This window comes from Leptodactylus fuscus, chromosome 1, assembly GCF_031893055.1.
Source record: "Leptodactylus fuscus isolate aLepFus1 chromosome 1, aLepFus1.hap2, whole genome shotgun sequence".
Taxonomy (NCBI): domain Eukaryota; kingdom Metazoa; phylum Chordata; class Amphibia; order Anura; family Leptodactylidae; genus Leptodactylus; species Leptodactylus fuscus.
In genome coordinates this window covers 286,348,123-286,409,070 of record NC_134265.1, presented here as the reverse complement: position 1 = coordinate 286,409,070, position 60,948 = coordinate 286,348,123, and the positions used below count along the sequence as shown (strand labels likewise).

The 60,948-nt window shown below is 40.7% G+C and overlaps 2 protein-coding genes across 3 annotated transcripts; both read left to right on the top strand.

Moving 5' to 3' along the window:
• The first annotated feature begins 17,364 nt into the window (after positions 1-17,364).
• Positions 17,365-27,827, top strand: FGG (fibrinogen gamma chain). Of its 2 annotated transcripts, XM_075257608.1 has the most exons (10): positions 17,365-17,472; positions 17,600-17,647; positions 17,738-17,921; positions 18,025-18,118; positions 18,828-18,958; positions 19,074-19,207; positions 23,146-23,330; positions 23,689-23,966; positions 25,844-26,010; positions 27,723-27,827. In XM_075257608.1, exons 1-10 carry the CDS (start codon positions 17,404-17,406, stop codon positions 27,735-27,737), a joined length of 1,305 nt encoding a protein of 434 aa, XP_075113709.1. In that variant the 5' UTR covers positions 17,365-17,403; the 3' UTR covers positions 27,738-27,827. The 2 variants fall into 2 exon arrangements, with proteins under 2 accessions (XP_075113709.1, XP_075113704.1); XM_075257603.1 differs by lacking the exon at positions 27,723-27,827 and having other exon boundaries at positions 25,844-26,062.
• Positions 27,828-40,411: 12,584 nt separating this feature from the next.
• On the top strand, positions 40,412-49,058 carry FGA (fibrinogen alpha chain). Its single transcript, XM_075265664.1, has 6 exons — positions 40,412-40,510; positions 42,236-42,355; positions 44,760-44,943; positions 45,980-46,125; positions 46,798-47,812; positions 48,272-49,058. The coding sequence occupies exons 1-6, from the start codon at positions 40,412-40,414 to the stop codon at positions 48,976-48,978; spliced, it is 2,271 nt and encodes a 756-aa protein (XP_075121765.1). The 3' UTR covers positions 48,979-49,058.
• Positions 49,059-60,948: the final 11,890 nt, after the last annotated feature.

Genomic DNA, 60,948 nt, shown 5'->3' with positions numbered 1-60,948 from the left:
ACTCGAGTATAAGCCGATCCAAATATAAGCCGAGGCCCCTAATTTTACCACAAAAAACTGGGAAAACTTATTGACTCGAGTATAAGCCGAGGGGAGGAAATGCAGCAGCTGCTGGAAAATTTAAAAAATTAAAATGGTTGGAGTTTTTGGGTGCAGTAGTTGCTGGGTGCTGGGGGAGGGGAGGGGGTGTTTTGGTTGTCTGTCTGCCCCTTCCCTGAGCCTGAGGACTGGGTTTTTCCCCCACTTGGAATTCAGCCTGGCTGAATATAGGGTATCTGCAGTGCTCCTATTAACCTCTTCCCGACAGAACAGGAGCACAGCAGATACCCTATATTCAGTAGGCCGGGCACTTTCAGACACAGGGATACCTAATGTGTATGTGTTTCACAGTCATTTTCTACTGTTGTATGTATTCTAGGGAAAGGAGTGATTTAGAACTTAAATTTTTTTTAAAGCTTCTTTTTTTTTTCCCTACTATTTAATGGGAGATTCTATACATTAATATTGCGGCTGGTCATAAAACCCCCCCGACCCTTAAAAAAATATATATTTTTTTTTGCTGACTTGAGTATAAGCCGAGGGAGGCTTTTTCAGCACAAAAACTGTGCTGAAAAATTCGGTTTATACTCGAGTATATACGGTAGGTAAAAAAGAGCAAAAATATAGGCATGTAAAAGAGTAAAGGCCTCAGTAAAGCAGTAGAATCCACTTGGGAAAGTGTAGTAACAATTGGGGAAGACAAGAGAAGGATGGAGAAGACCAGAATATCCTGTAAGGGATGAATAAAGGAGACCAAGGATCAGCACAAACTGTAGCAGAAATGAATAAAGTACAATAAAATAAGGTGCACCGATGTGAACTTAGATGTGAACTTAGTCTGACTTTGCTTTTTTGCAGAGAAACATTTACACGGCTGCATCTACAGGGCTTCTATGTAAGTTAAGGTCTATAGGCAGCATGAAAATCATCTAAAAAAAAAATTACGATAGGTAATCAGTTATGTAGCATGGAAAACCCCTGTAATCCTTTAAGGACGCAGGGTGGTTTGTAAGTTATGCTCGGTGACTTTATTCATAACAAAGCTATGTGAGGGCTTATTCTTTGCATGATAAGTTGTATTTTCATTTGGCACAATTTTGGGCGACATGTAATGTTTTGATTAGCTTTTATTAATGTTTTTTGTCAGTCCATGTGAACTCCCCCCCCCCCACACACACATAATTCTTATCATAATTTTTCTTTTTACGGCATTCCCTCTGTATGAAAAAATAACATGGTAACTTTGTTCAGTGGGTCATTATGATTATGGTGATACCATACTTATATTGTTTTTATTACGTTATACCATTTTTGCAAATAAAATGTCACTTTGTGAAAATAAACCATTTTCCTGGGGTCACTGTACTCTGACATCTATAACTTTTTTTAACATAGATACACTCACCGGCCACTTTATTAGGTACACCATGCTAGTAACGGGTTGGACCCCCTTTTGCCTTCAGAACTGCCTCAATTCTTCGTGGCATAGATTCAACAAGGTGCTGGAAGCATTCCTCAGAGATTTTGGTCCATATTGACATGATGGCATCACACAGTTGCCGCAGATTTGTCGTCTGCTCATCCATGATGCGAATCTCCCGTTCCACCACATCCCAAAGATGCTCTATTGGATTGAGATCTGGTGACTGTGGAGGCCATTGGAGTACAGTGAACTCATTGTCATGTTCAAGAAACCAGTCTGAGATGATTCCAGCTTTATGACATGGCGCATTATCCTGCTGAAAGTAGCCATCAGATGTTGGGTACATTGTGGTCATAAAGGGATGGACATGGTCAGCAACAATACTCAGGTAGGCTTTGGCGTTGCAACGATGCTCAATTGGTACCAAGGGGCCCAAAGAGTGCCAAGAAAATATTCCCCACACCATGACACCACCACCACCAGCCTGAACCGTTGATACAAGGCAGGATGGATCCATGCTTTCATGTTGTTGACGCCAAATTCTGACCCTACCATCCGAATGTCGCAGCAGAAATCGAGACTCATCAGACCAGGCAACGTTTTTCCAATCTTCAATTGTCCAATTTCGATGAGCTTGTGCCAATTGTAGCCTCAGTTTCCTGTTCTTAGCTGAAAGGAGTGGCACCCGGTGTGGTCTTCTGCTGCTGTAGCCCATCTGCCTCAAAGTTCGACGTACTGTGCGTTCAGAGATGCTCTTCTGGCTACCTTGGTTGTAACGGGTGGCTATTTGAGTCACTGTTACCTTTCTATCAGCTCGAACCAGTCTGGCCATTCTCCTCTGACCTCTGGCATCAACAACGCATTTCCGCCCACAGAACTGCCGCTCACTGGATGTTTTTTCTTTTTCGGACCATTCTCTGTAAACCCTAGAGATGGTTGTGCGTGAAAATCCCAGTAGATCAGCAGTTTCTGAAATACTCAGACCAGCCCTTCTGGCACCAACAACCATGCCACGTTCAAAGGCACTCAAATCACCTTTCTTCCCCATACTGATGCTCGGTTTGAACTGCAGGAGATTGTCTTGACCATGTCTACATGCCTAAATGCACTGAGTTGCCGCCATGTGATTGGCTGATTAGAAATGAAGTGTTAACGAGCAGTTGGACAGGTGTACCTAATAAAGTGGCCGGTGAGTGTATGTCAGGGCTCTTTATTTGCGGGACAAGTTGTACTTTTCATTGCTACCAATGTTCAGTATGTATGACTTTTTCATCACTTTTTATTGCTATTTTTTGGAGAGAGCGAAGTTTCTAAAATACAGTATTTTTGCAAACTGTAGTATATATATATTTATATATATTTTTATGTTTATATATATATATATTTATATATATTTTTATTTTTTCTTACAAAGTTCATTGTGCGGGATAAATAATGCTTTTTGTATAGTGGGGCTTATACACACATGGGGATACCTAACATGTTTGTTTATGTTATGTGTTTTTTAATTGTAAAGGTGTTTTTTTTAAAAAAAATTTTTTATTTGTTTAATCTTTATTTTAAACTTTTATTTTTACCAGTCCTACAAGGGAACTTGAACTTAAGATCTCTGATCCCCAGTGCAATGTACTGCAATATATAGTACTGCAGAACATCGCACATAGGTTTCCTATGTGAAATGTACATAGGCAGTCAGGAGGCAATTGTAACCCATTGCTATTGATAATGGCGTCCAGGGGTCTAACCTGCTGAAGTTGGAATATCCATGTATTTTCACTTAGTTTTTTTCTGCACTGTTTTTTATTTGTATTTTAGTATATAGGGCCTTTGCCTAAGTAGGTAATCTAGGACTAAAAAGGAATGACATATTACATTAATAAACCTAGTCACCACACCGATCAGCTATTCTTCACACATTGTAAGAAGCTACACTGTGCAGTGCTTGAGTTGCAATATTACAGCTCAGCTTCTATTCAGATAAACAGGAACTGTAACAGTGCCGCAGGGTTACACACAGTGTTCTGCTCACAGACGATTGGTGCAGCTCCAGGTGTCAGACCCCCATGACCGAAAAATAATGGTCAATATCAGGGATCAATATCCTTCGGCATTCCAGCTGCGGTGGAACTACAACTAGCATGCTTTATTCACTTCTATGGCTCCAAGAAGAACAGAGCAAGTAAGCATGCTGGGGCTTGTAGTTCTACAACAGCTGGAGAGTTGAAGATTGCTTTCCCCTGATCTATGTATCTAAGGATTAGGCAATAATTATGATTTAATGAGTGCCTAAATATACACATGGAAACAACATAGCAAATGTTCCTTAGCTTTCAGTTCTTTTTAATTGAATATTACAAAGAAATTGGAGAACCCTTTTACAATCCAGTAGATTAAAGGATTAAAAACTGTACAATGTGAATAGTTAGAAGAGTATCTGGCTCTGTGTAGAAAGATATGTGTCAAACACTGTTACTGCTGAAAAATGATATGCCCTTGATAGTTGCTAATGTCTTAAAATATTATTCAAGGAGAATTTGCCGTTGCATAGATGTATGTAAAGAAAAGACGTCATTCATCTATATCAGTCTTTCTCAAAGTGGGCGATAACGCCCCCTTGTGGGTGCTGGAGGCCTATAGGGGGGCAGTAAAGGGCACAGAGAAGATTGGGGGGCGTTGAAGCGGTTTAGGGGGGCGATGGCTAATTTAAAGGGGTGATTCTATCTATACTGCTTGTTAATGTGGATTTAAGACTTTTCCTAAATACACTGCTTCAGCAAAACTGCTTTGTTTGTCCACTATCTTACTTTATTCACTTCATTATTGACACTAGCACCTGGCCCCCTGCTCATTGCTGAGGGAGCCACATGACGTAGCTCCCTGCTGTGTGGGGGGAGAGAGGGGGGGGGGCTGAGTGTACGGAGCCAGCCTGTGTCTGCACCACACATACACATCACCTAGCTCCCTGCTGTGAGATAGGGGGGGGGGGGGGGTGGAATAAGTGCTGCTTTTTTTATATAAAGCAGTCTAAATCCTACTGGGCTAAAGGACCTGGTCTCTCTGTTCACTAGGATAAAGCTTTATTATATAGAGAAGGCTGCTAGTGGGCAGAGGAGCCAGGTCCTTTAGGAAACTCCGTACAAGGTAAATCCAAGTCTACAGGACCTTTTGATGACATCACAGGCCCTTCAGTCATCCCATAGGATCACGCTATGTGGTGGGCGGAGCTACACGATAATTTGGGGGTGGGGCTAATTGACATGAGCAAACAGGAAGAAAGAAGATTTTTAGGCAGCTTAGAAGGCAGATCAAGCTTCATGAGGCTACCCCTTTAAAATAGTTTTTTTTGCTTTTAACACAAACTTTACCACTTCTTTACGCTTAACGCACGTTTCCTCGTGTAACGCCATCTAGGGGACTAGACAGTAACTATTTCCTGTCCAAAAGTTGTCAAACTGTACCATAGATGGCGGTAAGCTCCAATGCGAAGCGAGAAGTTTCTAGTCCATTCTCGAAAGTACTAGGCCCGCCCGCTGCCTCATATAAAAGCGCACGCGCCATCATGTCACAGCCAGTCATGTCATTCGACGATATTACGAAAACAAGTGAATTTAGCGACTAGGTAATAGAACTGATAACGAACAAGGAAATAAAAATAAAATTCAAAAATGGATACCAAGAATTTTGGCTACAAAAGCCAATCCCGCAATTGTACCCTGGATTATGGTCAACGATTTTTGATAGCATTCCCTTCATCGTATTTGTGTGAACGTGGAGTTAGTGCTGTGGCAACGTTGCTTACTAAAAAGAGAAATCGGTTGCAGATTACCGAACGCGGTGACTTATGGCTGTTTTTGAGTAAATTCGAGCCTGATATTAACAAACTTGTTAAAAATCATCAAATTCATCCTTCACATTAGATTAGTTTTAAAATTAAAACTGAAATGTTTGTTTTAATAACATGAATAAAAGTTTTCCTAATATTACAAAATGGTGTTTTACATTACCCTCATCAGAAAGTCTTATTTTCACATGACTCACATAATTTAATTATTAACATAATGACTGCGATTGTGATTCTTAAGATGTAGTAAAGTAAAAAAATTTGGGGGGCGCTACAAAATAATTAATTCTCGAAGTGGGCGGTAGACAAAATAAGTTTAAGAACCTCTGATCTATATTGAAAAGCAATAGCAATTTTATGTAGTGCAACACACATACATGTATATATATTTTATATACAGGTGTATCTTAAATTTGAGATCCCAACTTTTGTTATGTCCCTACAGTTTATTATGCAGTTACAGCTCCAATCTCAAAGCAATTACGGAAACTTGTAATTAATCCCAATTCTGTAGCTTCCAGGGAACATTATAACAATGGGGTAAATGTAGCAGAAACTGTTCAGACCGTGCTGGGAATAAATGGAGCGTCTTTAATAGATGGTGAATCTGTTTCCTCTGTGTCCATTATTGTGCCTAAAGTATCAGTCACGCAGTTTCATAATATGCAGTAAATATTTGAATGTCACTTATCTTATTTAGAAGATCAGCACATTATACTGTGTTTGACTAATGGAGTTCAGTAAACTCAGAATTCAGAAATTCAAGGTAATGGATTGTGCTCTAAACCTGCAGATTGTCTGGTTTTGTACCCAGTTAGTGTACTTATAAAAAATAGTGCTCTAGGCAAAGATTCTCAGTAATATATATATATGTATATATACACTGTATATATATATTTATATATACTGTGGCACAAAATGGGAATGGTTGCTATGTGGGGAGTACTGATGTATGGGAATAATGGGAAACTTGTGCACATAGTCATGTTGTTAACACGTCCTCATGACCAGGGCCGCACCTCTAATGAGGTGACGTGTGGCGACGGCCTCAGGCTGCATTATCGGGGGGGCGGCATGGAGGAGCGCTGGTCTGAGTGATTTCTGTCATGCTCCAGACCATTATTACATGCTGCCCCTCCTTATAGTAATGCCCCAGGCTGCGCTGTTAAATAGATTGGCATCCGGAGACGTCCCTGACTTATCGCTCACATTTCCCATCCCTTCCCTCTGGATTGCCATGACCACTTCTTCCAGCATGTGATTTGTCCCTGTAAAGTTTGCAACACATACATATTTCAATCCTCACTTCTCCAGGCTCCTGACCCATATTGTCCTCACATACACAAAGCCCCTTAAAGAGGACCTTTCATGAGTTGGGGCACATGCGGTTTTATAGCGGGAAGGAACGCCCCCTCCCCTCCTGATAATACTAGTCCATAGACGAGTACTAGGAGAGGTGTTCCTCCCCACTCTCACAGTATAGTGCTATAGGCGGTGCTGTGAAGAAGGACGTTCCTGACGGACTGTCAGGAACACCCTTCTGACGGTGAAGAGCTACAGTACCGGCACCAATAGCTCTTCACCCGGGGCACAGATCGTGAAACCCGACAGTGCACTGAATTCAGTGCACTGTCGGCTTTCCAGCGGTATATAGAACCGCATGTGCCCAACTCATGAAAGGTCGTCTTTAAGGGGCTTTTCTCTCCATATCTTTTGTGTGGAAACCGAGCAGAAACCACACAGATCCATTATAGTCTATGGGGTCCGTATGTTTTCCCAGGTAACCGCTTTTCTATCCGGATAAGTTTTCCTTAGGGGGGGTCCACAAGTGGACTCCCTAAATGGAAACCCGAGCGCAGTTGTGAACCGGGTCTAACGCACAGATGGGATGGGACTGATTGTGGGGAAAAGCTGCACAGGGGCCACAAGGTGAACTTTTGTGCCAGAGACTTTAGTTATGCCCTTGGGTTTACAACAGTTTATGTTGAGGGGCTAGGGGGAAGGTTGTGGAGTGGCATAAAAAATACACTATTAAAATTTACAAACCATGCCCCTTTAACACAAAGCCATGACCTCTTTTGGAGCCCCATCCTGCTTTAGTACAGTCTACTGCCTTCACGGTTTGTCTATGGAGATTACATTGCTGTGTGTTGGATTGTATGCTGCTGTTTCCATGGGGGTGGCTGGATCACCTGCACTCATTAATTAGGAGGCGTGTCTAACTGCTTTTTGTGGATATGGTGCATCTGCATGAAATTCGAGATAGTAAAGGGTTGAGTTTGATTTAGGAAGCTTGTTGTATTATACACTCAAGTTATGCTAGAATCAGCAAGGTTTTAATTTTTCCTTGTTTATGTCTTTGTGTACATCAAAATATAATCATATCTGTAAATATGTATGTGAATCGTTACAGAAAAAAATAATGAGCAAGCAGAATATCAGCATTCTGCTTATTAGGTCCACATGAATGGTCCTAACCAGTGGGGAGTCTCAAGACGTGGTCTCCGATTCAGCTGCAGAATCCGCGGCAAGATAGAGCAGAAAGGATATTTCCAGTGTCCTGCTCCAGTTGTTTTCAATGGGAGGCAGAATGAGGGAAGAATCTGCTGCTGATTTGGGGACAAAATCCACTGCAAAATCAGCGGCAGATGTCATCGTGTGAACAGGGCCTGATACTGTTAACAGTGCAATGAACGGTTTGTTAATGGAAGTGCTCAATGCAAAAATGGAGTGTGCTCGTATATATGTATATATATATAGGCGTAACTAGCAAAGACTAGGGCCCCCCTTACCACCACATGGCATAGCACCCCCTTTTCTGGCCCCCAGATAGTATAACACTTCATTTACACAGAGTGGCCCCTGAACACAGTATAATGTCCCATAGAGGCTCCTCCACACAGTATAATGTCCAGTAGTGACCCCTGCACACAGTATAATGTCCCATGGTACCCCCTTTACACAGTATAACATTCCATATTTTCGCCTGCACATAATATAATGTCCCATGGCAGTCCCTCCCCACAGTACAATGTCCTACAGAGGCCCCTACGGTGTTCCTTGCAAATTTTGCAAAAGTTTTAGGTTCTGCCCCCTGGAGTGCTGAAGTGGAAGTGAAGGTGCCCGTGAGATCATTAAGTAAAGTGGGCTTGTTACCTTCTGGGGTTACTCCAGCAGGCAGCGCCGCACCTCCCATGAGGCCACCGGAAGCGACCGCTTCAGGCGGTGCTATGCCAGGGCCCCGGGGAGGGCGGCATTTTTGCTTACCTAAGCCAGTCCAGGACAAGCTGTCCTGGACTGGCTTAGCGTCACCGAGCGGTGGATTGGGGAGGCCGCTGGAGCAGTCCTCTCTGTGCCTGCTCTCTGCCTGCTAACGCCGCTCCGCCCCGCCCCCTTCGCTCCGCCCTGTCCCCTCTGCTCCGGCCCCTCCTCCGGGGGGGGGGGGGGGGGGCTATCTGTCGTCCGCCTCAGGCGGCGAAAAAGGCAGGTTCACCCCTGCCAGCAGGTAAATGCAATTGGGAATTTAATGAAAGTTTTGCCTGACCCCAGCAACTGTGGAGCAATGCTGTATATTATGGCACAATATGGTTAAACAGCAATAATTTTTCTAATATGTAGACTATAAAAATTATTCCTCAACTTGTATGCTATTATTTGGCTTCTCTAAACTAATAGAAAAAAAGAAAGCTATAGAAGCTGCCTGTATCAATATCATTTGTTAACCATAATATACATAATAACTTTTGTTATGCAATACAGAAGCTTCCTAATTGTACACCGCCCACTTACTCTCGAAAGGTAAACACATGTAGCCTTCAAGATAAAGTGTGTTCGTAGGCGCTTCACCAAAACAAGCAATGCAATCTCTATAACTTTGCCCACCACTAAAGCAAACAGCATTTAAGAAATCGTTGCAATACACATAATGTTTTGTTCTCTGTTAGGCTGTCATTTACCGTAATACAAAAAAAAAACTAAAAAACACATCAGGTTCATAAGATCCAGTATAACTATGATAATTACAAGATACACTCTATCTAAATCCTATTGATTTTGGGAATAAAGTTGCACAGCCCTCTCTCTATGAAAGTACTTGGGTACAATTATTAATAAGGTAGCAATAGCAGTCCCATGCAGGTCCCCATTAATCTAATAGGCCAGTCCCCTCATGCAGGTTCCCCAGTAATCCGATATTCCAGTCCCCTCATGCAGGTCTCCCAGTAATCTGATATGCCAGTCCCCCATGCAGGTCTCCCAGTTATCTGATATGCCAGTCCCCCATGCAGGTCTCCCAGTAATCTGATATGCCAGTCCCCCATGCAGGTCCCCCAGTAATCTGATATGCCAGTCCCTCATGGAGGTCCTCCAGTAATCCGATATTCCATTCTCCTCATGCAGGTCCCCCAGTAATCTCACCTCAGCAATGGCAGGCCATTTTTGTGGAGGTCACTACTGAGATCTGTGATCAGGACAGAGGTCACCTACCTTCAAATGTCGTGCAAAAGAACAACAGAAATGTCAGAGCTTCAGCAGCGATTGCCAGGGGACCTGTCTAGGGACAGAGGGAATAAATTAGGCTCTTGGTATTTACTTAAACAAACTGCTGCATTCAGGCAGGAATCTTCTTAAAGGGGTATTCCCACGTCGCATACTCACCGGTCTTCGCTGCTGTGAATTCTTCTTTTTTCCGGCTTTGTTGCGTCATTGGTGGGCGGGGTTACATATGCAAAGCCAGCGGTGAGAAGACGTCGCTTCTATGCCGCTGGCCCTGCGTGTGCGCTCCCGATGCAGCTAGACATCAGACGTACAGCATTCACAATGCAATACAGACCCGGCATCCGCTGTAATAGAGAGGCAGATGCCGGGGAGTGTAGACGCCAGCACAGGTGCCTGTTACATCGCTACGCTCCTGCCCTGCATGAAGCCAGCAGCGGCAGGAGCGATGCTGCTATTCCGCTCCTCCACCCCCACCCCCCTCCGGAATAGCAACATCGCTCCTGCCGCTGCTGGCTTCATGCAGGGCAGGAGCGTAGCGATGTCACAGGCACCTGTGCTGGCGTCTACACTCCCCGGCATCCGCCTCTCTATTACAGCGGATTCCGGGTCTGTATTGGCGGCCCCCCCCCCCCCCAAAGTGTAAAATACCCCCCCCTCCAGTCTCGCCCCCGTGCACTTAGCCCCTCCCCCCTGAGAGCAGGCAGATACATCACTTGACTTTTGACCAGATAAGTCAAGGGATGTGTCAACAGAGACATGAATAAAGTAAGATAGTGGACAAACAAAGCAGTTTTGCTGAAGCAGTGTATTTAGGAAAAGTCTTACATTCACATTAACAAGCAGTATAGATAGGATCCTTGTGATGGGACAACCCCTTTAAGACTGAGGCCCCACGTTGCGGAAACACAGCTTTTTTTGTTGCTGAATTTGTTGCAGTTTTTTGAGCCATAGCCAGGAATGGATTGAGCAGAAGGGAGCTGTATAAGAACTTCCTATATATTTCCCATTCTATTTCTAGGAATTCTTGACTTTGGCTCAAAAAACCGCATCAAAATCTGCAACAAAAAAGCTGTGTTTCCGCAAAGGGGGGCCTTAGCCTAAGTTGGACAATCCCCATGTCTGGTGCCATGGCTGCTGTGAAAGGAGAGATAGCCATGTATGTGCAGTTCTCTTCAATCTGAAAGCAGCCAAGATTAAAACTGAGAATATTCCTTTAAGTTTTGGTAAGTCAACAAGCACAATACAGAGATTCATCATAAAAAGATTATTGAAGGGGAAGTTTGAGCATGGTGGTAACCTGGGTCTGAAACCCAGCACCAGCGCCATTGTAGCATTTATCACCTGGCTGGGATAGGTGAGCAGAGAAGGATCAGTAAGTGCACAGTGCTGCCCTGATGTCCTAGTCAGGTGATGAATGGTAATGTGACACTGGTGCTGGGGATTCAGAACCAGGTTATTATCTTGCCACTGAACCCCATCTCCTTAAGCTAGTTTCACTTCTAAAACACCTGGGGCCCAGCGAACCTCATTGACTATAATGGAGTCCATCGGATGACTGTCGTTTTTAAACTAAAACAAGAAGAGGAAAAAGTCTTTAGTGCAGGACCTTTTCCTCTGCCAATTTCGAGCAGACCCTGAGTCAAACTGGCCAACACAGACTCCGACGCAAGTGTGAATGTAGCCTTACTGTAACAAACTTCCTGACGCGTCTGTAACCCCATTGTGTCCTGCAAGCAGCACTTTTCTCTCCACATGTTTTGTGCGGAAAGCGAACATAAACCACACGGAACCCCATTACAGTCTATGGGGTCCGCGTGTTTTCCTAGGTAACCACTTTTCTATGTTTATAGGTTTCCATTTAGGATGTCTCCAAGCGGACTTCACAAACGGAATCCCGAACACATATGTGAACTGGGCCTAAGAGTGGCAATGGAGGAACAGGGGGACAGTAAAGGAACAGTCAGTTTTAACTGCGTAACCACTCCCTTGTATATGATTCTCAGCTATGAATTTCATATTTAGAATGAATCAAGATACACAAGAAAATAGCCCATAGTATATTGACATTTCAGTTGGCTTTTCAGAATAAGCTGTCATGGGTGCATTTATCAGCAGTCTTACCCCTCAACAGGCTCTATGGCTAATTTTCAGTTTTTCCTGTTTGTTAATATTCGTTATATAAGTCCCGGCACACTGGGGGTTAAGTCTGTGTGCCGGCTACGTCCATTCATTTCTATGGGAGCATGCTATATGAAACGGCTGTTTCGAATAGTGTTCGGTCATCTCTACTTATGATCACATATTTGTGACCAGCATAACAATAACATATTGAAATAGATCAATGAATAGCTTGAATGGCATTTGTTGAGTTCTGTGATAAAGTATAATGTTACAGCAAGTTGACAGTGTCAAGTTAAACTTTGCTACATCTGTACATACATCAAGACTGCAGCTATTGTCTCTGATTTCATTACAAAGACAGTCAAGCAATTCAGTGTTTACTCTTATCCAAGTACCAGAATCCAATTGCATAATGTACTAAACACACTGCCATAAAGTAGTTCTTCACACTTACTAGATCATACACTGACTGGCCCTTTCCCAGTAAACAATACTTCACACCAGTGGCGTAACTAGGAATGGCGGGGCCCCGTGGCGAACTTTTGACATGCCCCCCCCCCCCCTTCCTGACCGACACCGAAGACCTCGACCGACCGAATATATATATATATATATATATATATATATATATATATATATATGTATAATAATCGGAGACCGAGGGGAGATACAGACATAAAAAAAAGTTACCGTATTTTTCGGACTATAAGACGCACAGGTTTTAGAGGAGAAAAATAGGGAAAAAAAATTTTCAGGCAAAAAATGGTAAAATATTTAATATGGGAGTTGTAGTTTTGGAACAGCTGCAAGGCCACATTGACAGGTGACCCTGCAGCTGTACAGGGATGTATAGGGCGTTTTTTTTGTGGGGCCAGGTGTAGACCGGGCATTTTCAGACGCAGGGATACCTAATGTGTATGTTTCACAGTAATGTTATACTTTTATATGTATTCTAGGGAAAGGAGGTGAACTTTTATTTATTTTATTTTTTATTATATTTTTTTTAAGTGTTTTTTTTTTTTTTTTTTTACTATTTTAATATCCCCCGCCTAGGGGGCTTGAACCTGCAATCATTTGATTGCAAGTCCCATAGACGGCAATACAAGAGTATTGCCGTCTATGGGAGATTCTATACATTACTATCGCGGAGGGTCATAGACCAGCCGCGATAGTAATATATATCTATGACAGGCCTGGGAGCCTTCATTAGGCTCCCGGCTGTCATCGGAACAGGTCGGCTCCTGCGGCCTTGCCGTGCAGGAGCCGGCCTGCATCACTAAAGGTATGGGGCCGGTGGGGGGGGCTAACTGTCTGCCGGGACCTGTGGAGGAGGAGTGGGTTTGCAGCATGCCACCGCTGGTTTTCTTCAGCGGCAGTAGCGCGGCAATCCGCAGGCCCCGGCAGCTAAGACAGTCCCCAGCATCTGCTGTAATAGACCGGCGGATGCCGGGGAGTGTCTTAGCTGCCGGGGCCTGCAGTATTGTCACACTTCTGCCGCTGAAGAAAACCAGCGGTGGCAGTAGCGTGACAATCTGCAGGCCCCGGCAGCTAAGACACTCCCCGGCATCCGCCGGTCTATTACAGCGGATGCCGGGGAGTGTCTTAGCTGCCGGGGCCTGCGGATTGCCGCGCTACTGCCGCTGAAGAAAACCAGCGGTGGCAGTAGCGCGGCCATGCTGCAAACCCACTCCTCCACCCACATTCAGACTATAAGACGCACCCTCATTTTCCTCCAAAATTTGGGAGAAAAAAAGTGCGTCTTATAGTCCGAAAAATACGGTACTTACCTGTCTCCGGCTCCGCTGCAGTCTTTGGTTGTGTTCGCCATCTTTAATAACACACGGATGTCACATGACATTTCATACCCTCCCTCCATCTGCCCCCAGTTTCATGCACCCCTCATCTCTACCCACATTTTCATGTCCTCCCCTCCATCTCTGCCCCTAGGTTACTGTTGCTCCTCACCACACATACATACACACTCACACACACTTACACACAGACAGACACTCTCCATCCTGCATCTCCCTTCCCCCTCCCCTTCACTACCTCGCAGCAGATCTCTCCTTCTCTTCCCAGGACTGTATGGGCTATAGACACGCCCACCCAGTCATGTGACGGATGACGTCACACAAGGTCCTTCCAGCTTTCCCCTGCTCTTATCGCAGTTAAAACAGTTTGTCTGCGATAAGAGCGTGGGTAGCAGAGGTAGCTGTCGCCGGGCCCCTTATGTCCCGGGCCCTGTGGTAGTTATGCCACTGCGCTGATCATTATACTCGGGGGTCTGCAAAGACCCCCGAGTATAATGATAGTGTTTGTGGAGCCCGCGGTGTCACTTGCCGATCCCGGCCCAGCCAGGATCAGCAAGTGAATGGGGCCCGTAACGGACTATTTAAAAAAAAACAAAAAAAAAACGCAGCGGTAGCGGCTGTCACCGGGCCCCTTAATGGCCCGGGCCCTGTGGCAGCTGCTACTGATGCTACCACGGTAGTTACGCCCCTGCTTCACACACATCACCAGTATAATATGCCCTGGAAATAATAGCATTTACAACGTATTGTCTCAATATCATTTATTCTAATAACATAGTGAGGTATATTCTGCTTATACAGTAGATTACTAGCCTCTGCCCGTGACTTCGCCTGCGTGTTGTTGGAGTGGATGATCCACCTATATTCAGCAAATTGCTGCTGTCGATCATTTGCCTGCTCGGGCATTTCCGTAGCTCTCAAGCTGTCCTGCTGCTGAACTTGTTTCTCACGACGTGCCTGTGATTGTTCCGGCATCTCAGCAGCTCACTGGGATGCCATATAATGAGCGTGTTGTTGACATTGATGATCCTCCTGCTCTGGCGATTCGACAGCTGTCAAGTTGGCCTGCCGAGAAACTCGCTCCTCGCGCTGTGCCCGTGATTGTTGTGGCATCTCAGCAGCTTGCTGGGAAGCCATATAATGAGCGTGTTGTTGGCTTTGATGATCCACATGCTCCGGCGTTTAGGCAGCTCTCAAGCTGGCCTGGCACTGAAGTTGTTCCTACTAACATGCCTGTGATTATTCCAGCATCTCAGCAGCTCGCTGGGACGCCATATAATGAATGTGTTGTTAGCGTTGATGATCCCCCTCAGCTTCGCTTGAGAACACTGTTGACTTCTTGCTACCTTCATAGCTCTCGTTGTTTGTGACAAATTAGTCTTTCTTTTACTCGGCATGTTTAAAATTGGCAAACAGCCAATTTGGATTAAAGATGTTTTCTCATGACAGGGTGTCAGCACTGCCTGGAGCAGTTCAGATAATATGCAAATAAGAGAGAGAAATAACATAGAGAGATAACAGCCCTGGCTTTCTCAGAAGCTGAGATAAGCTGCTGCCAAGTGCAGTTTAATATAGTATGTCAACATAAATTCATAACAATCATGAAGCCCATGTCATTTACTGGGATAAAGAGTAGCCTATGTGTTAATCGAGGTTACAAACCTCATCCAAATCCGTTCAGCCGTTTTTACGTGATTGAGGAACAAACACACAAACATCCAAACACACAAACTTTCACATTTAGAATGTTAGTAGAATTTGGTTATGAGTATATTGAATATCTGAGTGCTCACCGAGCGCAGATGTGAACCCAGCCTAAGTGTGCTGAGGGTGACCTATGCCCTCCCCCCCCCCCCCCCCGGTTTATGAGCCCCCTATAGTTACCTTAGTGAAGACAAGATGGAAGAGGTCAGGTAAAACATAAAGACAATGGTGAGGATCAAAGTCTAAGGGCAAATTCCTTTTTCTCCTTTTTTATCTAGATCATTTATGTTTAGGGATTAGATTATTGGATATATGTTAGGGTGCATTCACATGGAGGAAAATGGTGAGGAATTTGCCTCAGATTCAGCACTGAAAAAAAGCCTCCCATTGACTTCAATAGGTTCTTTTTTTCTGCTAGCCTCCCATTGAAGTCAATGGGAGGCTTTTTTTTTTTCATCACTAAAATTCCACACCAAATTCCTCACCATTTTCCTTCGTGTGAATGAACACTTAGGGAGCTACTTTAATCTACTGATTAATGTCAATGCGACACAAATTGATATTACAAGTATAACAGCTCCTTTCTTTTTAATGTAATGGTTTTTTTTTCAACAAACTATATTGCTAAGATATATTGCTATGGCTAAAAAGGATATTACAAAATGTACCCAGGTCAGTAAGGGCGTTGTTCAAATAATGTGGACAGTGAAGGTTTTTTTTTTTGTTGTTGCTATCCTTTAGTCTGTAGTTTCCTTCTAATATGATGTTGATGAAGCTGTTAGTTTAGTTATTTTCATCAATTACTAGACCTCATACACACAGCAGAACTGTATGCAGGAGGTTATACAGTACAGCAGCAAGCAAAGTACTAGAGAGCAAGGATGTGTGCCATGTAATTAGTTGTGCTTGGTTAAGACTGGGTGTGCTGCCATGCTGCCTTATGTGTATCCATCCAGAGATGGAGTCTTTGAAACCCAATGCCCCTTAACAAACAATTCCCCCAAAGATACTGTCACAACATACAACAAACATCTCTCAAGATCATCCCAAGTTACAACAGTTCTCTAAAGTTTTCAACCCTTTCCTTTACCATTGCTGGCTTTTATAACTTTAGTGTTTCCATAAAAAATATATGCCATAGATGCCTCCATGCGGCGCAGCCATAGTACCTCCAACAGAGGGTTAGAAGAGGCTGAGAAGGCTGGGAGGGAAGGGACACGCTGTTTGCCGTATGGATAAAGTAGTCTTGCATGTCCCAATATAAACTTATTCCCGCCAATATTTAAAGAGTCCTCTAAAATTAAAAAGCGGCCACTTATTTTGCCTCCATTTACAGGTATCACAGATATGAGAGCTTGTTTGTGTCCTTAGTGATGTGCTGAATAGAATAAGTATTTCTGGACACCTTCCCAACTCTTGACTTGAAGCTGTTTTTTTTATCAGAAACATAAAGGTTACATTTTCATATATAATATAATGTACACATATGGGATGGGGGTCATTAATATTACTACTACCTAGATGTTATGCAAGCTTCTGTTTCAGGGTGTCTAGGTTTATCAATAAAGCTGAGTAGTGTGTTCTTTCTATTTAGTGTCATAATATTGCGTCCTGGTTGTGTGAAACATAGACCATTACTGGAAATCTAACGCGTTGAGCAACTATATTGATCCACAGTTACTAAAAAAAATTGGAAAAAAACCTGTTTAATAATTGTTTCCAAAGAGTTAACGTTCTGTATGATGTTCACCGCGATCGAAGTGACTAATGTTCTCTTCTTGTGAGGGTCATCACCACCTACGCTCCCCCCTCCTGCCCTTTATTTTGACCTTTGATCAGCTCATCGTCCCTGTTTGCAGGGTTTCTGCAGGCCAGGGGTTGAGCATAAAACAGCAGCGACCTGCAAACTCCACTTCATTTGTGAACTGTCCAGCTAAGCAGGTGAAGGACACAGAGGACCTGCTACAATGTCACGATTATACCACCAGGGGGTGTTACTTCTCCACTCAATACTCCTCTTCTCAAGCACTTATTGTGTGAGTATACACTATGAGCATTCATTTTTATTGATAAAGTTTATTACTGAAGCGCAGTTATGTAAGTGAATGCTAGATATTGTATTAATATTATATATCATAAACATGTATTTATTTCTTTGTGCAGAATCTGGTACCAAACACAGATAACTGCTGCATCTTAGATGAGCGATTTGTAAGTACATTTTCTTACATATTCCTATTTCGTAGCACAGTGAAGTATCTTTTGGGATTTTTATGACTTTTATATACTATCTGCTTATAGGGGCAGTTCTGTCCAACCACATGCGGAGTCACAGACTTTCTAAACAGATATTACTCAGAGGTAGACACAGATCTGGAGTATTTTGAAGGACTTCTAAAGAGAATTAATAATGAAACAACCACAACTACGATAATTGTGACCGACATGCATCAACTAGGGTCAAAACCCCCATCAGCTCCACAAGGTAAGGAAAACGGCGTGTCTATAGATTAACTGTTTGTTATCTCTGCAAGCATACATCTCCACTCTTATGACCAGTGATTTTTCATTTATTGTCTTTTCTTAAGCTGGGATCAAAGACCCTACACAGAAATCCAGAAGCATGTTGGACGAGATTACAAGATATGAGAGGACAGTTATTGAAAATGAAAGGATCATACAGTAAGCATCCAAAAGGGTTAATGTCTTTGTGATAGGAATTGAGGTAGGCATGGATGTCAAGCAAAAAAAAAATAAAAAGGATATGCGGTCTAAATTTTTAGAATAAAATATAGAGTTCAATATACAGTATAATAGTTCTCCATAGTCATAAAGTTAGGAAATAAGGCAAATACTTTCAATTGGTACTATATGAGAAACTATACCCTAAATCTCCATACAAGACATGACAACTACACCATGCCAGATTGCTACCATATGAGAAGCTATACCCTAAATCCCCATACAAGACATGGCAACTACACCATGCCAGATTGCTACTATATGAGAAGCTATACCCTATATCCCCATACAAGACATGACAACTACACCATGCCAGATTGCTACTATATGAGAAGTTATACCCTAAATCCCCATACAAGATATGGGAGCTGCACCAAGCCAGATTGCTACTATATGGGAAGCTATACCCTATATCCCCATACAAGACATGGCAACTACACCATGCCAGATTGCTACTCCTATATCAGTAAAGCTTGCTGAATATTTATAGATATGTATATTACAGGCTTTCTAAAAAGGTATGTAAAAATACTTACATCCATTCATTTATTATGAAGAGATTTATAGCAATCTATTTACCAGCATAAGAACCGTTTCAACCCTAATGTTAAATTATTGTAAATCTGGTTTTCTCTTTATTTTTCCATAGAGAACTTCAAGACATTCTGAACACAAACTCACAAAAAATTTCCCTCCTGAAACAGAAGATATCAGTTTTGGAAGGCCAATGCCAACAGCCATGCAAAGATACTGTTCAAATCCAGGAGCAAACAGGAAAAGGTACAGTGGATGAATGGAGAAAATAATCTACTTCGACTTCCATCTGATACCCCATAGTTTGTTACCCAACAATTCTAACATGGCAGCAACATTGATATAAAGTTTTGCTTTTCAGATTGTCAAGAAGTTGCAAATAAGGGAGCACGTACCAGTGGTCTCTACTATATCAAACCTCTCAAAGCCAAGCAGCAGTTCCTGGTTTATTGTGAGATTGAGCCATCTGGCGCTGCATGGACCGTTCTTCAAAGAGTGAGTGAAGGAAGTTCAAAGTGTAGACGTTGTTTCTATGTGTAGTAGGATCTCCATTGTCCTAGTACAGCATGGAGATGGGTGATATTATATACCTCTAGAAGGCAGTCAGCTTTGCCAGTATACACATGAGTGCTGGAGATATTGTTAGTTTTCAGCACCCAAATCCCTTCACTTTCAGAAGGGCAGACCTTACAGCCAAGTGTCATAGCTGCACTATATTCACTGTCGGTGAATTCAGCACATTGTCAGCTTTCTAGTGATATATAATAACGCCGGTGTCAGAGGATGTGAAAAGGTCCAACATAGAACAGCACTGCTCAGTTGTTCCTGTAGGGTCCCACTTTAGGGGTCAAGACAGGGTGCTATACCACTTGCATTTGTTTATTCCATTCCTTCATAGTTTGTGTAATGGGCAACGTGTGTTTGTGTGTAATAGGCAACAGATTGTGGACTCCCTGTACTACCAATTCAGTTTGGCTTGAGACCACCAATGAGGATGTGGTTTCAAACAGACTCCCCAGTTTTCACCCTTTAACCCCCCATATACTAATCTGCACTTCATTGCAGGAAGGCAGGTCAGGACTGTAGTGCAATACAGATATACAAAATAAGCAATAGACTAGAAGCCAGATCTAATATAGGAATTCAACGCAGGATTACAGATCAGGAATTGCAAAATCCCAGACTCCACAGGTAACAGAGATATTGCAGAAGTCAAAGGCTACAAGTACAGAGAAGGAGATATTGCAAAAGCCACAGGTAACACAGATACAGACTACCGTAGGACATAGTTCAGACAGGGCACATGCAAGGACAAATACATCAATATGACTGTAGAGATGCAAACAAAGTGGAAGCAATATGAGAACAAGGAACAAAAACACCACTTATATTCAGGGCAGACAGAGGCTAGAACATACTTTAATTCAGACTTGAAAGGCAGAGACACTGCCATCAAGCAGCAGAACAGCCTGCATGTGGGCAAGCAGATAAAGAGCAGACAACTGAATTTATTCCTCAGCCAAGTGGGACTAGAAGATCAGACTTAAATACATACAGACACACAGGGATTGGCTGGAGGGAGTTTAGCAGATGAGAAAACTCATTGTTAGGGTATGTTGACATGGCTGAATTTGGAGCTGAATTTGAGATGGATCTTGGTCAATTGGAGGCAGACAGTGATTTTCTCCTCTAGCTGAATTTTTCAGCTAGTAGGAAAAATAAGCATCATATTAGATTTTCAGGCATATGCCATCTGATAACTCCTATTAATGTGAGTGGGAAGCAGAAAAATTCTGCTTTCATCAAACACATTCAGCTTCAAATTCCTGTAGCTGAACGTTTGTCACCTAAAAGAGACAGCAGCTCACATAGAGGTAGTCAGACAGCTATATCTGCTAGGAAAAGTAGCACCCCAGTGAATGCAGAACTCCACTGTGTGCATAATCCTAATTAAATGTAATATGTGTAAAGCATCCAGTGTATATGAATGCCGTATAATAAAAAAATAATCTACTAAATATGTATCTATAAAGGGATTCTACCCCCCCCCCCCAAGCATACTCAACTGCCACCACTGTGTTACAGAGCACATTACACTGATAATCAATATATCTAAGTCACATATGTCACTTTTGTAGATTTGGAGAAAAAAACGACTGAACTTTTATGCAAATAAGGAAGTTAGTGCACTGGCTTCCTGCTGCATAGAGCACTGCTCTTGCCACTCAGACCCCTACCATCTCATGTGTACACCACCCCATTTCATCCTCCCACTGCTATGGCATCAACCATCCTACTTGAGCAGCAAGAGCAGTGCTATCACAGCTAATGTCCATGGACGCACTGTCTTATTTTCATTAGAGTGATTTGTTTTTTCCCGAATTTACAAAGGTGACAGATATAATATAAGCATTTTGCAGGGGCCACACAGTGGCTCAGTGGTTAGCACTGCAGCCTTGCAGCATTGGAGTCCTGGTGTTCAAATTCCGCCAAGGGCATAAAACCATCTGCAAGGAGTTTGTATGTTCTCCCCGTGTTTGCATGGATTTCCATCCCATATTCCAAAGACATACTGATAGGGAAAAATGTACATTGTGAGCTCTATGTGGGGCTCACAAACTACAAAAAAAAAAAAAAAAAGTATATTGCTATCACAGTAAGGTGCTCTGTAATTGACTGGTGGCAATTGATTATGCTTGGGCAAGGTAGTAGACTCTCTTTAAAATAAATTGTGTCACCTGTGACCTTTTCTTACATTCTTACAGGGACTTTTCCAAGATTATTATTATTATTATTATTTATAATAATAATAATAATAATAATAATAATAAAAAATACCTTATCCACAACATGCAAGATAAGTTCGTTTTTGGTGGGGTTTAACTGCTGGGCCCCCACCAATCACAAAAACAAGGGTCCTGTGTCCCCTGTTTGAATGGAGTAGCGGTTTAGCATGAACAGCGCTTCTCAGAGATTTCATTCCTATAGACTTTTAATACAGAGGCAGCACACATACTAAGCTCCTTGATCTCAATGATCAGTTGGTGTCCCAGTGGTTGCATCTAGTCTATCAGGCACATTCCATACATACTTCAGGTAGTTCATAAGGTGCTATTGTGAGAAAACTTCTTTAATTCTAAATTTCCAATGTACATTTAGCTTGTGATGCAGGGATTAATGAGTGTGAATCGTTGCTATAACAAGTTAATTGGTGCTTGTTTGCATTGCCCTTGTACACAGGGAGGCATGATCACTACTGAGATGATAGCTCCCCTATGCAGGTTATTGATTGTCACCATCACATCACTGTTTACATGGGGCGATGTGCTTATCTACAAGAATGCAATCCTCCCAATCAGCTTCACATTTATACAAGCCAATTACAGGGAAGCAGCGTTCCTAATAACACAGGTTATTGATAATTGGTCTGGTAATTGGGTTATTTAATACAATATAAAGACATGAGACATACTATCATTTTCCATTTGGGGAGTTCCTACTGTATCGATCAATATGGATAGCTAGAGTGAATGGCAGCAGCACTGGTAATATAGGAGTCTTCTGCTTCTGTTCTTTTACTGCAGCCTGTATAGCCCATTATAGCCAATGCTCTGTGAGGAGGTCATAGAGGTCAGAACATTGATGACATATTCTTGCAATATGCAATGTCTTAAGTGAGAAAACCTCTTTAGGCTAAGGCCCTACGCTTTCTTGCTGAAGGTTTTGCTGGGTTTTTTTTTTTTAGCCAAAGCCTAGAGTGGCTACAAAAGGAGTGGGAAATATATAGTTATCACTTACACTTCATTCTTCCGCTCAATCCACTCCTAGTTTTGGCTCAAAAAAGATTTTCAACAAAAAATGCTTTTCTGCAAACGCGAGGCCTTAGCTTAAAAGCCATTTCAATCTAAAAATCATCTCCAAAAATATAGTGTGGGAATGAGGACCCTCATAGTGCAGGGTTGGTTAAGTCCAGACCGCCAATACACCTAGAAACAAGCCTTAACCTTTTGGTATGTTTTCCGTTGAAAGTCATTATTACTGAGTCACTAAACATGTGAAATTTACATCAGATACCTGGCTCCTAAAGTCTACAGTATTTTATCTAATCCTAGTTGAAGGCTAGATCTACAAGGTGATTTTGGCTTCTATGGCAGGATTGTGACCCTGAGATTGATGCGATCAATACTCATTTTTTTATGCTACTAAGAGTTGTGGTTGTGGCAACCCCATTCACTTACATCATAGGTGATGTTACAGGCCAACACTTTGAAACACTGACGGGTGTCACAAGTTTGCCATGTTTTTCCTAGCCTAAAGTCTGGCCCAGGAGATTCTCTTGTATCAGTATAATCTCTGTATGAGAAAATCATTCATAAGTAGACATATATTCAGTATTATTTATTTCCTTCTGTTTTCTCCACCCCACCCCCCAGAGACTTGATGGCAGTGTGGACTTCAACAAGAACTGGATTCAGTACAAAGAAGGATTTGGATATTTGTCACCAACTGACACAACTGAATTTTGGCTTGGAAATGAAAAGATTCATCAAATCAGCACCCAATCTACCATACCATACGTCCTGAGAATAGACCTAGAAGACTGGAGTGGCCGTAAGAGGTGAAATATATAAATCCTGATCAAATATCATTGTAGTTCAGAGCCAAAATTCCTTACATTTGAGAATTATGTTCCAAGTTATTAGCTTGTTTCATGCAAGTATCCATTGAATAGATTAAAATATTACCATTGAGCTTGCTGTGAGCAGCCTGAATAGATGGAACACCAAATTGCACTAAATTTATCAAATTAGTATATATGACATGAAAATTTTTGTGAAACTTATTAGACATGTCTATGAATCTATTACAGAATAATTTGTATGCATACTATTGTACACAGTAAATCATAAATATGATAGGAATAGAACTTTAGGTCTGGCAAATGCACTTTAATAGTCCTTCTTTTTCCTATATAGCACAGCAGATTATTCTACATTCAGACTGGGTTCTGAAAATGACAAATACCGGTTGACCTATGCTTATTTCCTTGGTGGTGATGCTGGAGATGCATTTGATGGTTACGATTTTGGAGATGACCCCAGTGACAAGTTCTACACCTCTCACAATGGCATGCCATTCAGTACTTATGACAAAGATAATGATAGATTTGAAGGAAACTGCGCTGAGCAAGATGGTTCTGGTTGGTGGATGAACAGATGTCACGCCGGTCAACTTAACGGCAAATATTACAAAGGTAATAGTCTTATATGTAAACTTACTTTATACATTTTGTTGGCAGGAAAATATTGGCCTTATGCAACCATTGATAGAATTTAGCCATAGTACATAATGTAACATCTCAGTATGGATATGATAATCTTTTTGATTGGTGTATAACTATATCCTACTATCCTCAGATATCCTTTTTGCCTAGTTTGTCACATTCTCATATTATTGTTGGCTGCACCTTTTTAAAGACGACTTGTCAAAACTCCCAGCATATTAACTCAGCCCCAAACTAACTAAATGGGGCATTTTCAAAAACATCCTTAATAAATCCTTACATTTATTTATTTGTTTATTTATTTATTTATTCATTCACATTCCCCAGCCTATAATAATAATAGTAGTAGTAGTAATAATAATAATAATAATAATAATAATAATAAATCATCCTGGATGACCCCTTTAAGGGTTCACTAATGACTGAGTCTTTCCCTTATGGGAATAATTATGTTAGAAATCATAGAAAAGCAATGTGGCTAACCAGAACATTAAGGAGTGCAATGAATGATGAAAAGAAAGTTTGTAATCCCATGACCAATGACATGAGTAGGAGTAATGTAACTGTAAACTTGTGAGGAAGTGCAATGCCACCTTCAAAATACGGCAGTAGACAAATCTCAGATCCAGGTGGCATAGACCCCCGAGTGATGAGGGAATTAAGTACCATGTTAGACAGACCCTTATATCTCATATTAAAAGGGGTTGTTCAGGATTTGATCATTTTTGATATTGATGAGGTCACCGGTATCAGATCGGTCGGGATCCAAAACCCGAACAAAATAGCTAAAACGGCTGCAGGAAAGCCATATACTAAATATATGGCTGGAAGTAGATCTGGTCCTATTCAAATGAATGGGAGCAGGATGGCAGTTCCTGGGGCAACCACACTAGGCCAGTAACTATGACTATGTCTTTGAGGGAAAAGAGTGGACTGATTGACAATGTTAGATTTATTGGAAGCCAAACAGTGTTTCCCCCTTGGGAATCGGTGCCTTTGTTGCCAAGATATTGCTGTTTTTTCAATATATAAGTGAGCTCTTACTGCAAGTGTGTTGCCATTTCTCCAAACAGGTAAGTGGCAATGCCCTAGTTTTTCCAAAGAGCAATTGCAGATTGATAAGAACAGCAATATCTTGGCAACGGAGTCTCTGATTCACAAGGAGAAAACACAGTTAGAAGCAGGGGACCCTAACCTATCTATTTACAGTGCTGAATTGATATGCTGTGCTTTTATGAAAGACTTCCTTTAGGATAAGGCACCACATAGCGAAACACAGCAAAAAAAAATGCGGTGGAAAAAACCACAGCGGAAACGCCTTATGTTTTTTTCCGCAGCGCTTTGCATTACTTTTTTGCAGAGTTTTCCTCTGCAGACCTTCTGCCCTTATTATACCTATAAAATACATGCTTCGATTTTCAAAAACACAGCTTTTCCACTGAGGATTTTTTTCTGCAATGTATGAATGAGGTTAACCAGAATCCCATTTACTTTGCATGTTCTGTAAAACGTTGCATTTTCGCAACGTGGGGCTTCAGGCTTCAGTAATTTCCTCATTAATTAACAAACCTGTAACATCTTATCTTAAAACTCTGCAGTACGCCATTCCTCCGTTAGTCATAGTAGAAATGTATTCATAAAATGACAACATCTTACACAGTCTTATAACACAATTATGAGAAATTAGACTCCAGAACTGCTGTTTTATAGGGAATAACATAATTTACAGATACAGATATGTCATTAAACATGTAGTCTTTAACTATGTAGTTTGTGAATCAGGATAGGTTCTAAAAAAAATCACCGAGAAATCTGTATCTAATAGTTTCCTCTTCTATCCCTCTCAGATGGCACCTACTCAGAAAGTGATAGTGCTACTGGTTATGACAATGGTATTATTTGGGTAACATGGCGCAACCGTTGGTATTCCATGAAGAAAACGTCAATGAAAATCATTCCTTTGAACCGATATGGCGAAGAAGGTCAACAACAGCATTTTTCAAAGGATACAAAGGTCGGATCTCAACGCCGAGGAGATTACTAGAGTTCTGAATCTTTTACCTATTTCACACTGAACACTTAACACAATATCACACCATACCTCATGTCTTCAAGTAGATCCTGTTTATAAATAAAGTATTCAAAGCATGAAAAGAATCATTGTTGCTTTTGCCATTGCTGTCTTCTGCTGTGCTTCTTCTTCTTGTGACCGCTGCTAAGTAAAATCTATGTAATTGAAAGTAAACTAAAAAAACAGATCCCTAAGGTTTCATGTATGGATAGCATTAAGATTTTGTGGCCCAATCTGATGAGAAAACTCACAATATCTGTGATTTATGGTGCTGTAACTTAAGAACTACAAGGGCTTAGTGTCCTGCACTCACATTATTCTGTGAGTATGGGGTAGTATGGGATCTCTGAAACCTACACCATCATAAATCAGTTCAGAGGAGCCATAGTTGACTGACCATATTCAACACCTATATAAAAGGGCTTTTACCCCACTGCCCATCATGGTATATGCCAGAGGTCCATGCACGCTTCTGTGTTTATCCAGACATAATGGGAAGACTTATTAAATTGGGTAAAAGCAGCCAATTACAGTTAAGCCTTCATTTATTCTAGACTTGGAAAAAGTAAGTTGTTCTGTGATTGGATGACATATTGCCCCTTTGCCTGTACTACAGCTCAGCCTTACTCATATTCTAATTATTAGGGGTCAGAATGTAAGAAACAAACATGTTGGTCCACCCTAAGTATACGCCAACAATGTTTTAGTTTCATCAGACCACTTTAAGTGCAATATCTCTTCTCACTATATGTCTTGAAGTGGCTGCTCTGTAACATTTACCATTATGCTACATTTTATACTACTTGTCAGGGTTAATCCAAAGGTAGTAACAAGTTGTATATCAATGGAGCTTAATGATGGCCATCAATAGTATTCCATATTACAAGTTACCATGGCAGCATGTTTATGATTTGGTTCACAATTTTTAGAATATAACTTTTTGGCTTAATTTTTGCATTAAAACATATCTGTAATTGTACTGTTTCTTTATGGAGGGGCAATAATTTGCTAAATGTTATGACTGCATAATTTTGTGACTTTACAGTACTGGATAAAGAATTTGGTTAGTCACCGATACTTTCTAATAGACTGAGGGTATGTTCCCATACGGCAGATTTGTTCTAGAAATGTACTAAAACTGTTCCATTTGCCTAAAACGGGTTTGCAAAAAAACATGTTCAACCTCATCTATATGTACAGATATGTAATGGATTTACATATGAAGTTATTTCTGCAACAAATCTGCTCTATACAACATATCTTAAGAAGCGCACATATACACATCTTAGAAATAGCCTTTATAATAAATGCATACAATGTATGTCATAAGCGCGACATATGCAAGCACTGTAAAAACTGTTTATCATGGCGCTAAAGGGAGTTTATCAGCAGTAATTTGGCTATAAACCTAATCACAGTACCTGGTAGAGATGATTCTATAGTTGCCTAAGTCCTTTAAGAGCATGCCTCAGCTTTGCTTTGGTCGTATCTCTATATTCCCAGGCAAAGCACTTTTCCCTCTTATTTGTATATGAATCCCTTTAAGTGCTACGCCTATGCTTATAGAATATGCCTTATGTCTGTTATGGCTTCTTTATTCCTGCAATGTATAGGTGAGTTGCAATATTTTAATCTGTTGTTCTGTTTCATTGTAGGTTGGGGACATATAAATTCACAGATTTTAATAAAAGCTCCCGATTTGTAGAATGTGGAACACACCAGATCTTTCAGTCTGGAAAATTGCACTATGTCTGTTAGAAAGAAGACACATTAAATCACATTTAACATTACAAATAAAGTCTCTCTATTTTATTTCCAAATCTATTTTGATTGAGTATTGCCATGCTGATCTAGTAGATGTATTTGATAAGTATGTATAAGCTCATGACAAATACATTGCCTTGAAATCACAATACAGCTAAAGGAGTGTTTCAGTATTCAAACTCCTTCCAAATCCTGAATGACAGTGGTAACTAATAATGTGGAACCCCACCAATTGCAAGATTTCAAGATCACTATGGAATTACTGGACGTAGAAAAGCGCTCTCTTACAAATCTTAAGTAGTCCCATGTAGTTTAAAGCAGGAAGATTCTGAGCAACCGTTGCTCCATTCAAATGGGAGTATAAGGGGCCCTCATATAATGGACATCTGCTCCATTCAGATGGGAGTATAAGGGACCCTCATTCTCCTTATCATGGTGGCCACATCAACCAGTCATATGGATATCTGCGTTTGATGTCAGAATTATACATGTTGCACATTATTCAGTGTATAATGGCAAAAAACAATATGGTACCAATAAACAGCGAACCTTTATTTTTTATGGACAACCCAAAAAAGAGGCCAAAGATATGAACCATAGCCAATAATTTCACATGCATGGACTTATTGACATTCTCATAATTTGTGACCCAAACAGGACCTCTAAGAGCTGGAGTTTTATTTCTTCTTTTTCTTTTTTGTATTTATTATCATCATTATCCTATCATGAACTAGTCCTAGCTAGCATCTGAGGTGACATAGATCAATGCATTTATGTATTTCTATTCCTTCTTTAGGGATAACATATTCCGATACACTGTACAAATATGTTCTACACTTACCTCAATCCCTTTCCCCAATAGGCCCTATAATTTAAAATCCTTATTTACGACACAAACACAAACCGAGGGGATTTTATCAAGACTCACTGAACAAAATTGGCGTCATCGCTGGGCGGTAAGGAGCGGCCTCTATCAGTACAAAGCTATATTAGAGTACCGTCAGAGAAGGCGTTCCTCATAGCTCAGCGATGACTCGAGGTTGTAGGGCCAGCCCCTCTGATAGTGGGGAAATATCAGTACCCAAAATAACGACACTGATAGATCCAGCACCGGAGCACATATGGGGAAAGCCGACAGTGTGGTGAATTCAGCCAACTGTAGGCTTTCTAGCGGTATATAAAACCCCACATTGAGGAGGACATGAAAGGTCCTCTTTAACTAAAAACTCTCAATAAACAATCATTTTGTAACGAAGGAATGGAATACTATGGCAAGTGGGATGGCCATCCATTTTTCGAATGCATCATAACTATAATAACTATCATAACTTTACTGTGCCATAGTGACATAGTTAATAAGGTTGGATAAAGACGCAAGTCCATCAAGTAAAGCCTGTAAACCTTCCAAGCTGATCCAGAGGAAGAAAACAAATATCTGATACCAAAGTCTGTTTTTGGAAATTGCAGTGGGTGCACTGTGCAAAATTTTCCGCAAGGTGTGGATGGGATTCGCTGGAATCCCATCCACTTTGTAGTAGCTGTAAAGTGCCACCGTCAACTTTCATTTGCACTGGACAACAGCAGATTTTAATCTGCCAAAAAAGTTTGTCCATGATAGGATGTTTGCTGGCAGTTGGCTGAAAACATTAGTGTTTGGCATGATCAACGTATTTTGGCCCATCTTCAGCAGTCAACATATGAATAACCCAGTGTTAGACTGAGGTGCTTAGGGTATATCAGTAAAATTCATTCTGGGGTCCCATTATGAATTTACATGCAAATATTACCTTGCACTCACTTACAAATTCCTATAATATTGGCGATATAAATGTATTTTTGATATTTTCTTGCTGCCTAGTCCTTGCCTCTGATGATTTCAGTTCAGGGGCCTATCAGTTTGCTGCATCATTTGCTCTTGTCTTGAACTCGGGCCCTTTTAGCTCTGTGAGCCACATATATGTGCCAGCACAGCAAAAGATGTCATGGAGCAGCAAGATATTGCAAGATGATTGGTGACTGTATCCCCTACAGTGTGATTGAAAATATGATTTGCCTGACTCTGCAGCTTGATGTTGTCAGGATCTGAGTTGTTTATAAAAGTGGGTGTGTGTGTTTGGGGGTGTTCATCTGGGGATTTGAGCTGGTGTCCTGTGGTTCTTTGGTTGATCCTCTTGCCACTGAACTGTTGGGAGAGCTTCAGGTGTGTGTAATTGTTGTCAACCTATCAGGTCTTTCCGGGGTCTGTAAGAGGCCGTCTGCTGGCTTCAGTCCTTGCCAGTTTTTGTTGGTACCAGCTAGGATTCTTGACACAGTCTTGAAGGAGAGTTAGTTGGAGCTGTATGGTTTCTGGAGCTGAATTGGAAGTGGTGTGAGTTTTGTTCTGTGTGAGAGTCTGCTTTTCCCTCATACATTCCTACTTAACCTCTGTCCTGCATTTCTTGCTGTTTGTCACTGTTTTGGGTTCCAGATTTGCTTTGCCCCCTGTCCTGTGATACTTATCCTCACCACTCCACTCCTCCTCTTCTTAATTCTTGTTGGGTATTGTGGTCATGTTGCACTCGTTAGTTCTCCAGCATGTCTCATCCTAGCTTGTACTGTTTGCAGCTGCACTTATCCTTTCGCTAGGGGTGACCACCTCTAGTTTCCCAGTCCCTAGCCTCTTTCAGCTTTCATCCTACCTGTCTGTTAGGCCTTTGTGTTTAGGGAGCCAATAGTTGTCGGGGCTGAGCTAAGCTCAGGTTCATCTGACCAACACCCTCAGGCAGGGCCTAGTCAGCTGTTGTAGCGCTAGGGACAGCTTTCCTTCCCCATTTCCCCAGTAGTAATAGCACCATTTAGTACCACGGTTGTCAGGCATTGACACAACTGTGACAGATGTCATCTCCACCACCCAATGTGCCTACAGTATAAAAGAATAAACTGGTTGAGATGTTATATGATGAGTATCTGAATCATCCAGTCATCAATTGGATGGCCACATCACTACTGTCCAGATGTGTATGGGCGCCTTTAGTCTCTTCCCACGTCAGCATCAGTGCCTCGATTACAGGTTCAATCATATGAGAAGAAAATAAGTACTTCACATAAGGTTATGTTTCCTATTAAAACTCCACTCCTGTTATAGTAATAATTTGTCCATAGCTAGTAGATTATTTTTTGCTGATGTTCTTCTTTAGACCCTGCATGTCATTCGCTTTTCTGGAGCTAGAGGATATGCCTTCTGCCACCTGATCAAACGTGTCTATAAGGCTGAAGCCCCACATTGAAAAAAGATTTCCACATCAGAAAAGCTGAAATACCAGCAGAAATGCTTAATAAACGCTTTAATAAGGAAAGAACAACTCTGCAGAAAAAAACGTTATGCGTTTAAACTCCATTTCTTTCCGCAGCAATTTTTAGCTGCATTTTGGTAGGAGATAATGTCGTGGTCACTGAGACCAGAAACAGGTGACGGGAGATGTAGAATGAAGGATAAAATGTAATGGAGTATTTAAGGGTCTGCAATACCAGACACAACACCAGGGCAGATGTAGCTCTGTCTATGAAGAAAACATTCTTGTATTCTGCACCCAGAAACTTACATTATCACTTTGCATGGATTAGTTTGTATTTCAGCTTTGAAGGTCTATGCTTTGGGTACAATAGTAAGCTTACAGCGGAGGTGTAAATGCTGCACGGTTTTAGTTTTTTGGCATGTTCTATGTAAGTGGAACTTTACAACTATTGCGCAAAAGGCCAAAGTTCAAACATTTTGTAAAACTCAGCTCTGCTCTGTTTGCTAGGTACGAAGAAAAGAACAGAGGCCACATAAGATATTTGCGTGTTCTGGGTCCCTATGTTCACCAAAGATTTACACTGTACAAATGATGTCAGTTTGGGTAAAGGAGTGAGTAATACATAATACCACATAGTCCATCATGTTATGTTGCTGTATAACGCAATGCTTCTCATACTGTAGATACAGAGATTTGTTAATAATAATTATAAGAAGAATCTTTCTCTCACATGCTTTGTACCAACCAAATTGTAAAACCAGTGTTTTGGCTTATTTTTCACCAACTAGCCTGCAAGCTGTGCCCTACATTTAGGCCAAAGCCATATAGGATGGGTCAGTGAGGAGTTTCCAGTAGCAGATGTCCACAGCATACCGCCTCGGACAGAAATTTGACATGTATATCTGGTGGTCTTGTGCTCGTATCATGGACTATAAATCCAAGTATAATACATGAGGTCACACACCAGAACTTACTCTTGAATCCAGCGCTGATTTGTCTCTCTGCTCCTTCCCCGGATCTGAAACCCTCCAAGAAGAAACTTGCTATTCATCTAATTGAAATTGCAAAATGTGTCATCCCTCTCTACTGGCTACAAACCTCGCCACCATCCTTACCACAGTTTCTTCACAAGGTGGATCAAATTGTGAGGTTCGAAGAACTATCCAGTTGGGCAAATTTTTCGCATGAGTGTTTTTTGAAAACCTGGTCCCAGTGGCTGACCTATAGGAAAACCAAAATATCTGCTGATTGCCATGAGTAATTCTTCCAAACCCCTCTTGAAACTACTGCAGACGCTTACCCCCGCCCCATTTTCTTTTACCTTCCGTGCCTGTCCTTAACTGTCCGTTCCCAGAGATGTCCGACTTTTCAAGTGGACAGCAAAATCCTACATGTCGGGTTTTGCTGTCCGCTTGAAAAGTCGGACATCTTCGGAAACGGACAGTTAAGGACAGACACGGACTGTAAAAGAACGCACCCGATCTCCATTTAAATAAATGCAAAATGTCACGGACACAGCTAGTGTCCACTTCTAATGTCTGTGCTAGATTTTGAACGGACATTAGCAGCAGACACTAGCTGTCGGACACCGACGGTAGTGTGAACTCCCCCTAACAAAGACTATATAAATTTGGTATCGTTATAATTATAATGACCTGCAGAATATAGGTAACATCTCACTTTGGCTGCACAGTTAACACCATAGAAACAATACCCATAATAAAGTTGCACAAATGCAGTTTTCTACCCCACCATATGGAATATTAAACGGCACCATTACAAAAAACTGACTTGTCCCATATTTGTCTGTTTTGATGGCTAAAAAAACAAACAGGTGACTAACAGAAAAAAAACCGCTAGCAGAACCCATAAAACTCTATGGGAGGCGTTTTTTCCACGTGGATTCTGACATGGATTCAGTGCCAAAATCCTTGCCAAAAAACTCAGTGTGAATGGACCCTAAGTGCTTTCTATACAGTGTTGGCCAAAAGTATTGGCACCCCTGCAATTCTGTCAGATAATACTCATTTTCTTCCAGAAAATTATTGCAAGCACAAATTCTTTGGTATTATTTTCTTCATTTAATTTGTCTTCAATGGAAAACCACAAAAAGAATTGTCAAAAAGCCAAATTGGATATAATTCCATACCAAACATAAAAAGGGGGTGGACAAAAGTATTGGCACTGTTTGAAAAATCATTTGATGCTTCTCTAATTTGTGTAAATAACAGCACCTGTTACTTACCTGAGGCACCTAACAGGTGGTGGCAATAACTAAATCACACTTGCAGCCAGTTGAAATGGATTAAAGTTGACTCAACCTCTGTCCTGTGTCCTTGTGTGTACCACATTGAGCATGGAGAAAAGAAGACCAAAGAACAGTCTGAGGACTTGAGAAGCAAAATTGTGAGGAAGCATGAGCAATCTCAAGGCTACAAGTCCATCTCCAAAGACCTGCATGTTCCTGTGTCTACCGTGCGCAGTGTCATCAAGAAGTTTAAAGCCCATGGCACTGTGGCTAAGCTCCCTAGATGTGGATGGAAAAGAAAAATTGACGAGAGATTTCAACGCAAGATTGTGCGGATGGTGGATAAAGAACCTCGACTAACATCCAAACAAGTTCAAGCTGCCCTTCAGTCCGAGGGTACAACAGTGTCAACCCGTACTATCCGTCGGCGTCTGAATGAAAAGGGACTATATGGTAGGATACCCAGGAAGACCCCACTTCTTACCCAGAGACATAAAAAAGCCAGGCTGGAGTTTGCCAAAACTTACCTGAGAAAGCCAAAAACGTTTTGGAAGAATGTTCTCTGGTCAGATGAGACAAAAGTAGAGCTTTTTGGGAAAAGGCATCAACATAGAGTTTACAGGGAAAAAAAAAGAGGTCTTCAAAGAGAAGAACACGGTCCCTACAGTCAAACATGGCGGAGGTTCCCTGATGTTTTGGGGTTGCTTTGCTGCCTCTGGCCCTGAACTGCTTGACCATGTGCATGGCATCATGAAGTCTGAAGACTACCAACAAATTTTGCAGCATAACGTAGGGCCCAGTGTGGGAAAGCTGGGTCTCCCTCAGAGGTCATGGGTCTTCCAGCAGGACAATGACCCAAAACACACTTCAAAAAGCACTAGAAAATGGTTTGAGAGAAAGCACTGGAGACTTGTAAAGTGGCCAGCAATGAGTCCAGACCTGAATCCCATAGAACACCTGTGGAGAGATCTCAAAATGGCAGTTTGGAGAAGGCCCCCTTCACATCTCAGGGACCTGGAGCAGTTTGCCAAAGAAGAATGGTCTAAAATTCCAGCAGAGCATTGTAAGAAACTCATTGATGGTTACCGGAAGCCGTTGTTCGCAGTTATTTTGTCTAAAGGTTGTGCCACCACGTATTAGGCTGAGGGTGCCAATACTTTTGTCTGGCCCATTTTTAGAGTTTTGTGTAAAATGATCAATGATGTGACTTTTTTCATTCTCTTTTGTGTTTTTTCATTGCAAGCAAAATAAATGAAGATATTAATACCAAAGTTTGTGCTTGCAATCATTTTCTGGAAGAACATGAGTATTATCTGACAGAATTGCAGGAGTGCCAATACTTTTGGCCAACACTGTATATTTCCCATTCATTTTGTAGCCATTCTAGGCTTTGACAGAAAAAACTGCAACAAAATCTGCAACAAAAAAGCTGCATTTACGAAAGTTGCATAAGTGTAGCTTAGGCTAAGGCCTCACATTGCGTAAACGCAGCTTTTTTGTTGCAGATTTTATTACGTTTTTTCGAGCCAAATCCAAGAACGGCTACAAAAGAAATGGGGAATATATAGGAAGCTTCTTATACTTCTACCTCCTGCTCAATCCACTCTTGGCTTTGGCTCAAAAAAATACAGTAAAATCTGCAAGAAATAAAGCTGTGTTTCCGAAACGTGGGTCTTCAGCCCAAAAAACACTACAGAAAAAATGCAGAGCAAAAAAATGCAGCACAGATACTTGTGTTCTTCACTGCATTTCTGCTGCTTTGTTCATTTTTACCTTCTCCCACCCCATGTAAATCTATATATTTTTGCAAAAATGCATCAGTTTCTACAGTTTCTTTTTTTCTGCAATGTATGGATGAGATCTCATTCCCTTTAAAGGTACTGTAAAAATGCTATATTTTTTTTTTCAACAGCTAAAAGCACTATGCTTCTGCAGCGTGTGACCTAAGCCTAAGTCTCTGTTCACATTTCTGTTTTTCTTACTTTTTTTAGTGATACAAGATAAGTTAAGATAAGATAATCCTTTAATAGTTCCACCATTGGAAAATTCATGTGTTACAGCAGCATGGATAATACAGTAATATATTACAAGAAAGAACACATACAAGCTCATAGCAGATAGAAAAGATACTAGTAGTCATAGCAACTAAGAAGAAAAAGAAGGACTCAGGATCATTTAGTTCTCTGTGCAGAGTGATCTTCACTTAGTCTGATGTTCATTATACAGCTGACCGTGGTTGGGAGGAAGGACCTCCGATAGCGCTCCTTCTCACACTTGAGGTTAAGCAGTCGGTCACTTACAGTGCTGCCAAGTGCTATCACGGTCTCATATATGGGATGGGAGTTATTCTCCAGCATGGAGCTCACCACGGACAGTATCCTTCTGTCAGCCACTATGTGTACTGGGTCCAGGGAGCTCCAGGACAGAGCTATCCCTTCTAATCAGTCTGTAAAGTCTATTTCTGTCCCTGGCTGGTATGCTACTCCACCAGCTGACCACTCAGAAGAAGATGGCTGATGCTACCACAGATTTGAAAAAGGTCCTAAAAGTGCCCCTGGAATCCAAAAGCCCTCAGCCTCCTGAGCAGGTAGAGCCTACTGTGACCCTTTCTGTGCAGCGCTTCCAAGTGATCAGCCCAGTCCAGTTTATTATTAAGGAGCACACCCAGGTACTTATAGGTCTTGACTATCTCAACACCCATGCCCTGGATGTCCACTGGTTTTGGTGCATATCTCCACTTACTAAAGTCCACCACCATCTCCTTGGTCTTCCCAGCATTAATCCTGAGGTGGTTCCACTGAGACCATTCCACAAAGTCCCGGTTTAAGTCTCTTTACTCCCTGTAGTCACCATCAATGATGAGGCCAACTATTGTACAGTCATCGGAGTACCTCTTTAAGTAACAGCTAGATGGGTTGTACCTAAAGTCAGCAGTGTACAGTGTAAAGAAAAAAGGGGCATGAACTGTACCTTGTGGTACCCCTGTACTACAGACCACAGTGTCTGACATACAACCCTGTGCTCTCACATATTGAGGCTGGTTTGTGAGGTAGTCTAGGATCCAATTGGACAGGGGGTGGTTCACTCCAACAAGGTCCAGCTTGTCTCTCAGTAGCCCAGGCTGAATGGAGAAATCAAAGAACATTATATTCACAGTGTTCCCTGGTTTCTCCAGGTGAAAAAGAGTTCTGTAAAGAAGGTGGATGATTGCATCATCCACCGCAATGCCTAGCCGATATGCAAACTGGAGGGGGTCCATGGCACGGCTCACCAGAGGCCGGAGGTGTGCCAGGACCAGTCTCTCTAGGACCTTCATCAAATGGAATGTCAGTGCTACAGGTCTGTAGCCGTTGAGGTCCTTTGGATGAGGTGTTTATGGAACTGGTACCACACAAGATGTTTTCCACAATTGTGGAAAACAATTGTTTGTAGATCAGAAAACCAGAAAGGGTGGATCTCATTAAAGCACCTAATTGTTGGTTATAGGTTGCCTTCAGATTTCAATTGTTTTATCAAAGGCTGTAACTAAAGTGGTCATTCACATGACCAATATTTTGACAGTTCTTTGTAGTGGACAATGCACAATGTTCATGTGAATGTAGCCTTAGTGTAGCGAGGGAAAGAGGTGAGCCACCTTGCTTCTGCATCCAGTGACAGCTACAATCTCTGAAATTATGCCAGAGCTAATGGGCCCCATGAAGCTCCTGGGCCTGGGTGCGCCTGCTCACTCTGCACTCCTGCAATTTATGCCCCGGGTTCCATCAGGTTCCACTATTTTGCCAAAAAAAGGAGTCTGTTGCACTTTTCTTACCTGGAAAAACAATGGAGACCAGAAGGGAGGCTTCCTCTTTTTTTTTCACTGACGTCAATGGCATCCATGTACCGCCTGTGATTTCTACAGGTCCATAGACTGTAACATGGATCTATAACAAGCATGAGTCAGAATGACTCAGTATCAGGCCAGTCTTTAAATGGACTTCTGCATATGGCCAAGACAGCACACAGATTTGGGGGGTAAGATCACACAGGGTTTTTTGGATCGGAACTTGAGGCGGAGGCCGCCTCAGGTTCCGATCCAAAAGCCGGGTCGCCACGACTGAAAGCCGGTGCACTGCATCGGCATCCAGCCACTCACTCCACTCCAGATTAGGCCCAATGAATGGGCCTAGTCCGGAGGAGGGAGTGTCTTCAGGCCGAATCGCGAGGCAAAACGGCCTGAAGAATGAGCACCTCGCTTCTTACCTAACCGGCTGCCTTTGATTTCAGTGGGAGCCGTCTTTTTGGTCAGGATTTTGATGCGGAAACGGGCTCAAAATCCTGACCAAAAAACTCCATGTGAACTTACTGAGGCGGATTCGTGACCAAATTCCTGACCAAAAAACTGTGTGTGAACTCAGCCTTAGTGACACACTATATTGACAATGCTAACACCCAGTTGCAGGTTCAGACTGGCCCAGAGGTGAACAGCTGAATTCCCTGCTGGACCCCTTATACAGATGGCCTCCAGCTGACTCTGACATGTCACACTACATTCATTGTACTTCATACAGAAACTCCTTGTACAGCATTTAAACCAGGCTATGTGTCAGTACAGTATACTATGTACATTACATAATAAACTACCCAGTTTATTTCTATATACTGTAAAAACACTGAAATTGACATCTAGGTGCAGAGTCAGGCCAAGTTTGGGCCCTGGGCCCCATTTTCTTAATTACACTGCAGGGACCCCAATACATTTTAAATTTGAATACATTTCCAGGAGGAATAAATGATGTAGATTACTTATAAAACACTACAACATTGTTGTTTTAAGGCACATACAAGTATCTAATTTGCTTATCAATGTTCTTTTTATTGAAACCAATGAAAACAAACATTATAAAAGTAATAAAGTGTAGAGTTAATAGTGGATAAACAAAAGTTACAGGAAAGGTTGCATCAATAATATAACTATCATGCTGGAAATTTGTATAGAGAGTGTAGCTTGCTCTGGTTGAGGACTTTGGGTACATCAGGTGTTGTGTAAGGTCCCAGCATGGTCAGCATAATGCGGCATTCACACTTGCGCCTTGTACATGTCCGCCGTGATTCCGCCTAAATCCCAGGAAAAATTGCTTTGGGACGGCTTCCTGGCGGTCAGTTTAAAAAAACATTCATTTCAATGGGTTTTTAAACCAAACCACCAATGTCTATATGGAACCTCTCCGCCGTGAAACAGTTGTTTTTTTTTTTAATTGCACAAACACAAAGTCCTGCATGTCCGAATTTGTGTCCACGCAAAAAAACGGTTTCAGGCTAAGGCCCCACTGGGCGGAAACGCAGCAAAAAAAAGGCAGAGTAAAAAACTGCATTGAAAACGCTGCCTTTTCTGTCGCGGAAAAACACGCACATCTACAGGCGTTTTTCATTGCGTTTTTCCGTTTTGTGCTGCGAAAATTCATATGAGTTTTCTGTTGAGTTATTCATTGTGTTTTTGCTACAGTTTCTCATGTGCAATAAAGGTAATTGAAAGGCTATGTTGAAAATCCTAGCTAATTATGATCCTCTGCTATTTAGGCTGGGGCCTAAATCGGGGCGGAAACGCAGCGATTTGGCCACGGTGGAAACACAGCGGGAAAAATCGCTGTGTTTTACAGTACTTGCAAACTGGATGGGATTCATTTGAATCCCATACCCACTTTGCGGAAAAAATCACCAAAAACGTTGCAGTTTTCAAAATAGCAGCATGTCAATTATATCTATGGAAATGTCAGTGGCTTTCCCATAAATATAATTGTAACAGAAAGCCCAAAAACGCTGCGTTTCCGCCCAGTGGGGCCTTAGCCTCACTTGGGCTATGATACAATATAAATGAGCCAAGATAGTGTGGAGAACTTTTGTCTCAAGAAAGTCAACTGAGGCTAAAGCCCCACTGGGCGGAAACGCAGCGTTTATGGGCATTGCAGAAACGCAGCAGAAAAAAAACGCTGCGTTTTACAGTACCAGCATAGTGAATACAATTTTGTCTAATCCTAGCCCCACACTACGGGAAAAAAAACGCAGAAGGTGATGTGTAACAAAGTGTATGATAGCATGTGCTTATGGCTTATGGTGAAACGCGCATCGGGCCACATTTTTACATGGTAAGGGTCAGACATTATTATTGATAGTCTTGTGCACCTCTTTTGATATATAGTTTGTACAATTTCAAGGTGCAGTTGTTATATCTGTCCTTTGTAACTATTTAACCATCATGTGGTCTATGCATTGATAGTTTTTTGTATCATATAAAGATACACTGTACCTTGAGTTATATATAGTTAATCATTTATATGGTGCTCATTTACTGTGCTAGTTTATATGTCATTTCCTTCCATGTTTAATGCATCATGGCAGCATTGGCTCCCCTTTTGTATGTCTTTTGATGAAATTATTTGTGTTTATTCTATTTATTTCTAATATTTTATTTTTTTTGTAATTTTATGAATTGGTGTTTCTACTTTTGCACTGTTTTCCTTTCAATTTTTTTTCAATACACCATCGCGTTTACATTGCCCTAATTTGTATGTATATACATTATCTTCATTGCATACACTGTGGTGGTATGGTGGTCTAACCTTCGACACACGAGTAGTCTATGGTACAAGACCATCACAGAACTTTTTCTCACCTTTTTGTCAATAATGAAAATTGTATCACTTTGCAAACCTGTTACGGTATTTTTGGGAACTACAACATGATGTTTCCAAGATCTTCATTACTGGAAGTTGGATGAAGATTGGTAAGCTGGGAAATGTCACGGTGTCACGGTGCATTCATTAATGATTGAGAAGTGGTCATCATGTTTGCTCTTGTCCACCCACACTGTATATCTTTCTTATTTTTTACTTTGCAAAAGACAATATAGGAACATCGGGTCATCTCAGAGAATCTTCTGTAAATTTACTCAGTTGCTTGAGCAATAATGACCAGGGTAGTAACATGGGCCGGTACGTAGGTCGTATTAGCTCGGTAAACATAGCAAACTCCATTCTCTGATTAAAGTCTAGTGGACGGGCTTATAAAGGACACTGAGATGCAAACAACTCACTATAGTCTGCACTCAGCCAAAGCCAACATGAAGCTCAGAGCAACACTTGTAACCTTATTGCTCTGCCTTGTGAGCACCGCATGGGTATGGCTTATTTTATTTATCTAAACATCCAATATGATATTCATTTTCCATAGGTTGGGTCAGTGCTATCCTACAAATGAATGTGCCATATAGTTTAGTTATTTTAGTATATTATACAAATTAAAAATTTGTTAAGAATATCAGTGATAATAATTTAATAATCTTATTATAAAGCTACAGCATGTACTATTATATGTGTATATCAGTAATATAAAGCAATATAAGTAAAGTATGTACATAATAATGATCATAATTATGGATATTAATAATTCTATTTCATTTACCTCCTGATGTTCAATTTTGCATTTCCAATTCATTGTGTTCTTTTCTGCCACTTGTTAGGATATATTCACATGTGGCAGATTTACTGCAAATGTTTCATTTATCTGAATGGGGTTAGTCTATGTACATCTCGCAAAGATAACCTCACACAGGTGTATGGAACAGATTTTTGATAACATCAATTTCTGTAACATATAAATCATGTATTGGCATACCCAAAGGCTGGGTTACCACACTGCGGTTTTGTTCAGGTTCTTTGTTGTCACTTTTGAAGCCAAAACTAAGAGTGGATTGCATATAAGAGGTGGAGCAGCAGCTGTGCCATATACGTTCTCTCCCATGATCAACACGAACCTGAAGAAAACCTGAACATGAAAACCCAGCCTTGAAGAGGAGCTGTCACCAAATACAAAAAGTTAAACGTCATACATGATCTATGACCCCTGAAAGGTTATATGGAAATTAATTCTGATTCTCCAAGGGGTCCGTAACTTTTTGTATTTCTCTGAGAAAATAGAAGATTACTACCCACTTGAAGAGTAAGATCTAGTTCACATGTATCCTTACAGGGGCCAAAAATAAATGCAAAATTAACCAGGGGGGCATAGAGAATCAAATGATATGTGGCACGTAGCAATTGGTACTTGGTGATAGATCCTCGTTTAAGTTCCTACTATAATTACTAATAGATTTTTATAACATACCTGGTGCACATGGATAACTATATTAGGGTCAGTTCACACGTGAAAACCGCCTAGCTTATTTGTGCGAGGTAAAAAACCTCGGGGAGTTTTTTTGACGCTGTTTTTTGCATTCCACGCGGTTTTTGACGCGGTTTTTGACGCGGTTTTCGCTAGCGGTTTTCGCTAGGTTTTTTTTTTCCTATATGTGCTATAGAAACTGCAGGCGAAAACCGCGCATTTTTTTGCAAAAAACCGCGCAGTTTTGTGTGCAAAAAACCGTGCGGTTTTTTACCGCGCGGTTTTCGCCTCCCATTCACTTCTATGCAATTCTTCAAGCGTTTTCCGCCTGAAGAAAGGTCATGTTGCTTCTTCAGGCGGAAAACGCTAGGAGGAAAAAAAAAAGCTAGCGGTCTACATAGACCACGATGTTAAAGGAGCGGTTTTTGAAGCGAATTCCGCTGTCAAAAACCTCCCCTTTGCCCACGTGTGAACTAGCCCTTACTGTGCAAGTCACCCTGGGTCGATACAGTATGTGATACATGGCCTCATACATTTTCATTTCCAGATCCTTCTTTCTTCTGACATTACCATATGCATCAGTGCTCAGATAGCATATAAGATAACCGAAATCTGTGTCTTTGGCTCACATTCATCTAGTGTGTATGGCAATGTTTAGTTTCTTCCTTAGAATTGTTTTTATATAGAGACACACATACTGGTGATTCTTACTCTATATCTATTTCTATTTTCTTTCAAATAGTCACAGGGGGCCTTTGAGGAAGCGGGTGCAACCGGCCGTGGGCCTAGAATAGTGGAACAGAAAGCTGATGCTGGATGTAAGCAAGAAACCAACTGGCAAGTCTGCGCAGATGATGACTGGGTATGGACTGTTCCTGCCTAAAATACTGCATATTACTAAGTTACATGATACACAATACTAAACGTACTTTTTAGCAATAGAAATTACTATATATATATATTGATTTAATATATATATATATACATATAATATATATATATATATATATAGATATATAGATATACATATATATATATATATATATATATATATACTGTATATAGATTTAACAGAGTTAACCTGAACCTCATGATATCTTATCACAGAAGACAAAAAAACATTTCACACTTCAGCAATTTAACCAATTGTAGAAAGTCAGGTTAACTCTTTTATATCTGTATATGTATAGGTGACAGAAAATCAGACTGTAGTACATCGCACTGTATTGTGACATTAATATTGTTTGGTGTTATTGTAGTACAATATATAACTATTACTTGTGGTATTATGCCAGTGTATAGTATTATTATTAGGGCTTTGATTGGGACTTCTATGGGCATCTGGTACTGGAATTTGTCTGCCGATCATATTATAAATCCATAAGGAGCGCACTATACTTTTGGAGAGATTAGTCTGTTCTTCTGTCCCATAATAAGAACAGTAATACAGATTAAACATAAAAAAGACCTGCCTAATAACGGACATTGACAATAATGGGATCTGCCATATATACATTGTTTTCACTATGATTTTGCGAGATGAAAAAGTCATGCATGTAGAACTTTTATGGCTGTGATTTTTAATGGACTGTATGCAGATGGTAATATATGCTGTCTGATACTGTTAAGGAAATTATTGGTTGCTATGGAAAACAAGGCCCTTTTGTTTATGGTACATGATTTGCAGTGTTTTTAATGGTATGCACAAATATACAGTACATTGCTAAAGTTATTGAATGACCCAGATCAGCATGATGTATGTATCTAAGGGTCCGCACACACAACAGTACCCCTAACAGTATTCTAAGAAATATTATTATTGCCAATATTAACAATTTCATTTTCATGTGGATTCTAGGGGACAGTTAGCAAAGATAACACCCAAATCATGTATAGATTAAAAAAAACAAATATATTACACACAATCTGTTGATTAATGTAGAATTAATAACACAAATAATAGCTTACAAATAATAAGTCCATACCACCGAAGCAATATTCCAATATCCAAACATAACAACATTAAATCTAAGGAAGATGGGTCATGAAATACAACACAAATGAAACCACAGGGCAGCAACAAACCCAGTCAATGAAAACGTTATATCTCCACATACAAACAATAACAAACAATACCGAAAAGTCATTAATATAGTTAACAATGCATGGACAAAGTTCCTCCTGTCTCAACCAAATTCTCTTCTAGGCCCATTCTCCATGTCCTTCCTCTCTCCTGGGCCTCCCACATGTGCCCGAGGACATGAAAGGTCTTCTTTAAAGTACTGTGCTATGTTTTAGTACTAGCACACATCAGAACTAATGCATACTGTACCACTATATTTGTTATATTGTGGCTAATGGTTCTGTTATCTTTACACTAGGCCATTATAGAAGATGCATCTTCTATGTCACTAAAAGCTGTGTTCACTAGCATCATGGCTTTCATTTTTTTAGAAGCAGTGAGGGATATCAGGGACCCATTATGTTAAATTTCGTAAATGGTATTGTGGGATCTCATTAACTTCTAATCGATCCCCTTTGTTTTCCATATATTTTTACCAGTAGAATGCTGCAACATAATGCTCTGCTCTGGTCATTTACAGGCAGCGCCGCATCTCCCATGAGGCAATCTGAAGCTATGCCAGGGCCTCAGGGTGGGCGGCATTTTTGGTTACCTAAGCCAGTCCAGGACAAGCTGTCCTGGACTGGCTTAGCACTGAGCGGTGGTTTGGGGAGGCCACTGGAGCAGCGCTGCTCCAGCAGCCTCCTCTCACGCTCAGGCAGAGAGCAGGTCTTCTCCGTGCCTGCTCTCTGCTGGCGAACGGCACTAAGCCCCGCCCATGTACTTTGCCACACCCCTCCTCTCCGTCACGCCCCCTCCTCCCGGCAGGGGGGGGGGGCGGCTTTCTGTAGTTTGCCTCGGGCGCCGAATAAAAACAGACAGAAAATAATGTATGTACATAAATAAATGTAAAATATCATCTATATATATTACAGATAGATAGATAGATAGATGAATAGATAGATAAAGAGGTCGCCATGAAATGGCAAGTGGGCTTATGCTCCTTGATCAATATGTATACTAAGAACCTCATGTTCATTTTTGTACATTTTGATGAGAAGCACATCAGTGTATAATATTGGGATGTGCGGTCCATGTCTTTTTTCTCATATATATATATATATATATATATATATATATATATATATATATATTAATGTAATATTTAATGTCTTATAATTAATGTAATATTTAATGTCTGCAGGGTCCCAAATGTCCTTCAGGCTGCAGAGTTCAAGGTTTATCTGACAAGGCTGACAAAGAATTCAAAACTCGTATTGATGCAATTGTTAAAAAATTAAAGGATAGTCAAAACTCTTACGATTCCATTGACATCAAAACCAAAGAAACATATAAACTGATCAAGGATAATCTGGTCGCAGCACAACGTAAGTATAAATGTGTTCTGTTCATAGGAAGCCATATTATTTGATCGCTGGAGGCCCCATCACTTAGATCTCCACCATTTCTGTGAATGGCAATTGTGCATGTTGGCTGCTGCTCAATTTAACTGTTGTAGATAGAGGAGTACGGTGCTATAAAGGAGTACAGTGCTATAAAGGAGTACAGTTCTATACAGGAGTACAGTGCTATAGAGGAGTACACCGCTCGCCTATTTTTGGAAGTCCAATGTTGCACAAAGCAGAAAAATTTTCACTTGGAACCATTAAAAATGCTGCTGTATCTAGATATTGCTGTTATATACATTTTATGGGTCCTCCTGGCCTTTCATGTTATTCCCTGTTATAACATCAACAGTATAAATTGTCCTGTCGTAGATTTAAAACAGTTTGGGCTGCAGATTTGTTCTTCAGCGTGTGAATGACATTTATTTCTCTGTCCTCCATCCGTGTCTCTATGGTACGCGTTGTATATTTACTGCACATAATTCTGTCATGTCTCCTGTGGATATATACTCTAAGACCGGGTTCACACATAAGCACACAAGAGTTTTTTGGACTGGATTCTGAGGCGGACTCCGCCTCAGAAAAAAACGGCTAGCTGCGACTGGATGCCGGTGCAGTGCATACAGTGCATCGGCATCCAGTCACAGCATTCCGCTCCGGATTAGGCCCAAATGAATGGGCCTAGTCGGGAGGGAGTGTCGTGAGGTGGATGTCCGTGGCTGATCCGCCTAAAGAAAGGGCATGTCGCTTCTTTTTTCCGCAAGCGGGAACAAACCAGTCGTGGAAAAAGGAAATGACCCATTGAAGTGAATGGGAGGCGGTTTTTTGAGCAGGATTTTGACGTGGATTCTACGTCAAAACTCTCATGTGAACCCAGCCTAGGGATGTAGTTAGCACCACCTTTTGTACTATATCTTCATAATGATTGTTTATAATGCTTAGAACTAGGGCTCTCACTATGTGAATGTTCTGCACGAATAAACATTAAGCAAATGCTTGTGGTTTTTGTCTTGTTTAGAGACTGATGGCTCCTATAACCAGGTGTCCGAAAACCTTAGACAGAAAATTGACATTTTGAAAGTAAAGGTTTCCAGACAGATCGAAAGAATCAAGTTGCTACAGAAGAACATCAGAGATCAGGTGGTGGAAGTAAAACGCCTTGAGGTAAGTCAATAGTGATCCTGTATATCTTAAGAATTAAGACTGAAACCCCATGTGGTGTAAACAGCATGCTATGGTCACAGCGTTTAAGGCTTTAAGCATTTTAGCAAATCCCATCCACACATTGTAGAAATATACCCCTAGAGGAAATGCTGCAATTCCCAAAATCATTGCACGTCAATTATACCTAGGGAAACACTGACAGTTTCCCTATAGGTATTATGGAAGCAGAAAGTCCACAGAGCTACTGTATACTATATATAGATATATGCATATACATGTAACTATGTGAGGAATGGTTAAAAGTGGTCCAAGCAGACATAAAGGCACTCAGTTATGGTTATTCATTCATATAACAAGCATTTCCTGCCTTTAGTCATGTTTTCTTAGTCCCTGAAAACCGCTTTAGACTGGGGCCCCACGTTGCTAAACGTTTGTTTTACAGTACCTACAAAGTAGATGGGATTCTGGCTAATCCCATCCACACATTGAAGAAAAATCCACAGCAGAGGAAATGCGGCAATTTCAAAAATGCTTGTAAATGGCAGCATGTCAATTGTACCTACAGAAACACTTTTTTGGCTGTGGCCCGCTACATGAGTCCTTAGCCTTAAGAACAGCTCAGGAATATATTTCAGTTAATATGATTCACTAATGTTATCCTCTTATTTTTAGGTTGACATTGATATTAAACTCCGTGCTTGCAAAGGATCATGTGCAAAGGGGGTTGACTTCCATGTGGATACAGAGAGCTATGAAAATATACAGAAACAACTCTTGCAAGCAGAGTCTACTGATCTGAGACCAAATGCAGATCCTCTTCCTATGCTGAAAATGAAACCTTTGAAAGACTCTACAGTTGATTCTAGATACAAGGCGCTGGCTCAGGAAAAAGAAAAGTATCCACTTTTCTCTGACATTAGCCAATATTCATTTGTACTAGAAGGGAAAGAGGTAACTGGACGGCCAGGGTCTACTACATCTGTCACTAATGTCGAGGGGGGTGTGAAGCAACCTTCCCAAACTACTGAATTTGTCATTTATAGTGGTGGTTCTGCACAACCTAGTAAAACAGGGTTTGGGGGAGAAGTGACCGAAAGCCGAGTTATTTCATGCACCAAAACCATTCAAAAGAAAATTATTAAGGGACCTACTGGAACTAAGGAAGAAATTAGTGAAGTAATAAGTGGTGGAGAAGAGTGTGAAAAATTAGAAAAGCTTAAGTCCGAAGGAAAGGTTGAGCCAGGTTCTGATGGAACATATACTGTCCGGGTCACAGGGGACAGTTCTTCAGGAGGTATCAACTTCCCAAGCTTGGATGAATTCCTTAGCGGTGGTATCACTGGTGGGGTTAGTAGTTCCAGTAGTCACAGTAGTAGCTCAAAAACTCAAGGTTCTTTTAATGTAGGAGACGAAGAATTTGATGATTTCAGCCATATAGACCTTGGTTCTCCTCATTTTAGTCCTGGGATAAAGCAGAGCTCCTCTGGCTCGTCCACTTATTCCAAGACAGTATACAGCAGTAGCAGCACAAAGGATGGATACCAGTCAAGCAAACAAGTAAAGAGTGGGCCAGTATTTGAAGATCTTGGCCCGATCCAGCATGAAAACAGTGAGGAAGACATGCCTGATTTTGGGGCCCGCAGTGTGCAGATAGAAAAGAAAGTGACTGGAGATTGCACTGCGAAAGGTAATTCAAAGTGTTCGCTACAGTGACAGTGCTAGGTTCCAATATTAAGCTGGGAAAACACATAATTCAGGGTTCAACTATAACTACAGGATGCTTATAGAGAAGAAAACTGAAATCTGCAACTACACATTATTTTAGTTAGGAATCAAGACACAAATAATTCCTTTATTGGACATGGCATACTCACTTTGTTGATTTATATCAGCAAAAGTTTATTTTATGGGCCAGAACATATCTCATAAAAACTCTTAAGACCATTTTAGACGTGATAACCATACAAGAGAGATGCCATGGAAAGTAGTTACAAAAAGTGTAAAAACTTCACATAATACTCTTAACTATCTTCAAACCCCAAGAAGTCACAGGAAATTTTAAGATATTTTTTAAGCATTAAAATGTGCAACAGTAATCATAAAAATAATTAACCAGGTAAACAAGATAAAATGCATTTCTTTCTAGACTGTGCCGATATCCTCCAGAAAAACAGTTCTGGTGGCAAAAGTGGCATTTTCAAAATCAGCCCAGAAGGATCCAATAAAGAGCTGTCAGTGTTTTGCGACCAAGATACCCAATTAGGAGGATGGGTCTTGATTCAACAAAGGGAAGATGGATCTGTGAATTTTAACAGAACCTGGGAAGACTACAAGAATGGATTTGGATCTGTGGATGCAAATGGGAAAGGAGAACTGTGGCTGGGAAATGAATACATTCATCTATTGAGTCAAAAAGAAACCATTTTGAGAATTGAGTTAGAAGACTGGTCTGGGAATCAGGCGACTGCAGAATACATTTTCCACCTAGGATCTGAATCGGAGGGGTATGCTCTTCATGTCCATGACTATGATGGTACTACAGGAGATGCCCTGGTGCAAGGCTCTAAAGATGACAGTCAATTTACCTCTCATGCCAACATGAAGTTTAGCACATTTGATAGGGACAGTGACAAGTGGGAGGAGAATTGTGCAGAAGTGTATGGAGGGGGTTGGTGGTATAACAACTGTCAGGCAGCCAATCTTAATGGCATTTACTATAGTGGAGGTCAGTATGATCCAAGAAATAATGTCCCTTATGAGATCGAAAATGGGATTGTTTGGGTATTGTTCAAACCAGCTGATTATTCTCTGAAAACTGTCAGGATGAAAATACGACCCGTTGATACTGCATAAAAATGTTTGATTCTATCTTACTGCACTCCTATAAGCAGCACTGTATTATGTGTTTTTTTTTATTATTCCTGGCTTAATGTATAGCAACTGTAACTGAAAAGACTAAATAAGTCACTTTCATTAACTCTTTGTTGTGTTTTTTGTTCATGTGCCAAATAACACCAGTTGACATTGTCACCGTAGAAGCAAATGTGCATGACATAGTACACGTCATCAATGATATATGTCATTTAGTCACTTATCACATTCTGTTTCTGCTCATTTCCCATATCTAGTATGTGCAAATAATACTGACACATTCACAATGAGAGGTCATAGCAGCAATGAATTCTTGTAGTAAATTGAAAATGGCATTATTTGTGTTTTACGTTCCATCGTACATCTCTCATGTAGCAACTGTTACGGACTAAGTGAGCACCAAATATTAACATTGATCAATAAGCACATGGTAAACCCCAGAGAAGTGACTCAAACTCTCCTTATTGGCAGGTCAGCAAGTGCCCAAGTGGGTGCAGGGTACAAGGCCTGATTATCAAAACCGAGAAGGAGATTTTCAGTCGACTGGATTCGGCAAAACAATCCTGGGCGACAAGTAACAGTCACAATATAAAATTGCTTTCTGAATTAAAACAACTTCATGAAGTTGCAGGTCGACACATGCTTACAGAGAAAGGCAAGTACAGCAACAGTTTATCTTCATTTAAAGGGTTATTATATAACTCATAGGCAGCCACATACATAATATTATTACTATAAGGAACCATTTACACTTCTCCCAGAGCATGAAGTCCCGCCCCTTGTGCACCTACTACCTCATTTACATAAGACTTCAAAGTTATTTTCCTACAAGTCTACAAGTGACATGTGTAATAAAGGTATTACGTTTATCACTGTAATGTGCCCTGTAAAGCAGTGGTGACAGCTGAATATGCTTGGGGGGTGTAGACTCCGTTTAATATATAATAAGTTTATTTAAAAAAATGACACAATATGTACCGTTATTTAAGCTAATGATCTATTGAAAGAGTAGAAATATGTGCCTGACCCCACCATTCATAAGAACGAGGATTCTGAGGTCCCTTTTTGAATGATGAGACTTTCATACATACATGCTTCATTCAGTTCTATGGGACAGCCAGAGATAGCTGAGCACTGTGTTTGGATACCCTTTGGCAGTCCCATATAAATGCAACTGAAGACCCACATCAATCAGACATTTACCCCTATCCTGTGAATAACCTTTATGATAATGACTACATGTCGTGTACTTTTGACTCATGCATATACATTCATGCAGGTAACACAGATGAAGGGCACGCTTTGTTTAAATTTTTTATTTGAACTTTTTTTGGCCATTCAAAAATTTCAACCATAGCTGTCCAAGTTGTCCATTTGTGAAACAGGCTATGGAAATGTCAACGTTGAGCTATTATTACTATCCCTCTAGTTGGAGCATTTTGGAGTTTTATTCATGTTATATATTTGGTAGTATCTAGATTTGTTAGTTAGACGGTCCCTATCACAACATCAAAAAAAGCTGAGCAAAAAAGTAAATTATCATCAGTATTACAACTATAACACACACACTACTCACTGTTCTATTAAACTGAACATAGATATCCATAAAGTGCTGGGACGTACCTACAGGCTCACAGACCTGGCGCAGAAGGTCAGCTTGGGCTCCCTGCACTACCTTCTCCATCAGAAACCCCATAGAGTAATTGTGTCCCTTTTGTCTGCAAAAGCAATGGGAAATATATAGGAAGTTCTTATACTTCTACCTTCAGCTCAATCCATCCCTGGCTTTGGCTCAAAAAAGCGCAATAAAATCTGCAACAGAAAAAGCTGCATTTCTGCAACGTGGGCTAAAACTGAGGCCCTGCATTGAGGAAACACAATGGTTTTTGCTGCAGATTTTGCTGCATTTTTTGAGTCAAAGCCAAGAGGCGTTTTACATATATGTATGATAGAAGCAGAAAGTCCCCAGAAGAATAGTCTGTCGTCATTCTGTGAAAAACACTGCAGAAAAAACTGCATTGTGTTTCCGCTGTGGTCTTTTCTGTAGCATTTTATGGCTTTGGTTCGCTATGTGGGGCCATAGCTTAAACAAGTCCTTGCTTCGCCTTTCTAAAATCTATGATTTTCAGTATAACAGTGCATGTTTTTATTAGAAATACTTGAGAAGTTTACCCAACTTGGAAGTGAACTAAGGAAAAAACTTACTTACCTCAAACTAAAGGTGAACGAACAAATTACAAAAATCACACATTTGCATAGTGAGGTTGAAGATCAGCTTGCAATAATGAAAAAAATGGAGGTAAGTGGCTTTTCTTTTTCAGCCATATTATGTACACAAAGATACTTAGTAATAAAGTCAGTAGTTCCCAGTAGGAATATATAAAAACAGGAGCAGACTGACTATTTTGCATAAGGACGGGACCTGGGGTGTCAAGCCTAAATGGGGCCAACGACTCAAAATTAATGTTGAGGAGCCAGGACCTTTCCATCATTGATATAGACTGGCAAATGAAAGCTTTCACATATGACAATAAAATTGAGGTGGGAGGTACAGAAGTAGAGAAAAATTTACAAGATCTTGTATTCAGAAACTACAAAGTAGTTATGTATTTGCTGTAGCATGAACATTGTAGAACAATAGAATACTAGTGGCAGAAAAATTCCAAAAATGTACAGTAATATGCAGTATAAAATGCATTGTTCACCTTGTAATATGTCTCATTATATAAATATGTTTCCATTTATCATGCTGATAATTTTACTTAATAGTAAACTACTTTTACATAGTAGTCTATAGAGAGAGGAAGGGGGAGGAGTAGACTACAGAAAAAGAAACTAAACTCTGCTACTCTGTTCTCTCTTTTGAGATAAAATTCTACTATTACAGAATATGAGGCCAAAGAATCAAATAAGTAATCTTAACTAAACTCCCCACCCCCTTACAGACTTTTATGTGTGATCTGAGTGAATTTAAAGAAGAGAGGAGCCTAATAATTGGAGCAGAAAATGTATTTCTTAGATATATTACAAATATTCTTTTACTAACATGCGCTATTTATTTGTGAAAAGTTGTTTTATGATCAGAGGTATGCTTTAACCCCTTTCTGAGATCTGTCATAGTAGTAAGAAAGATATCAGGTATCTAAATGTGGTGGCCACTGAGGAGTTGTGCGGCCGGCATAGCTGCCGAGTCTCTGCTGTATTGTACAGCAGAGACACAGTGCTAATGGGTGCGATCAGTGCCTGGTGCCTTGGTCAAAGCCATTTTCCCATTTTGTTGAGGATCACTGGCCCCCAGAACAAGATCCAGGGCTTGCATTCCTTTCTATTGATGGCTCCCAGGCTTGTCTGGCATTTATTTGTATGCTAGGCTGTTCTATGCAAACACTAGGCTCTGGACCCTTTGAGGGGTACCAAAGGTCCTTCTGCCACATAAAATATACCACTATTCTAAATGTTACAAGGTAAGTAGGGGTCCAATTACAGATTTTGCATTGAGGCCAAGCAGCTTCAAGCTACACCATAAGTTACACTAATGGTATCTACAGATAGTAGATGAGGTCGGATGAAGACACAAGTCATGAAGGTACAAAAGTCCAACCTATAACTCTACAGTGTTGATTCAGGCAAAAAACCCATAAAAGTGATGCCATTTGTCCCATGTCGAAGGAAGAAATTATTTCCCAACTCCAAATCCAGTGATCAATATAATACCCTGGATTAACTTGATTTTTACAAAAAACTAAAAGCCATAACCTGTAATATTTTTCAGTTGAAGAAAGGCATCCAGGCATAATTAGTCCACCATCATAACATCCTGTGGCAGGGAGCCTCATTGCTCTTGTAGCAAAGAAACCATTCCAAGAAAAGAAGCTTCCAGCTTCCCTAAAATCCCTTTAGGCTAAGGCCCCACATAGCAGGCCGCAGCAAAAAAGCACTGCGGGGAAAAATGCAACGGCAACACATCGCGGTTTTTCCTGCAACACTTTTCATAGAAAGTCTGCAGAGAAGGGGTCACACGGTGGCTCAGTGGTTAGCACTGCAGCCTTGCAGCGCTGGAGTCCTGGTGTTCAAATCCCACCAAGGGCATAAAACCATCTGCAAGGAGTTTGCATGTTCTCCCCGTGTTTGCATGGATTTCCATCCCATATTCCAAAAAAGACATACTGATAGGGAAAAATGTATGTTGTGGGGGCTCACAATCTACATTTAAAGAAAAAAAAAAAGAAAGTCTGTAGAGGTTTTGGAAATTGCAGTGTGTATACTGTGTGTATTTTCCTGCAACGTGTGGACGGGATTTGCCATGTGGGGTCACAGCCTTACAAAGTTTAATATCATCTGCAAATACGGAAGCCCTTCACTGAAACCCCTCTACCAGATCACTAATACACATATTAAAAAGAAGAGATAATACTGACCCTTGTGGCACCCCACTGGTGACTGTGAGCCAGTCTGAATATTTACCATTAACAAGTACCCTCTGATTCCTATCAGTGAGCCCATATTTACCCCCAATCTGGACATTCTTATTTTGTATACCAAACTTTTATGTGGTACAGTATCAGATACACCACGTCCACTGCATTACCCATGTCCAGTATAGAACTGACCTCCTGATAGAATCGAATCAGATTGTCTGATAGGACTGATTCCTCATAAACTCATACTTGGGTATTGTAAGGATATTTCCATTGATATATTCCAGGATAGCATCTCTTATAAAACTTTCAAATGTTTTATCTGCCACTGAGGTCAAACCTAACAGACTAGGTATATTGTCACAACATTTGCTATATACCAGAGACTGTTTCTATACATTCCTTAAAGGGGCTCTATAATTGGGAAAAGTCATTTTTAACTAAGCACATCCTTGCATAGCCTTTACAAAAGCTACCCCACACATACCTTTTGTATGTAAATCCCCTCAGTAGTTTTGAATAAATCTGTTTTTATTCATATGCTAATTAGCTTCCAGCCAGCACAGGAAGTTCCCAGCAGCACACGTCTCTGCTATTCTCTCCTATCTGTGTGTGCAAACAGGAAGCAGGAAGTCATCAGCAGCAGCCTGTGCTGTACACATACATAGGAAAGAATAGGCAGAGGGTGCACGATGAGACTTCCGGGGTGCACCAAGAGGCTAATTAGCATATGAATAAAAATGGACTCATTCAAAAAACACTGAGGCGATTTACATACAGAAGGTAGGTGTGGAATAGCCTTTCTAAAGGCTATGCAAGGATGCGTTTAGTTAAAAATGTCTTTTCCCAATGATACAGACCCTTTAACTATGATCTATTGTTACTGTATTATAGTGTATTCTAATAAATTCACTCTTCTTTAGGTGGATATTGACATCAAGATTCGTACCTGCAAAGGATCATGTCAAAATGTTCAGGATTTCATGCCCAACCTCGAATATTACAGGTCATGGAAGAAAGATTTGGATACAATCAAAAGTGATCAAATAGATAACAGAAGAACACCGAGTAATATAAGATTTGTTAATCTACATGTAACAAAGAAAAGCACCAGCTTCAAAGAACTGTGGCCTGTAATGGAGATGAAAGAATTGGAGATGTTTGAAAGCATAGACCAATATGGGCTAACATTAGAAGATTCATGATGACGTGGCTAATGCATTATTTCAGTCACTCCTTACATGCAACACAAATGACTAGTTGCTTCACTAATGTGTTCATTATTTAAAACTGGCTTTATAATGTATTAGTAAGGTCGGCCAACATCCTTTTCTGTACTGTAATATCACTATATTCTATTTGTATTCTTGCAAGTTTCATATCAAATAAAAAAATAGAAAAATAAAGTTGTGCAAAAATAAACAGGTGTCTAATGGCAAAAATATGGGGGGGGGTTGTTTAACTTAGATTAGAGAGATCAATTTATCTTGGACAACCCCTTTCATAAACCTTGGGAAAGTTAGTGCCATGTAAACTGTTGAAGGCTTTTTCAATATCTAAGGCCAGAAGGGAGACAGGCTCCTGGTGGGAATTAGCCCAATCAATATCAATTACTAATAATATTGCACAGTTTTCTGACATTATCTAAGGCTTGTCTACCTGAATCCATTCATTTCTATTGACTCAGTGAAAACAGGCAAAGATAGATTACGTCATATTTTTTTTTGTTAGCCGTGTAAAACAGTGGTTTATGGATTTCATAAAAATTATTCCATTTGGGCCCCCCTTTTATGTGCTAGAATAAAAGGTGCTCTATGAGAACAACTTCCAGTCTCATAGACTGGGCCACCAGTGCATGTGGACGATTTATGTGGGAAAAGTATGACACTCTCTGGGCATAACATAACATAGGTGACAATATAAGCGACTTGGAGCTGAGTTGCAGTAGTTTGGCATAGCCACTACACAGTATGAGACGCCATATGCCTTTAAATCTGTACACCATGCTTAGAAGAGGTGCAAATGCTGGGTTTCGGACCCCCATTAATCAGATATTAACCATCAATTTTTAGCATTGGACAACCCCTTTAAGTTATTTCCCAGCTGTCTGGCTGCACTGTTGGCTAATTTTGAAGTTTTCTAAAATCTGGAGGCTTAAAGTGTAACTCCCATTTTATTAATATACTTTATTAACCTATATAACTTCCTTTTAATAGAAAACAGGCTGTAAAGTTCCTATTAGCAATGTTCTAACTAAGCATTGCCAGGGAGACTCTGTCTGTATACCTATCCTCAAAGCTGCATGTAGAGCCAAAGCATTTACCAAAGCGGTAATAGTCATTTCAAATATCTGTATCTCCAGTTTATTACTACTTAGAAAAGTGAGATTCTCAGCTTTCAGATGTTGCCAAGATTGTATAAAAAAATTGAGATATCACAAGTTAAAAACACAGTCTTTATTCTGGCACAGGGGATTGCATCTAAATGACTAAGAAGCTGGAATCTCATGATAATTCAGTCTCAGTTCGATGGCATTATTAAGATTGACATGCTGAACCCCAGTCTTAATAATTTACCCCCAGTGTTGCTGAACAGTATAGATGGTAGATCTGATAAATGCACTTCTTTGGTGCCCTGCTATCAGTATACGAGCAGTGATTTATTTGCTAAACTAGAACATTTAGAAAGACTCAATTCCTGTTTGCATTAGAGTTCAATGTTTTGAGTGTACAACTATTATGCAAAAGCGGCCTTGAAATGAGTGATTTGTTAGGAAAAACAAGGGAATCTAGGTAAAATCTCAACTGCAGGTTAGTAAAATAGTCTGAGTCTGCTCTAATTAAAGTTCTTACAAACACAATAATCGATATGGGAGCTTCGCGGATAGAAGTCATAGATTAATGCTGAGGCCCCATGTTGTGGAAAAGTGGCTTTTTTTTTTTTGCATATTTTGTTGCAGGTTTTGAGCCAAAGCCAGGAGTGGATTGAGAAGACTGGAGATGTATATGTACTTCCTATGTATTTCACATTCCCTTTGTAGCCATTCTTGGCTTTGGTTAAAAAAAAACGCAACAAAATCTGCAACAAATAAAAAGCTGCGCTTCTGCAAAGTGGGGCCTCAGTCTTAGACTGGGCTCAATGTTGTGAATACACTGCATTTTTCAGTACCTGCAAAGTGGATGGGATTCTGGTTAATCCCGTCCACACATTGCAGAAAAAAAAAAATCTGCAACGGAAGAACTTTTTTTTTTATGAGAGTTTTTGAAAATTGCAGCATTTAAATTATACCGACAGAAACACGAGTGTTTTATGTATAATGAAAACTCTGCGAGATTGCAATGAAAACCACTGTGGAAAAAAGCATGATGTTTCCACGTGTTCTTTTCCGCAGTGTTTGTATTGTTGAGGCTCACTATCTAGGGCATTAACTTAAAGTAGTTTTATGGGCAAATGATATCAATGACCTGTCCTTATTATAAGTCATCAATATTAGATTGGCTGCGATCTGACACCTAGGACCCTGACAATCAGTTCTTAGAAATCACTATATACAGAATGGAGGCGGAAGTAGATAGCTCTGTTCTCTGTGTAGGGACTGTACTGAGTCACTTGTATAAGTGAAAAGGGGTTGCAGGATTTGAGCATGGCCACTACACGGAGAACTGAGCTATCTGTTAAAAATCAGAAACCAACAGTGCACAGTTCCATGTAGTGTTCTGTATGAGTAGCTGAGCTTGCTACTAGTTCACCATCTCCGACAGTTCTTAGTTCCTAGCTATTTAAGCTCAGTAATGAGAAGGGCAGTGTTAGGCAGGGATCAATCAATGGCCTCAGGAAAGGAAACAGAAAGTCAATGTGAAATAGGATCTGTGACGTCTCATGTCCTTTCATTAATCCGCTAAGGCCATTGATTGGCCTCAGTAGTCATGTGTGGCAAGGACTTTCATCAGAACAAGCCCCTGGGAGCAGCTGGACTGGATGACAGGGGAAGAAACTGCAGAACCCGGGAAAGGTAAGTATATTTTCTTTCTTTTTTTCACTTTCTCTGGCCTCCTTGAGGAAAACTGTATTTCCTGGATAACGCCTTTAAAGGCATTCTCTTAAAATGGACCCCTTTATCCTAAACCACTGTAATGACTGGATATGTGAAAAGGTACTGATTTTTTTATTGGAAAACTCATTGACATTCTCCCTGGACATTCTCCCTCTCCTAGGACTCCTAAGCTCTGCAATATAATTGGGGGGTCTCCTATATGCTTCATGGACCCTCTTGTGCTAACTGCTGGGGAGTCCCAGAATGCTCGGGTTCATTTGCACAGGGAAAAATGGCGCTGAATTTGGTGCTGAATTTCAGCGCTGAAAAAAAAGCCTCCCATTGACTTCAATGGGTTCCTTTTTCTGCTGGTAGAATTTCAGTTCTGCTAGCAGAAAAAGGAACCCATTGAAGTCAATGGGAGGCTTTTTTTCAGCGTTGAAATTCAGCACCAAATTCTGCGCCATTTTTCTCCGTGTAAATGGACCTTTAGGCTAAGGCCCCATGTAAAAAAATGCATCACATCTTTTTTTCCACAGCGTTTTTCTTTGTGATATTGCAGAGTTTTCCTCTGTGGACTTTCTGCCTCTTTAAGGGCCCCTTCACATGGAGTTTACGCTCCGTGTATTCTGTCTATGTGCTGTATATTCTGTACATTTTACAGGTGTAAAAATACACATGTAAAACACACGTCTTGTTGCATGTGTTATATGAACATGCCATTGAACTCAATGGCTAACTACATTTTACACTTGTATTTTTACACCTATAAGATGTACAGAATACACGGAGCGCAAACTCCATGTGAAGGGGTCCTTATACTTATATGGAAAACCCCAGCATTTTCGTAGGTATAATTGACATGCTGCTAGTTTCAAAAACGCGTTTTTAAAAAAGCATATTTTCCGCTGCCGATTTTTTTCTGCAACGTGTGGATGGGATTAACCAGAATCTTATCCACTTTGCAAGTACTGTAAGATGCAGCATTTTTTGCTGAAGCGTTTCCTGCTTCACAGCAGTTCGTGGAGGTAACACATAATAGATTCCTCTTAACACACTTTAATAGGACTAAACTGGGCTCCAATGCAGCAATCTATTAAACTATTGATACATTAATCAAGGTAACCCTTCATGTGAACACGTCAAACAATCAACATAAACAATTGCATAAACCTGAGAGTAAACTGCATTCATAAAGTGCTGTAAGTGCTGATATAGTTATGTGAGATGTGTGGTACTATACATTTTGCCTTACTTATGGGTTTTTCATTGCCAACAAAACCTTGCACCTTGCAGTTTCTAAGGATTCAGTATGTCAGCAAACTGAACATTGATTTGTGCACATTACTTTACATATATACAAATAGGAACTTTGATTCAAACCCTCACAAAAGTTTAGTGATCCAAAGTTCAGGAACTTATTGATCTAGTTTCAGCAAATAAACTGTTTAAATGTCAAAGGGGAACTGCCAAAAGTTAACACAATATGAGATAAGACAGTGGTTCATTTGAGCACAGTCTATACTGAAGCTTACCTTTGTCTGTGTACTGCCAAACTGTGGCCCACGCAGGTTATTAGAGCACACTATGTCCTGTGTAGTCAGAAACATGATGTGGTGAACCTCAAGTAGTTGCCGGGCGTCACTGGCATGAATTGTTCATTGTCTATTGTAACCTACACAGGATAATGGAATGGGAAATATTGTACCTAATTGGCAAGGGGCGGATTAAGGGTACCATGTGCAGAAAGATTCTTGTGAGAAAATACAGTCATAGCAGCTCTACTTGCAGTATAATGTCACATAGTGACACCCATGCAATATAATGTTCCGTAGTGGCTCATAAACAGGGAATAAGGTCCCATAGTGTCCTCCATACAGTATAATGTCCCATAGTAGTCCCTCTACATAATATGATATACTAGAGTGGCTCCTATGTTAATAAAATTATTTTAAAAAACCCCAAAACACATACATAGATGACTGGAAAGCTTCTCAGTATGAATTTTCCCAAAATTTCGGGTTCAGTCAAACCCAAAATTATGGGGGTTTACCACTCATGAACTACTATTCTTCAGATACCAGAGTCTAATAAGAAGAGGCCCAAAGGAGGTGAGTAAACATAAACAGTGTTACTCACCTTCCCTGGGCTCTAGCACGGGTCCCCGTCTTCTTTGGGCCTCTTCCAGGCTATTGAAAGAAGCACCACTGGGGCCTCAGCGGTCACATGGGGTATATTCTGAGGCAGGGATCCCAGAGTATAATAACAGTAGTTTTGTTTGGGACATGTTTAATCTGAATGAAGCTGCCGGCATCCTTGTAGCTGGAGCCCCAAGCTATAACATACTGTATTTCACCCTTACTAATCTGCCTGTGAACATGGTGTTTGAAACACCAGAACAAAACTTTCTAACTTGTGTCTTGCCCATTGATTTTGAACATACTATAACCTGTGGCATTTAAAAGGGTTGTCCAGGCAAAAATGGACAACCCTTTTAATGTTTAATCAGCTGGGGGCAGGTGAAAAAAATAAAAAAAATGCATACTCACCTGTCCCGTTGCTCCGGTGTCCTCCCACGCGTCCTGATTCTTCTGCTCAGGCGGCGTCTCCCAGTTCTCTTTTGGAACTCTTTTGAAGCTGCTGATTGGCCTCTTCCAGGCCTCCGTGACTCCTGAGGCCAATCAGCAGCCTCATCGGGCCTCAGGGAGAGGACCCGTGATGTCACAGATTGCAGGCTGCTCATTGATTGGCCTCAGTGGTTACATGAAGGCACCAATGGAGAAGAAGAACTGGAACGTATGGGAGGACATCGAAGCAATGGGAATGGGTGAGTATGTTTGGTTTTTTTCACTGCCCCAAGCTGATTTAAATGTTAAAAGAGTTGTCCATTTTGTCTGGTGTTCTTTCATTAAACTCCAAAATTAATACAGATTAGATGTCTCAATCCCTAATACAAACTAAGAATATACCCATAAAATAAGCTCGGTAAACCTGGTCTAATAATAAGGTAAAAACAGCATAGTAATTTAAACACATAAGACTGTCACAGTAGTAATGGAATAAAGAGTAGAATATATTTAGGATAGAACTTCAATGTTTTATCAATGACCTTTGTGAAAATGCTGATTTGTAAAATAAGGTGGTAGCGACACTCCTCAGGGGCCATGTCGCCTTCATTCTTTATGAGCAATGTGTCTGGGCTAGGGCTGCCATCAAGAATTTTGTGCCTCCCCGCACAACCTGGGCAGTAGAGATGTCAATCTGTATGGGTATATCTCAATATATGAGTATTTTATACACATAAAGAATAAGTATGGTCAAAGTAAATCACAGTGATAATGGTTGATGTGCACCCTTTACAGAAGGTCCGGTAGGGTCCTGGGTTTGAAACTCAGGGCAAACCTGGTGACAAAATAAATATGATAAATCTTTAAATAGATGAGGATCTTGGCATCATGACAGCCGTTTCATTAGTATTCATTGAAGTGAATGCTAAAGAAG

Coding starts and splice junctions, on each gene's coding strand:
- FGG (XM_075257603.1), top strand. CDS start 17,404: ATGTCACGATTATACCACCAGGGGGTGTTACTTCTCCACTCAATACTC. Junction 17,648..17,737: donor GCATCTTAGATGAGCGATTT/GTAAGTACATTT, acceptor ATCTGCTTATAG/GGGCAGTTCTGTCCAACCAC. Junction 23,967..25,843: donor TAACGGCAAATATTACAAAG/GTAATAGTCTTA, acceptor TATCCCTCTCAG/ATGGCACCTACTCAGAAAGT.
- FGA (XM_075265664.1), top strand. CDS start 40,412: ATGCAAACAACTCACTATAGTCTGCACTCAGCCAAAGCCAACATGAAG. Junction 40,511..42,235: donor GCCTTGTGAGCACCGCATGG/GTATGGCTTATT, acceptor TCTTTCAAATAG/TCACAGGGGGCCTTTGAGGA. Junction 44,944..45,979: donor TAATCTGGTCGCAGCACAAC/GTAAGTATAAAT, acceptor TGTCTTGTTTAG/AGACTGATGGCTCCTATAAC.